The 56,868-nt window shown below is 32.9% G+C and overlaps 1 long non-coding RNA gene and 1 pseudogene across 1 annotated transcript; one reads left to right on the top strand and one right to left on the bottom strand.

Annotated features, from left to right (window-relative positions):
* Nucleotides 1-6,615: 6,615 nt before the first annotated feature.
* On the bottom strand, nucleotides 6,616-8,619 carry LOC126184080 (NADH-ubiquinone oxidoreductase chain 5-like; annotated as a pseudogene).
* Nucleotides 8,620-16,850: 8,231 nt separating this feature from the next.
* On the top strand, nucleotides 16,851-22,541 carry LOC126184813 (uncharacterized). The gene is made up of 2 exons (XR_007536885.1): nucleotides 16,851-16,927; nucleotides 22,446-22,541. It is a non-coding gene; the product is annotated as an uncharacterized LOC126184813 (long non-coding RNA).
* The last annotated feature ends 34,327 nt before the right edge of the window (nucleotides 22,542-56,868 follow it).

Genomic DNA, 56,868 nt, shown 5'->3' with positions numbered 1-56,868 from the left:
TGTAAATAAAAATTAATATGGAACATGTATACCAATAAATGTATTATATTCTTTCTTATTTAGTCTTTCTTTTCACTAATAATATAGAAAGATTAAATAATATAAAAAATATATTTTATACAATTATGTAAATTAATGTAATATGTTATTATTATAAAATTAACTTTATATTAAGTTAACTTAAATATTAATTAATTAAATAATATAATTATAGAAAATATATATAATTATATTATTATAATTAATATAATTATTTATATTTTATATTTAATAATATCAATTATACTTATTATATCCCATTATAATAATATTTAATATTAATTTACATACTATTATATAATTTATAATATAATAACCTATTTTAAGCTAAAAACATAAGTAGCTATAATCCTAGGTAAATAAATGTATTAAAATAATTATTTAATAATAATAAAATCACATTATAGGTATTTAAATTTAATTAAATGTAATATATTAATATAAATTATTTATTATATATAATATATACTCAAATTATCCGAACCGAGATAAATTAATTAGAAATAACCAAAATGATACATAAACAAATTTTAAAAAAAAATTTTAATTTATATATTAAATATAAATGAAGTGCCTGATTAAAGGGTTACCTTGATAGGGTAAACAAGCAATAAAAATATAATAATAAATGAATCATCAATAAAATATTTTATTGTCCAAGCAATAGCATTGACAATACTATTTTTTTCAATTTTGCTGATTCAAATAAAATATCCAATAGGTTGAGAAACGTAATTTATTCCATCAATAATAATCAGATCTAGATTATTATTAAAGATCGGGGCTGCACCCTTTCATTTCTGATTTCCAGAAGTAATGGGAGCTTCAAGATGAAATAACTGTTTAACACTAATAACATGACAAAAAATTGCCCCAATAATGGTGTTATCTTACTGTATTCAAATAAGAACTTTCGTTTGAACAATTATCATTCTAAGAATTAGTATTGGGGCAATAGGTGGTTTAAATCAAACGTCTCTACGACAACTTCTAACATATTCCTCAATTAGACATCTAGGGTGAATAATTAGATCTCTAACAGTTAGAGAAAACATCTGAGAATTATACTTTATTATTTACTCACTATTAAGATTAATTATGGTCTTATTATTTAAGCAAATAAATCAATTTTTTATAAACCAAATTTATTCAGACAGAAATATAAAAACTGAAATTAAATTTATAATATTTTTATCTCTTCTATCCCTAGGTGGTTTGCCACCATTCCTTGGATTTCTACCAAAATGAATTGTAATACAATCATTAATAGAAAGTAACATAACAACTATTATAACCATTGTGGTTGTATTAACTACAATTACACTTTACTATTATATATGTATTAGATTCTCAGCCCTAATTATATCATACACAGAAAATTCATGATCTATAAATATAGTCTCAAAAATCAATAATTATTCTCCCTATAACAGTAATAATTTCAACAATAGGATTAATCTCAACATCAACCTTAATCTCATTATACTAAGGACATAAGTTAACTAAACTAATAACCTTCAAAGTTATAATTAAAAGAATAATCTTTTAGGCCTTAGTAAAATTTCACACCTCTAGAATTGCAGTCTAGAATCATAATTGAATATAAGGCCTTAAAAATGGTAAGAGAGAAACATCTCATAAGTCGATTTCGGTCTACCACCTTAAATTCAGCCATCTTACCGCAAAAATGATTATTCTCAACAAACCATAAGGATATTGGTACTTTATACTTCTTATTTGGAGCGTGAGCAGGGATAGTAGCAACATCAATAAGAATACTTATTTGTGCTGAACTCGGCCAGCCAGGATCTCTATTTGGAGATGACCAAATTTATAATGTTATTATTACAGCACACGCATTTGTAATAATTTTTTTTATAGTAATACCTATTATAATTGGTGGATTTGGTAATTGGCTTGTACCATTAATAATTGGTGCACCAGATATAGCATTCCCACGAATAAATAATATAAGTTTTTGATTACTACCGCCTTCACTAACCCTTCTTCTTACATCTTCTATAGTAGATAACGGTGCTGGTACAGGGTGAACAGTTTACCCCCCTCTTGCAGGAGCTATCGCACATGGAGGGGCATCTGTAGACCTGGCTATTTTCTCACTTCATTTAGCAGGTGTATCATCTATTCTTGGTGCAGTAAACTTCATTACAACAGCAATTAATATACGATCAGAAAGTATAACTCTAGATCAAACACCTTTATTTGTATGATCCGTAGCTATTACAGCCCTTCTCCTCCTTTTATTGCTTCCAGTATTAGCAGGAGCTATTACTATACTGCTAACAGATCGAAATTTAAATACATCATTCTTTGACCCTGCGGGAGGAGGCGACCCAATTCTATATCAACACTTATTTTGATTCTTTGGGCACCCAGAAGTTTACATTTTAATTCTCCCTGGATTTGGAATTATCTCTCACATTGTATGTCAAGAAAGAGGAAAAATTGAATCATTTGGAACACTAGGTATAATTTATGCTATATTATCAATTGGACTAATAGGATTTATTGTATGAGCACATCACATATTTACAGTAGGAATAGACGTTGACACACGAGCTTACTTTACATCAGCAACAATAATTATTGCTGTATCTACAGGAATTAAGGTATTCAGATGATTAGCTACACTATATGGAACTAAATTCAAATTCAATCCACCAGTATTATGAGCTTTAGGATTTATTTTTCTATTCACAATTGGTGGACTAACAGGGTTAGTATTAGCAAACTCATCACTTGACATTGTATTACATGATACATACTATGTAGTGGCCCACTTCCATTATGTATTATCCATAGGAGCAGTATTTGCAATCATAGGAGGTGTTATTCAATGATACCCATTATTTACAGGATTAACTATAAATAATACATCATTAAAAATCCAATTTACAATTATATTTATTGGGGTAAACTTAACATTCTTCCCTCAACATTTCCTAGGCCTAGCAGGAATACCACGACGATATTCAGATTATCCAGATGCATATACATCGTGAAATGTAGTGTCAAGAATTGGATCTACAATTTCTATTGTAGGAATTATTATATTTATTGTAATTATATGAGAAATAATGGTTACAAACTGAGCAATCATATTTAGAGCTAATATAAGAAGATCAACAGGATGACTACAAAATAACCCACCTGCAGAACACAGCTACTCAGAACTACCATTAATTTCTAGATTCTAATATGGCAGATTAGTGCAGTAGATTTAAGCTCTACACATAAAGGTTTGACCTTTTATTAGAAAATTCATTAATGGCAAGATGATCAAATTTATCCCTTCAAGATGGAGCTTCCCCATTAATGGAGCAACTATCATTCTTCCATGATCATACTATAGTCGTATTATTATTAATTACAGTAATTGTAGGTTATGCTCTAAGTTATATATTATTTATTGCCTATACAAACAAAAACATACTTCACGGACATTTAATTGAAACAATCTGAACAGCACTACCAGCAATTACACTAATTTTTATTGAACTCCCATCATTACGACTATTATATTTACTTGATGATTCAGTAGATGCAATAATCACAATTAAAACAATTGGACGACAATGATACTGAAGATATGAATATTCAGATTTTATAGATGTAGAATGTGACACTTATATAACACCAGAACAAGACCTAGAAAATGACGGATTTCGACTCCTAGATGCAGATAACCGAACAATTCTACCAATAAATACGGAAGTACGAGTATTAACAAGAGTATCAGACGTTCTACACTCATAAGCAGTACCTGCATTAGGGGTCAAAATTGACGCAACGCCAGGTCGACTAAACCAAGGAACATTTACAATAAACCGACCTGGACTGTTCTTTGGACAATGTTCAGAAATCTGTGGAGCAAACCATAGATTCATACCAATTGTAATTTATCAAGTGATTATCTAAGATAATCTAAGGAGTTAGTTAAAATATATAACATTAGAGTGTCAATCTCAAATAACTAAACAATTAGTACACCTTGAAAAACATCAGATGCCTGAAAGTAAGTAATGGTCTCTTAAACCAAAAAATAGTAAATTAACGACTACTTCTGATGGGGAAATTTAACCCAAATCCCTCAAATATCCCCTCTCATATGATTCTCCCTATTCATTATATTTTCGGCTACATTAATTTTATTTAATCAAATAAACTTTTTCTCATTTAAACCAAATCTTATTAAAAGAGCAGAAAAAAGAACAATTGATATAAAAAACTTAAATTGAAAATGATAACAAATTTATTCTCAACATTTGATCCATCAACTAGTATCTTCAATTTATCATTAAATTGAACTAGAACATTCTTAGGATTATTATTAATCCCATCAATGTTTTGACTTACACCATCACGAATTAATATTATTTGAAATAAACTAAACCTAACCTTACACAATGAATTTAAAACATTACTAGGACCAAAATCATTTAATGGAACAACATTCATCTTCATTTCAATCTTTATTATAATACTATTTAATAATTTCATAGGATTATTCCCTTACATCTTTACTAGAACAAGACATTTAGCATTAACATTTGCAATCGCTCTACCTATATGATTAAGATTTATGTTATTTGGATGAATTAATCATACCAATCATATATTTACACACCTTGTTCCTCAAGGAACACCGCCTGCATTAATATCATTTATAGTATTAATTGAAACAATTAGAAATGTCATTCGACCGGGTACATTAGCAGTACGACTAGCAGCAAATATAATTGCAAGACACTTACTATTAACATTACTAGGAAATACAGGACCATCTATAGCAATAAACTTAATCTCACTATTAATTATTGGACAAATACTTCTATTAATTCTAGAATCAGCAGTAGCAATAATTCAAGCTTATGTTTTCTCAATTTTAAGAACTTTATATTCTAGAGAAGTATACTAAACCTATGTTAACAACTCATTCAAATCACCCATTCCACTTAGTAGATTGTAGACCTTGACCATTAACAGGAGCAATTGGAGCAATAGTTTTAGTATCAGGATTAGCAAAATGATTTCACCTATTTAACATTAACTTATTTATAATTGGATTTGGAATTACCTTACTAACTATAATCCAATGATGACGAGATGTAGTACGAGAAGGAACATACCAAGGACTACATACGGGATTTGTATCAATTGGATTACGATGAGGAATAATTTTATTTATTGCATCAGAAGTACTATTCTTTGTTTCATTTTTCTGAGCATTTTTTAGAAGAAGACTAGCATCTACTATTGAACTAGGGATATTATGACCCCCAATAGGAATTCAACCTTTTAATCCTATACGAATTCCATTACTTAATACAGCTATTCTTTTAGCATCAGGAGTAACAGTAACATGAGCACATCATAGTCTAATAGAATCTAACCATACTCAAGCATTACAAGGACTATTCTTCACAGTATTATTAGGACTATACTTCACTATACTTCAAGCATATGAGTATTGAGAAGCACCCTTCACCATTGCACATGCAGTTTATGGATCAACATTCTTTGTTGCAACAGGATTCCATGGGCTACATGTAATTATTGGAACAATCTTCTTATCAACAGGTCTACTTCGACATTCAATAAATCAATTCTCACCAAGACACCACTTTGGATTTGAAGCAGCAGCATGATACTGACACTTTGTAGACGTAGTGTGATTATTCTTATACATCTCTATTTATTGATAAGGTAGATAATTGTTTTTCTAGTATAAATAGTACATTTGACTTCCAATCAAAAATCTTGATATTAATCAAGAAAAACAATCCTAATTCTATCTACAAGAATTTTTATTAGATTTATTATCCCAATAATTGTTATAATCCTTGCAACAACATTATCAAAAAATTAATTAATGACCGAGAAAAAAAACTCACCATTTGAGTGTGGATTGGACCCAAGAAGATCAGCACGAATACCCTTCTCACTTCGATTCTTCTTAATTGCAGTAATTTTCTTAATTTTTGATGTAGAATTCGCACCAATCCTCCCAATTGTAATTATTTTTAAAACTTCAGACATTATAATCTGAACAATATCAACAATATTTTTTATTATAGTATTACTAGGAGGACTATATCATGAATGAAATCAAGGAGCTTTACAATGAGCAGAATAAAGGGTTGTAGTTAACTATAACATTTGGGTTGCATTCAAAAAGTATTGATATAATCAATCAACCTTAAATAGAATAAGAAGCGAAATATTGCAGTCATTTTCGACCTGGGAGGTTGGTAAATAAAATACCCTTATTCTTATTAATTGAAGCCAAAAAGAGGCGTATTACTGTTAATAATATAATAGAACTATAAAATTCCAATTAAGGAAATGTAAAGCCAATATGAAAGCTGCTAACTTTTTATATTAGCGGTTAAATTCAGTTAACATTTCTAAAATTTATATAGTTTAAATAAAACATTACATTTTCACTGTAAAAATAATATATGTATATTTATAAATACCTAAAAGTAAAAATACTTCCTTAACATCTTCAGTGTCACGCTCTAATCATAAGCTATTTAAGTAAACGAAAAATAATATCACCAAAATAAACATTCAAAAAATAAAATTTAAAAGATAAATCTTAAAATTAGAATCATATCAACCTTGTATATAACCAATTAAATAAATAAACAGTCTATATAAACCTTGACCACCAAATAATTCACCCCAACCATAATCAAATGATTTAGATGAATAATAACCCAATTTTAAAGGAATATATCTAATAAACTTGGTTGAAAGAAAAGGTATAAACCACATAGAACCAGCTAATCTGACAAAAGAAAGTATACTTAAAGAAAATAAATTTTGAGAAAAATCAAAATTAGAAATAAGATAACCCAAATAAGCACCCAAAACAACCACAGTAATAGTTAAAAACTTTAAATAATAAGGCAAAGCCATCACATGAGGAATAGGAAAAATTAATCAAGACAAAAGACTGCCACCAAAAACAGCAACAAATATTAAACCAATTATACCAAAAGAAATATAATAATCCTTATCATCAAATGAAAATCTAGAATAAAAATTATTATCACCAGATATTGAATAATAAAAAAGACGAAAAGAATAAGAAGCAGTTAAGCCAGTAGAAAAGGAATAAAGAAAAAAAATTAAACAATTAATCCATCTTAAACAAACCATTTCAAGAATTAAATCCTTTGAATAAAAACCTGCTAAAAATGGTATACCACACAAAGACAAACTAGAAACATTAAAACAAACTGAAGTTAAAGGCATAAAATTAACAATAGAACCTATAAAACGAATGTCCTGAGAATCCTTTAAATTGTGAATTATTGAACCTGCACACATAAACAATAAAGCCTTAAATAAAGCATGAGCTAATAAATGAAAAATTCAAGTTTTGGGTAACCCATAGCCAAAATTCTTAATATTAAACCAAGTTGTCTTAAAGTAGAAAGAGCAATAATTTTCTTCAAATCAAATTCAAAATTCGCCCCCAAACCAGCCATAAATATAGTTATACAACCAATTAAAAGGAAAAATCAACCGCAATTATAAGTATCTAATATTGGTAAACGAATTAATAAATAAACCGCAGCAGTAACAAGAGTAGAAGAATGGACCAAAGCAGAAACAGGAGTAGGAGCAGCCATAGCAGCAGGAAGCCAAGAAGAAAAAGGAATTTGAGCTCTTTTAGTTATAGCTGCTAAAACAATTAATATAGTAATAAGCTTTATTTCAAAAGAATTAGAAATAAAATCATAATAATAAATATAATTTCAACCACCAAAATTTTATATTCAAGCAATAGAAATTAAAATAGCAACATCACCAATACGATTAGAAAGTGCAGTTAATATACCCGCACTATAAGATTTTACATTTTGGTAGTAAATAACTAAACAATAAGAAACTAAACCTAAACCATCCCATCCTAATAATATTCTAATCAAATTAGGACTAATAATTAAAAAACCTATAGAAAGAATAAATATTAAAACAATAATAATAAAACGATTTATATTTTTTTCTCCAGATATATAATCCTCTCTATAATAAATAACCAAAGAAGAAATATACATATCAAAAGACATAAAAATAAGAGACATTCAATCCAAAATTAAAGTCATAAAACCATAGAACCTTTTAAATTAAAAAGTTCTCATTCAACAAAAACTCTATAATCAATTATTAAATAATAAATACTCAAAATAAAAATTATAGTTCCAGAAAAAATAAAGAAAAAAAACTCAAAGAACTAATAGAAAACAAATTAAGATAATAATTACCATGTAGGTTCCTCTGAATGGAATGAGATACCGCCAAATTCTTTGGGTTTAAAGACCTTAACTAATAGTACCCTGGTAAATATAATTAACATTTATAATAATAGGGTATCTAATCCTAGTTTATTTTTTAAATTTCACAGATTCATCAAAAGAGTTATAAATAAGTTTTAACATTTCAACTTACAAATTTATATTTTTACCCTAAAAATATAAACAACGGTTTTAACCAATAATATTCACTTGTATCAATCGTATAACCGCGGCTGCTGGCACGAATCATGCCGATACTAAATCAACTGCTAAATCCAAAATCACTTGATAATTAAATCAAATGACTGCAAAATAGAACATTTAGTATAACAAAACTTACATATAATACAAAGAAAAAGTGAATAATATAAGCAAGTATAAAACTTTTATATCGGTTTTGGGGCCCGATGATGGAAAGCTTTTTCACCTCTGAAGTTTTAAAAGTGGGGGCTGAACTTATTTCCGGTTTACAAGACCGGTGTTTTTTTTAAACTATTAAAACTAATGTTTATATTCTCTGTCTTTACTTCTTTATTGATTTATTTTGCTGGTGTTTATGTTTTTTCCTCTAAACGTAAGCATTTATTAATGGTTCTTTTGAGATTAGAATATATTGTTCTTTCTTTATTTATATTAATTATTGTTTTTCTTATTGAGTTTGGTTATGATTATTTTTTTCCTGTTATTTTTTTGGTTTTTTCTGTTTGTGAAGGTGCTTTAGGTCTTTCTATTTTAGTTTCAATAATTCGTGCTCATGGGAATGATTTTTTTAATTCTATTGTTTTATCTTTATGTTAAACAATTTATTTATAACTATTTTTTTGATCCCTCTTTGTTTGCTTAATAATTGTTGATGGTTGGTTCATTCTTTAATGTTTATGTCTAGTTTTGTTTTTATGATTTGTGTTTATTCATATGCAGATTTGAATATGATTAGATATTATTTTGGTATTGATTATTTTTCTTTTAGTTTGATTTTGCTTAGTTTTTGAATTTGTTCTTTAATAATTACTGCTAGAGGTTCAGTTTATTTAAGTTCTTATCATTCTAATTGTTTTCTCATTATAGTCTTAATTTTAATGATTATGCTTTATTGTTCTTTTGCTAGATTGAGTCTTGTTTCTTTATATATTTTTTTTGAGGCTAGATTAGTTCCTACTTTACTTTTGATTTTAGGTTGAGGTTATTAACCTGAACGTTTACAGGGTGGTGTTTATTTAATTTTTTATACTCTGGTTGCTACATTGCCTTTATTATAAGTTTTGTTTAGGGTTTATGATTTTTCTAATACTTTATATTTTCCTTTATTGGTTGATTTTGTTCTTATTATTTTATATTTTATGTGTTTATAATTCTTGCTTTTTTAGTTAAGATGCCAATATTTTTGGTTCATTTATGGCTTCCTAAGGCTCATGTTGAGGCCCCTATTTCAGGTAGAATGATTCTTGCTGGTGTTTTATTAAAGTTAGGTGGTTATGGTATTTTTCGTGTTATGAAGGTTATTTCTTATTTGGGTTTAAAGTTTAATTATTTTTGATTGTCTTTAGGCTTATCTGGTGGTGTTATTTTTAGATTTATTTGTTTTCGTCAGGTTGATTTAAGGTCTTTAATTGCATATTCTTCTGTTGCCCATATAAGAATGGTTATTGGAGGATTGATGACTATAAATTGATGGGGTTGTATGGGTTCTCTTTCTTTAATGTTTGGTCATGGTTTGTGTTCTTCTGGTTTATTTTGTTTGTCTAATATTATTTATGAGCGTTTAGGTAGACGAAGATTATTAATTAACAAGGATATGATTAAATTTAATACCAAGAATGGCTTTATGATGATTCCTTTTGAGATCTTCTAATATAGCTGCTCCTCCTTCTTTAAATTTGGTAGGTGAACTTAGATTATTAAATAGAATTATGTCTTGATCTTCTTTAGATTTTTTGCTTTAATTTTTTTCTTTTTTTAGAGCTGTTTATACTTTATACATGTATTCTTATTCTCAGCATGGTAATTATTATTCTGGTGTTTATACTTGTTCTCTTGGTTATTTTCGTGAATATCATATTTTACTTTTACATTGATTGCCTTTAAATATTCTTTGTATCAAGGGGGAGTATTTTTTTATTTAGGTTGCTTAAGTATTTTAATTAAAAATGTTGTTTTGTGGAATCAATGATATGAATTTTTTCATCTTAGGCCGTGAATTTATTATCTATTTGTTGACCTGGCTTTGCGTCAATTTTAACCCCTAAGGCAGGTACTGCTCATGAGTGTAGAACGTCGGATGCTCTTGTTAATACTCGTACTTCCGTATTTATTGGTAGAATTGTTCGGTTATCTACATCTAGGAGTCGAAATCCGTCATTTTCTAGGTCTTGTTATGGTGTTATATAAGTGTCAAATTCTATGTCTATAAAATCTGAATATTCATATCTTCAGTATCATTGTCGTCCAATTGTTTTAATTGTGATTATTGCATCTACTGAATCATCAAGTAAATATAATAGTCGTAATGATGGGAGTGCAATAAAAATTAGTGTAATGCTGGTAGTGCTGTTCAGATTGTTTCAATTAAATGTCTGTGAAGTATAGGCAATAAATAATATATAACTTAGAGCATAACCTACAATTACTGTAATTAATAATAATATGACTATAGTATGATCATGGAAGAATGATAGTTGCTCCATTAATGGGGTAGCTCCATCTTGAAGAGATAAATTTGATCATCTTGCCATTAATGAATTTTCTAATAAAAGGTCAAACCTTTATTTGTAGAGCTTAAATCTACTGCACTAATCTGCCATATTAGAATCTAGAAATTAATGGTAGTTCTGAGTAGCTGTGTTCTGCAGGTGGGTTATTTTGTAGTCATTCTGTTGATCTTCTTATATTAGCTCTAAATATGATTGCTCGGTTTGTAACCATTCTTTCTCATATAATTACAATAAATATAATAATTCCTACAATAGAAATTGTAGATCCAATTCTTGACACTACATTTCACGATGTATATGCATCAGGATAATCTGAATATCGTCGTGGTATTCCTGCTAGTCCGAGGAAATGTTGAGGGAAGAATGTTAAGTTTACCCCAATAAATATAATTGTAAATTGGATTTTTAATGATGTATTATTTATAGTTAATCCTGTAAATAATGGGTATCATTGAATAACACCTCCTATGATTGCAAATACTGCTCCTATGGATAATACATAATGGAAGTGGGCCACTACATAGCATGTATCAAGTAATACAATGTCAAGTGATGAGTTTGCTAATACTAACCCTGTTAGTCCACCAATTGTGAATAGAAAAATAAATCCTAAAGCTCATAATAGTGGTGGATTGAATTTGAATTTAGTTCCATATAGTGTAGCTAATCATCTGAATACCTTTATTCCTGTAGGTACAGCAATAATTATTGTTGCTGATGTAAAGTAAGCTCGTGTGTCAACGTCTATTCCTATTGTAAATATGTGATGTGCTCATACAATAAATCCTATTAGTCCAATTGATAAAATAGCATAAATTATACCTAGTGTTCCAAATGATTCAATTTTTCCTCTTTCTTGACATACAATGTGAGAGATAATTCCAAATCCAGGGAGAATTAAAATGTAAACTTCTGGGTGCCCAAAGAATCAAAATAAGTGTTGACCCTCCTCCCACAGGCTCAAAGAAGGATGTATTTAAATTTCGATCTGTTAGTAGTATAATAATAGCTCCTGCTAATACTGGAAGCGATAAAAGGAGGAGAAGGGCTGTAATAGCTACGGATCATACAAATAAAGGTGTTTGATCTAGAGTTATACTTTCTGATCGTATATTAATTGCTGTTGTAATGAAGTTTACTGCACCAAGAATAGATGATACACCTGCTAAATGAAGTGAGAAAATAGCCAGGTCTACAGATGCCCCTCCATGTGCGATAGCTCCTGCAAGAGGGGGGTAAACTGTTCACCCTGTACCAGCACCGTTATCTACTATAGAAGATGTAAGAAGAAGGGTTAGTGAAGGCGGTAGTAATCAAAAACTTATATTATTTATTCGTGGGAATGCTATATCTGGTGCACCAATTATTAATGGTACAAGCCAATTACCAAATCCACCAATTATAATAGGTATTACTATAAAAAAATTATTACAAATGCGTGTGCTGTAATAATAACATTATAAATTTGGTCATCTCCAATTAGAGATCCTGGCTGGCCGAGTTCAGCACGAATAAGTATTCTTATTGATGTTCCTACTATCCCTGCTCACGCTCCAAATAAGAAGTATAAAGTACCAATATCCTTATGGTTTGTTGAGAATAATCATTTTTGCAGTATGATGGCTGAATTTAAGGTGGTAGACTGTAAATCTACTTATGAGATGTTTCTCTCTTACCATTTTTAAGGCCTTATATTCAATTATGATTCTAGGCTGCAATTCTAGAGGTGTGAATTTTTACTAAGGCCTAAAAGATTATTCTTTTAATTATAACTTTGAAGGTTATTAGTTTAGTTAACTTAAGTCCTTAGTATAATGAGATTAAGGTTGATGTTGAGATTAATCCTAGTGTTGAAATTATTACTGTTATAGGGAGAATAATTCTTGATTTTTGAGACTTTATTTTTATAGATCATGAATTTTCTGCGTATGATATAATTAGGGCTGAGAATGTAATACGTATATAATAGTAAAGTGTAATTGTAGTTAATACAACCATAATGGATATAATAGTTGTTATGTTATTTTCTATTAAAGATTGTATTACACTTCATTTTGGTAGAAATCCAAGGAATGGTGGCAAACCACCTAGGGATAGAAGAGATAAAAATATTATAAATTTAATTTCAGTTTTTATATTTCTGTCTGAATAAATTTGGTTTATAAAAAATTGATTTATTTGCTTAAATAATAAGACCATAATTAATCTTAATAGTGAGTAAATAATAAAGTGTAATTCCCAGGTGTTTTCTCTAACTGTTAGAGATCTAATTATTCACCCTAAATGTCTAATTGAGGAATATGTTAGAAGTTGTCGTAGAGACGTTTGATTTAAACCACCTATTGCCCCAATAATAATTCTTAGAATGATAATTGTTCAAACGAAAGTTCTTAGTTGAATACAGTAAGATAACACCATTATTGGGGCAATTTTTTGTCATGTTATTAGTGTTAAACAGTTATTTCATCTTGAAGCTCCTATTACTTCTGGAAATCAGAAATGAAAGGGTGCAGCCCCGATCTTTAATAATAATCTAGATCTGATTATTATTGATGGAATAAATTACGTTTCTCAACCTATTGGATATTTTATTTGAATCAGCAAAATTGAAAAAAATAGTATTGTCAATGCTATTGCTTTGACAATAGAATATTTTATTGATGATTCATTTATTATTATATTTTTATTGCTTGTTTACCCTATCAAGGTAACCCTTTAATCAGGCACTTCATTTATATTTAATATATAAATTAAAATTTTTTTTTTAAATTTGTTTATGTATCATTTTGGTTATTTCTAATTAATTTATCTCGGTTCGGATAATTTGAGTATATATTATATATAATAAATAATTTATATTAATATATTACATTTAATTAAATTTATATACCTATAATGTTATTTTATTATTATTAAATGATTATTTTAATACATTTATTTACCTAGGATTATAGCTACTTATGTTTTTAGCTTAAAATTGGTTATTATATTATAAATTATATCATAATATGTAAATTAATATTAAATATTATTATAATTGGATATAATAAATATAACTGATAATATTAAATATAAAATATTATGTTAATATAAATAATTATATTAATTATAATAATATAATTATATATTTTTTCTATAATTAAATTATTAAATTAATTAATATTTAAGTTAACTTAATATAAAGTTAATTTTATAATAATAACATATTACATTAATTTACATAATTGTATAAAAGATATTTATTATATTATTTAATCTTTCTTTATTATTAGTGAAAAGAAAGATTAAATAAGAAAGAATATAATACAATTATTGGTATACATGTTCCATATTAATCTTTATTTATATATAATAGAGAAGTTGTTGTGGTCATTCGAGGGTGCGTTTCTTTTTTTTGTCACTATTTGTGTTTTTTTTTGTTTTTTTTCTTTAAATAATTGAATCTTTTATTTTTTCTTAATTTTATAAATTTTTGAATTTCTTATTTTGTTTTCAAAAGTTTTATTCTTGCTTATATTATTCACTTTTTCTTTGTATTATATGTAAGTTTTGTTAAACTAAATGTTCTATTTTGCAGTAATTTGATTTAATTATCAAGTGATTTTGGATTTAGCAATTGATTTAGTATCGGCATGATTCGTGCCAGCAGCTGCGGTTATACGATTGATACAAGTGAATATTATTGGTTAAAACAGTTGTTTATATTTTTAGGGTTAAAATATAAATTTGTAAGGTGAAATGTTAATTTTATTTATAGCTCTTTTTATGAATCAGTAAAATTTAAATAATAAACTAGGATTAGATACCCTATTATTTAAAATGTTAATTATATTTACCAGGGTACTATTAGTTAAGGTCTTTAAACCCAAAGAATTTGGCGGTATCTCATTCCATTCAGAGGAACCTACCCCGTGATTGATAACACATGATTTGTTCTACTTAATTTATTTGTTTGTATATCTTCGTTATCAGAGAATATTTTTAGAGTTATAATTCTCAAGATTTATAATTATAAAATATTTCAGGTCAAGTTGCAGCTTATAGTTAAGAGGAGGTGGGTTACAATAGATTATTGTTTATAACGGATTTGATGGTGAAATACTATTAAGGAAGGTGGATTTGATAGTAATTTAATTTATTTAATTAAACTGATATTGGCTGCGAGATGTGTATACATCGCCCGTCGCTCTCATTATTGATTATTCTATTTTATTTTTTAAATTTAGCTTCAATTTAGATGAGATAAGTCGTAACATAGTAGATGAACTGGAAAGTGTATCTAGTAACAGTTTCAAGATATAACTTATTAGTAAAGTGTTTCATTTACACTGAAAATTTTTCTGTGCAAATCAGGATATCTTGAATATTTATTTTATTATATTTATTTTTTGTTTATTTAATTATTTAATAAAAATAATTTTGGCGAATTTTGTCGTAGTATATTTTTGTAGAATTGATTTTTTAGATTATAGTTTATTGGTAATGTAATTGTTTTATGTAATATTATTTTAAATTTTTTAAAGTAGATTTTATTTATTGTACCTTTTGTATCAGGGTTTATCAAAATTTTAGTATTTACTTTACTTGTCTCGATTTGGGTTGATTTATAAGTAATTTATAGATAATGTACCATAATTATTATTAAATTATTTATAGAAATGAGATGTTAATCGTTTCCCAAGATATCAAGTTTCTTAAGAAAAAATTTAATTTTTTGAAGTTAATTGTTTTTATTTCATTTTTTAAGTATAAATATTAACTTATTTATTCTTTAAGGGATAAGCTTTGAAGTTAATAACCTATAATTTGTTTATAAAATATAATAGTAAGCTTTAAACCAGCTATCTATACGATTACGTTTTAGTTCATTATTTTTTATTTTGATTTTATAATGATATTAGGTTTTTTATTATGATTATTTATTTAATTTTAAAATGTTTGGAATAATGTTAGAATTAGTATATTTATTTGTATATAATTTTTACATTGTGAATTTATTATAAGGAACTAGGCAAAATTGATTTCCGCCTGTTTATCAAAACATGTCCTCTTGAAAATACTTTGAGGTCTGGCCTGCTCACTGAGCAGATTTTTAAAGAGCAGCGGTATTTTGACCGTGCAAAGGTAGCATAATCATTAGTCTCTTAATTAGTGGCTGGAATGAATGGCTTGACGAGAAATCAACTATCTCTTAATAAATTTTTGAATTTATCTTTTTAGTCAAAAGGCTTAAATTTTTCTTTATGACAAGGAGACCCTATAGAGCTTAACATTTTATTTTTATATAGTTTTTTGTTTGTCTTTCTATATTTAATGATGATGTTTTGTTTGGGTGACATGATGAATGAATAAACTCTTCATTATTATATCATTTATTTATGTTTGATATTTTGATCCATAATTTATGATCATAAGATTAAGTTACCTTAGGGATAACAGCGTAATTTTTTTTGAGAGCTCATATCGACAAAGCAGATTGCGACCTCGATGTTGGATTAAGAAAAATTTTGGGTGCAGTAGCCCAGTAATTAGGTCTGTTCGACTTTTAAATTCTTACATGATCTGAGTTCAGACCGGCGTGAGCCAGGTCGGTTTCTATCCTAAGATTATTAATTCATATTAGTACGAAAGGACCATATGGTTGAAATATTTTTTATTTTATTGATTAATATTAATTAAATTACTATTTTGACAGATTAATGTGTTGAATTTAGAATTCATTTATGTAGATTTTGTCTACAAATAGTATTGATACTTTATGATTTATTTATGTTTATTTTGAATTTTCTTTTATTAGTTATTTGTGTTTTAATTAGTGTTGCTTTTTTAACTTTATTAGAGCGTAAGGTTTTACGTTATGTCCAAATTCGAAAGGGCCCAAATAAAATAGGTTTTGTAGGAATTCCTCAACCCTTTAGTGATGCTATTAAGTTAATTTGTAAGGAGCAGCCAATTCCTATTATATCTAACAATTTACTTTATTATTTTTCTCCTGTTTTTAATTTAATAATTTCCTTGGCTGTTTGAGTAATTTTCCCTTACTTAACTTATATATGTTCTTTTTCTTGTGGATTTTTTTTATGTTGTACTAGATTAGGTGTTTATACTGTTACAATTGCTGGTTGGTCTTCTAATTCAAATTATTCTTTACTAGGTTCTCTTCGTTCTGTTGCTCAAACAATTTCATATGAAGTTAGTTTGGCTTTAATTTTATTATCTTTAATTATTTTAATTGGTAGTTTTAACATGTTTGATTTTATAAATTATCAGCTTGATTGTTGATTTATTATTATTTCTTTTCCTTTGGCTTTAGCTTGTTTTGCTTCTTGTTTAGCTGAAACAGACCGTACTCCTTTTGACTTTGCCGAAGGTGAATCTGAGTTAGTTTCAGGGTTTAATATTGAATATGGTGCACCAGTTTTACGTTAATTTTTTTAACTGAGTATACAAGAATTGTTTTTATAAGAATATTATTAGCTTTAATTTTTTTTGTGGTGATTTTTATTCTCATATATCTTTTATTAAGCTTGCTGTTATGTCCTTTGGGTTTATTTGAGTTCGGGGGACATTACCACGTTTTCGTTATGATAAGTTAATGTACTTAGCTTGAAAAAGTTTTTTTCCTTTATCTTTAAATTTGTTTATTTTCTTTGTCAGTTTAAAGATTTTTTTATTTCATTTATTTAGTGAAATTTTTTAAGAAAAGTTAATAGAAGAGTTAAACTTCTAGTTCTATGTTTTCAAAACATATGCTTTTCCTAAGCTAATTAACTTATTATTCCTTAATTAGTTTATCTAATGCATTTGCAATATGTACATTAATAAAGAAGTATGTAAAGTAGATAATTGTTAAGATTTGTCCTGTTATGATGTAAGGTTCTTCAACAGGTCGTTTACCAATTCATGTTAATAAGCATACAACAACTACTATAATTCAGTATAAAATCTGATTAACAGGTTAGAATTGAATACCTCGAAATGGTGTTTTATTATAAAATGGTAAAATTATTAAGATTCTAATTGATAAGAATAATGCAATAACACCTCCTAGCTTATTAGGGATTGATCGTAGAATTGCATATGCAAATAAGAAATATCATTCTGGTTGAATATGGACTGGAGTTACTAATGGGTTAGCAGGCACAAAATCATCTGGATCCCCTAGAAGGTAAGGATTAATCAAGCACAATATAATTAATAATGCTGTTATTAATACATATGTAATAGAGTCCTTGAAAGTAAAGTATGGGTGAAATGGGATTTTTTCAATATCTGCATTTAGGCCTAATGGGTTATTAGACCCTGTTTGGTTAAGGAAAAATAACTGAATTGCTGCCATGGCAGCAATAATAAATGGTAGTACAAAATGGAATGTAAAGAATCGATTTAATGTTGCATTATCAATGGCAAACCCTCCTCATACTCATTGAACTAAATCTGTCCCTAAATACGGAATTGCTGATAATAAATTAGTTATTACTGTCGCACCTCAGAATGATATTTGACCTGAAGGTAAAACGTATCCTATAAATGCGGTTGCTATAACTAAGAATAGAATTACTGTACCAATTATTCAGGTTTGCATGTATATGTAAGATCCGTAGTAAATTCCTCGTCCTACATGTAAATAAATACAAATAAAAAATATAGAAGCTCCATTTGCGTGTAAGAATCGAGTAATTCAACCATTATTTACGTCTCGGCAGATGTGAACTACACTACTAAATGCTATTTCAATATTTGATGTATAATGCATAGCTAAAAATAGTCCGGTTACAATTTGAATTACGAAACATAACCCTAGTAGGGACCCAAAATTTCATCAAAATGAAATATTTGTTGGTGCAGGCAAATCAACTAAAGAGTTATTAATGATTTTAATTAAAGGATGTCTTAATCGCAAGGGTTTATTCATTAGTAAATTATCTTATTTTACGAATAGGCCCTGGTTAATATTGGTGATTTTAACAACTGCTAATAGTGCCAAAAATAAATAAATAATTATTATTAAAGTAATAATAAATGTTGGTCTATTATATAGTTTTTCTAAAGATATTGTTATTTCTAGATAATTGATTGAATTATATTTATAGTTTCAGTATTTTTGAAAAAGTCTATAAGTATTGTTATATCTAGAATAATTAATATTGATATAATAAATACTCATATTGTTAAGATAATAATTGTCATAATTGATTTAGGTTGGAATATTTCGTTTGATGCAATTCTCGTAATATAAATAAATAGAACTAATATACCACCAAGAAACGTTAAAAATAAAATATATGATAATCAATATCTTTCCATTATTGTTCCTGTTATTAGCCTGACTAAAAAGGTTTGTAGGATAATGAAAAGCATTATTGATATTGGGTGTCTTGATTTAATAAAATTAATATTTATTACGTTTGATTGTGATATAATTATTATTTTGATCATTTCAGTGGTTAGTTTATTAAAAATATCGGTTTTGGCGATCGATGATGGAAAGCTTTTTCACCTCTGAAGTCTTAAAAGTGGGGGCTGAACTTATTTCCGGTTTACAAGACCGGTTTTTTTTAAACTATTAAAACTAATGTTTATATTCTCTGTCTTTACTTCTTTATTGATTTATTTTGCTGGTGTTTATGTTTTTCCCTCTAAACATAAGCATTTATTAATGGTTCTTTTGAGATTAGAATATATTGTTCTTTCTTTATTTATATTAATTATTGTTTTTCTTATTGAGTTTGATTATGATTATTTTTTTCCTGTTACTTTTTTGGTTTTTTCTGTTTGTGAATGTGCTTTAGGTCTTTCTATTTTAGTTTCAATAATTCGTTCTCATGGGAATGATTTTGTTAATTCTTTTGGATTATCTTTATGTTAAAGTATTTATTTATAACTATTATTTTGATCCCTCTTTGGTTAATAATTGTTGATGGTTGGTTCATTCTTTAATGTTTATGTCTAGTTTTGTTTTTATGATTTGTGTTTATTCATATGCAGGTTTGAATATGATTAGATATTATGTTGGTATTGTTATTTTTCTTTTAGTTTGATTTTGCTTAGTTTTTGAATTTGTTCTTTAATAATTACTGCTAGAGGTTCAGTTTATTTAAGTTCTTATCATTCTAATTTTTTTGTCTTTATAGTCTTAATTTTAATGATTATGCTTTATTGTTATTTTGCTAGACTGAGTCTTCTTTCTTTTTATATTTTTTTTGAGGCTAGATTAGTTCCTACTTTACTTTTGAATTTAGGTTGAGGTTATCAACCTGAACGTTTACAGGCTGGTGTTTATTTAATTTTTTATGCTCTGGTTGCTAGATTGCCTTTATTATTAGTTTTATTTAGGGTTTATGATTTTTCTAATACTTTATATTTTCCTTTATTGGTTGATTTTGGTTCTTATTATTTTATATTTTATGTGTTTATAATTCTTGCTTTTTTAGTTAAGATGCCAATATTTTTGGTTCATTTATGGCTTCCTAAGGCTCATGTTGAGGCCCCTATTTCAGGTAGAATGATTCTTGCTGGTGTTTTATTAAAGTTAGGTGGTTATGGTATTTTTCGTGTTATGAAGGTTATTTCTTATTTGGGTTTAAAGTTTAATTATTTTTTATTGTCTTTAGGCTTATCTGGTGGTGTTATTGTTAGATTTATTTGTTTTCGTCAGGTTGATTTAAAGTCTTTAATTGCATATTATTCTGTTGCCCATATAAGAATGGTTATTGGAGGATTGATGACTATAAATTGATGGGGTTGTATGGGTTCTCTTTCTTTAATGTTTGGTCATGGTTTGTGTTCTTCTGGTTTATTTTGTTTGTCTAATATTATTTATGAGCGTTTAGGTAGACAAAGATTATTAATTAACAAGGGTATGATTAATTTAATACCAAGAATGGCTTTATGATGATTCCTTTTGAGATCTTCTAATATAGCTGCTCCTCCTTCTTTAAATTTGGTAGGTGAACTTAGATTATTAAATAGAATTATTACTTGATCTTCTTTTAGATTTTTGGCTTTAATTTTTTTGTTTTTTTTAGAGCTGTTTATACTTTATACATGTATTCTTATTCTCAGCATGGTAATTATTATTCTGGTGTTTATACTTGTTCTCTTGGTTATTTTCGTGAATATCATCTTTTACTTTTACATTGATTGCCTTTAAATATTCTTTGTTTAAAGGAGGAGTATTTTTTTATTTTGGTTGCTTAAGTATTTTAATTAAAAATGTTGTTTTGTGGAATCAATGATATGAATTTTTTAATCTTAGGCCGTGAATTTGTTTTCTATTTGTTCTTTGAGTTTTTTTTCTTTATTTTTTTCTAGAACGATAATTTTCATTTTGGGTATTTATTATAACTAAGCTTTAAACCAGCTATCTCTAAGATTACGTTTTATTTCATTATTTTTTATTTTGATTTTATAATTATTTTAGGTTTTTTATTAAGATTATTTATTTAATTTTAAAATTTTTGTAATAATGATAGAATTAGTATATTTATTTGTATATAATTTTTACCTTGTCAATTTATTATAAGGAACTAGGCAAAATTGATTTCCGCCTGTTTATCAAAAATTGTCCTCTTGAAAACACTTTGAGGTCTGGCCTGCTCACTGAGCAGATTTTTAATGAGCAGCGGTATTTTGACCGTGCAAAGGTAGCATAAACATTAGTCTCTTAATTAGTGGCTGGAATGAATGGCATGACGAGAAATCAACTGTCTCTTAATAAATTTTTGAATTTAACTTTTGAGTCAAAAGGCTTAAATTTTTCTTTAGGACGAGAAGACCCTATAGAGCCTAACATTTTATTTTTATATAGTTTTTTGTTTGCTTTCTATATTTAATGATGATGTTTTGTTGGGGTGACATGAAGAATGAATAAACTCTTCATTATTATATCATTTATTTATGTTTGATGTTTTCATCCATAATTTATGATCATAAGATTAAGTTACCTTAGGGATAACAGTGTAATTGTTTTTGAGAGCTCATATCGACAAAGCAGATTGCGACCTCGATGTTGGATTAAGAAAAATTTTGGGTGCAGTAGCCCAGTAATTAGGTCTGTTTGAGCTTTAAATTCTTACATGATCTGAGTTCAAACCGGCGTGAGCCAGGTCGGTTTCTATCCTAAGATTATTTATTCATATTAGCACGAAAGGACCATATGGTTGAAATATTTTTTTTTATTGATTAATATTAATTAAATTACTATTTTGACAGATTAATGTGTTGAATTTAGAATTCATTTATGTAGATTTTGTCTACAAATAGTATTGATACTTTATGATTTATTTATGTTTATTTTGAATTTTCTTTTATTAGTATTTGTGTTTTAATTAGTGTTGCTTTTTTAACTTTATTAGAGCGTCAGGTTTTAGGTTACATCCAAATTCGAAAGGGCCCAAATAAAGTAGGTTTTGTAGGAATTCCTCAACCCTTTAGTGATGCTATTAAGTTAATTTGTAAGGAGCAGCCAATTCCTATTATATCTAATTATTTACTTTATTATTTTTCTCCTGTTTTTAGTTTAATAATTTCCTTGGCTGTTTGAGTAATTTTCCCTTACTTAACTTATATATGTTCTTTTTCTTATGGATTTTTGTTTTTTTTATGTTGTACTGGATTAGGTGTTTATACTGTTATAATTGCTGGTTGGTCTTCTAATTCAAATTATTCTTTACTAGGTTCTCTTCGTTCTGTTGCTCAAACAATTTCATATGAAGTTAGTTTGGCTTTAATTTTATTATCTTTAATTATTTTAATTGGTAGTTTTAACATGTTTGATTTTATAAATTACCAGCTTTATTGTTGATTTATTATTATTTCTTTTCCTTTAGCTTTAGCTTGTTTTGCTTCTTGTTTAGCTGAAACAAACCGTACTCGTTTTGACTTTGCCGAAGGTGAATCTGAGTTAGTTTCAGGGTTTAATATTGAATATGGTGCAGGCAGTTTTACTTTAATTTTTTTAGCTGAGTATACAAGAATTGTTTTTATAAGAATATTATTAGCTTGAATTTTTTTAGGTGGTGATTTTTATTCTTTTATATTTTTTATTAAGCTTGCTGTTATGTCCTTTGGGTTTATTTGAGTTCGGGGTACATTACCACGTTTTCGTTATGATAAGTTAATGTACTTAGCTTGAAAAAGTTTTAGCCTATATCTTTTAATTTTTTTATTTTCTTTGTCGGTTTAAAGATTTTATTTATTTCATTTATTTAGTGAAATTTTTTAAGAAAAGTTAATAGAAGAGTATGTTTTCAAAACATATGCTTTTCCTAAGCTAATTAACTTATTATTCCTTAATTAGTTTATCTCATACATTTGCAATATGTACATTAATTAAGAAGTATGTAAAGTAGATAATTGTTAAGATTTGTCCTGTTATGATTTAAGGTTCTTCAACAGGTCGTTTACCAATTCATGTTAATAAGCATGCAACAACTACTATAATTCAGAATAAAATCTGATTAATAGGATAGAATTGAATGCCTTGAAATGGTGTTTTATTATTAAATGGTAAAATTATTAAGATTCTAATTGATAAGAATAATGCAATAACACCTCCTAGCTTATTAGTGATTGATCGTAGAATTGCATATGCAAATAAGAAATATCATTCTGGTTGAATATGGACTGGAGTTACTAATGGGTTAACAGGCACAAAATTATCTGGATCCCCTAGAAGGTAAGGATTAATCAAGCACAATATAATTAATAATGATGTTATTAATACAAATGTAATAGAGTCCTTGAAAGTAAAGTATGGGTGAAATGGGATTTTTTCAATATCTGCATTTAGGCCTAATGGGGTAATAGACCCTGTTTGGTGAAGGAAAAATAAATGAATTGCTGCCATGGCAGCAATAATGAACGGTAGTACAAAATGGAATGTAAAGAATCGATTTAATGTTGCATTATCAACAGCAAACCCTCCTCATACTCATTGAACTAAATCTGTCCCTAAATATGGAATTGCTGATAATAAATTAGTAATTACTGTCGCACCTCGGAATGATATTTGACCTCAAGGTAAAACGTATCCTATAAATGTTGTTGCTATAACTAAGAATAGAATTACTGTACCAATTATTCAGGTGTGCATGTATATGTAAGATCCGTAGTAAATTCCTCGTCCTACATGTAAATAAATACAAATAAAAAATATAGAAGCTCCATTTGCGTGTAAGAATCGAATAATTCAACCATTATTTACGTCTCGGCAGATGTGAACTACACTACTAAATGCTATTTCAATATTTGATGTATAATGCATAGCTAAAAATAGTCCGGTTACAATTTGAATTACCAAACATAACCCTAGTAGGGACCCAAAATTTCATCAAAATGAAATATTTGTTGGTGCAGGCAAATCAACTAAAGAGTTATTAATGATTTTAATTAAAGGATGTCTTAATCGTAAGGGTTTATTCATTAGTAAATTATCTTATTTTATGAATAGGCCCCTGGTTAATTTTGGTGATTTTAACAACTGCTAATAGTGCCAAAAATAAATAAATTATTATTATTATTGTAATAATAAATGTTGGTCTATTATATAGTTTTTCTAAAGATATTGTTATTTCTTGATAATTGATTGAATTAGCAATACTTATAGTTTCAGTATTATTGAAAAAGTCTATAAATATTGTTATATCTAGAATAATTAATATTGATATAATAAATACTCATATTGTTAAGATAATAATTGTCATAATTGATTTAGGTTGGAATATTTCGTTTGACGCAATTCTCGTAATATAAATAAATAGAACTAATATACCACCAAGAAACGTTAAAAATAAAATATATGATAATCAATATCTTTCCATTATTGTTCCTGTTATTAGCCTGACTAAAAAGGTTTGTAGGATAATGAAAAGCATTATTGATATTGGGTGTCTTAATTTAATAAAATTAATATTTATTACGTTTGATTGTGATATAATTAATATTTTGATCATTTCAGGGGTTATTTTATTAAAAATATCGGTTTTGGGGACCGATGATGGAAAGCTTTTTCACCTCTGAAGTTTTAAAAGTGGGGGCTGAACTTATTTCCGGTTTACAAGACCGGTGTTTTTTTTAAACTATTAAAACTAATGTTTATATTCTCTGTCTTTACTTCTTTATTGATTTATTTTGCTGGTGTTTATGTTTTTTCCTCTAAACGTATGCATTTATTAATGGTTCTTTTGAGATTAGAATAATTTGTTCTTTCTTTATTTATATTAATTATTGTTTTTCTTATTGAATTTGATTATGATTATTTTTTTCCTGTTACTTTTTTGGTTTTTTCTGTTTGTGAATGTGCTTTAGGTCTTTCTATTTTAGTTTCAATAATTCGTTCTCATGGGAATGATTTTGTTAATTCTTTTGGATTATCTTTATGTTAAAGTATTTATTTATAACTATTTTTTTGATCCCTCTTTGGTTAATAATTGTTGATGGTTGGTTCATTCTTTAATGTTTATGTCTAGTTTTGTTTTTATGATTTGTGTTTATTCATATGCAGATTTGAATATGATTAGATATTATGTTGGTATTGATTATTTTTCTTTTAGTTTGATTTTGCTTAGTTTTTGAATTTGTTCTTTAATAATTACTGCTAGAGGTTCAGTTTATTTAAGTTCTTATCATTCTAATTTTTTTGTCTTTATAGTCTTAAATTAATGATTATGCTTTATTGTTATTTTGCTAGACTGAGTCTTCTTTCTTTTTATATTTTTTTTGAGGCTAGATTAGTTCCTACTTTACTTTTGAATTTAGGTTGAGGTTATCAACCTGAACGTTTACAGGCTGGTGTTTATTTAATTTTTTATGCTCTGGTTGCTAGATTGCCTTTATTATTAGTTTTATTTAGGGTTTATGATTTTTCTAATACTTTATATTTTCCTTTATTGGTTGATTTTGGTTCTTATTATTTTATATTTTATGTGTTTATAATTCTTGCTTTTTTAGTTAAGATGCCAATATTTTTGGTTCATTTATGGCTTCCTAAGGCTCATGTTGAGGCCCCTATTTCAGGTAGAATGATTCTTGCTGGTGTTTTATTAAAGTTAGGTGGTTATGGTATTTTTCGTGTTATGAAGGTTATTTCTTATTTGGGTTTAAAGTTTAATTATTTTTTATTGTCTTTAGGCTTATCTGGTGGTGTTATTGTTAGATTTATTTGTTTTCGTCAGGTTGATTTAAAGTCTTTAATTGCATATTATTCTGTTGCCCATATAAGAATGGTTATTGGAGGATTGATGACTATAAATTGATGGGGTTGTATGGGTTCTCTTTCTTTAATGGTTGGTCATGGTTTGTGTTCTTCTGGTTTATTTTGTTTGTCTAATATTATTTATGAGCGTTTAGGTAGACAAAGATTATTAATTAACAAGGGTATGATTAATTTAATACCAAGAATGGCTTTATGATGATTCCTCTTGAGATCTTCTAATATAGCTGCTCCTCCTTATTTAAATTTGGTAGGTGAACTTAGATTATTAAATAGAATTATGACTTGATCTTCTTTTAGATTTTTTGCTTTAATTTTTTTGTCTTTTTTTAGAGCTGTTTATACTTTATACATGTATTCTTATTCTCAGCATGGTAATTATTATTCTGGTGTTTGTACTTGTTCTCTTGGTTATTTTCGTGAATATCATATTTTACTTTTACATTGATTGCCTTTAAATATTCTTTGTTTAAAGGGGCAGTATTTTTTATTTAGGTTGCTTAAGTATTTTAATTAAAAATGTTGTTTTGTGGAATCAGTGATATGAATTTTTTCATCTTAGGCCGTGAATTTGTTTTCTATTTGTTCTTTGAGTTTTTTCTTTATTTTTTTCTAGAACTATAATTTTTATTTTGGGTATTTATTATTTAATAATTGATTATAGAGTTTTTGTTGAATGAGAACTTTCTAATTTAAATGGTTCTTTGGTTGTTATGACTTTAATTTTCGATTGAATGTCTCTTATTTTTATGGCTTTGGTTATGTATATTTCTTCTTTGGTTATTTATTATAGAGAGGATTATATATCTGGAGAAAAAAATATAAATCGTTTTATTATTATTGTTTTAATATTTATTCTTTCTATAGGTTTTTTAATTATTAGTCCTAATTTGATTAGAATTTTATTAGGATGGGATGGTTTAGGTTTAGTTTTTTATTGTTTAGTTATTTACTACCAAAATGTAAAATCTTATAACGCGGGTATATTAACTGCACTTTCTAATCGTATTGGTGATGTTGCTATTTTAATTTCTATTGCTTGAATATTAAATTTTGGTGGTTGAAATTATATTTATTATTATGATTTTATTTCTAATTCTTTTGAAATAAAGCTTATTACTATATTAACTGTTTTAGCAGCCATAACTAAAAGAGCTCAAATTCCTTTTTCTTCTTGGCTTCCTGCTGCTATGGCTGCTCCTACTCCTGTTCCTGCTTTGGTCCATTCTTCTACTCTTTTTACTGCTGGGGTTTATTTATTAATTCGTTTCAGACCAATATTAGATACTTATAATTGTGGTTGATTTTTCCTTTTAATTGGTTGTATAACTATATTTATGGCTGGTTTGGGGGCGAATTTTGAATTTGATTTGAAGAAAATTATTGCTCTTTCTACTTTAAGACAACTTGGTTTAATAATAAGAATTTTGGCTATGGGTTACCCAAAACTTGCATTTCTTCATTTATTAGCTCATGCTTTATTTAAGGCTTTATTGTTTATGTGTGCAGGTTCAATAATTCACAATTTAAAGGATTCTTAGGACATTCGTTTTATAGGTTCTATTGTTAATTTTATGCCTTCAACTTCACTTTGTTTTAATGTTTCTAGTTTATCTTTGTGTGGTATACCATTTTTAGCAGGTTTTTATTCAAAGGATTTAATTCTTGAAATGGTTTGTTTAAGATGGATTAATTGTTTAATATTTTCTTTATTTCTTTTCTACTGGCTTAACTGCTTCTTATTCTTTTCGTCTTTTTTATTATTCAATATCTGGTGATAATAATTTTTATTCTAGATCTTCTTTTGATGATAAGGGTTATTATATTTCGTTTGGTATAATTGGTTTATTATTTGTTGCTGTTTTTGGTGGCAGTCTTTTGTCTTGATTAATTTTTCCTATTCCTCATGTGATTGCTTTGCCTTATTATTTAAAGTTTTTAACTATTACTGTGGTTGTTTTGGGTGCTTATTTGGGTTATCTTATTTCTAATTTTGATTTTTCTCAAAATTTATTTTCTTTAAGTATACTTTCTTTTGTCAGATTTGCTGGTTCTATGTGGTTTATACCTTTTCTTTCAACCAAGTTTATTAGATATATTCCTTTAAAATTGGGTTATTATTCATCTAAATCATTTGATTATGGTTGGGGTGAATTATTTGGTGGTCAAGGTTTATATAGACTGTTTATTTATTTAATTGGTTATATACAAGGTTGATATGATTCTAATTTTAAGATTTATCTTTTAACTTTTATTTTTTGTTTGTTTATTTTGGTGATATTATTTTTCGTTTACTTAAATAGCTTATGATTAGAGCGTGGCACTGAAGATGTTATGGAAGTATTTTTACTTTTAGGTATTTATAAATATACATATATTATTTTTACAGTGAAAATGTAATGTTTTATTTAAACTATATAAATTTTAGAAATGTTAACGGAATTTAACCGCTAATATAAAAAGTTAGCAGCTTTCATATTGGCTTTACATTTCCTTAATTGGAACTTTATAGTTCAATTATATTATTAACAGTAATATGCCTCCTTTTGGCTTCAATTAATAAGAATAAGGGTATTTTATTTACCAACCTTCCAGGTCGAAACTGACTGCAATATTTCGCTTCTTATTCTATTTAAGGTTGATTGATTATATTAATACTTTATGAATGCAACCCAAATGTTATAGTTAACTACAACCCTTTATTCTGCTCATTGTAAAGCTCCTTGATTTCATTCATGATATAGTCCTCCTAGTAATACTATAATAAAAAATATTGTTGATATTGTTCAGATTATAATGTCTGAAGTTTTAAAAATAATTACAATTGGGAGGATTAGTGCGATTTCTACATCAAAAATTAAGAAAATTACTGCAATTAAGAAGAATCGAAGTGAGAAGGGTATTCGTACTGATCTTTTTGGATCAAATCCACACTCAAATGGTGAGCTTTTTTCTCAGTCATTAATTAATTTTTTTGATAATGTTGTTGCAAGGATTATAACAATTATTGGGATAATAAATCTAATAAAAATTCTTGTAGATAGAATTAGGATGTTTTTCTTGATTAATATCAAGCTTTTTGATTGGAAGTCAAATGTACTATTTATACTAGAAAAACAATTATCTACATCATCAATAAATAGAGATGTATAAGAATAATCACACTACATCTACAAAGTGTCAGTATAATGCTGCTGCTTCAAATCCAAAGTGGTGTCTTGGTGAGAATTGATTTATTGAATGTCGAAGTAGACATGTTGATAAGAAGATTGTTCTAATAATTACATGTAGCCCATGGAATCCTGTTGCAACAAAGAATGTTGATCCATAAACTGCATCTGCAATGGTGAAGGGTGCTTCTCAATACTCATATGCTTGAAGTATAGTGAAGTATAGTCCTAATAATACTGTGAAGAATAGTCCTTGTAATGCTTGAGTATGGTTAGATTCTATTAGACTATGATGTGCTCATGTTACTGTTACTCCTGATGCTAAAAGAATAGCTGTATTAAGTAATGGAATTTGTATAGGATTAAAAGGTTGAATTCCTATTGGGGGTCATAATATCCCTAGTTCAATAGTAGGTGCTAGTCTTCTTCTAAAAATGCTCAGAAAAATGAAACAAAGAATAGTACTTCTGATGCAATAAATAAAATTATTCCTCATCGTAATCCAATTGATACAAATCCCGTATGTAGTCCTTGGTATGTTCCTTCTCGTACTACATCTCGTCATCATTGGATTATAGTTAGTAAGGTAATTCCAAATCCAATTATAAATAAGTTAATGTTAAATAGGTGAAATCATTTTGCTAATCCTGATAGTAAAACTATTGCTCCAATTGCTCCTGTTAATGGTCAAGGTCTATAATCTACTAAGTGGAATGGGTGATTTGAATGAGTTGTTAACATAGGTTTAGTATACTTCTCTAGATTATAAAGTTCTTAAAATTGAGAAAACATAAGCTTGAAATATTGCTACTGCTAATTCTAGAATTAATAGAAGTATTTGTCCAATAATTAATAGTGAGATTAAGTTTATTGCTATAGATGGTCCTGTATTTCCTAGTAATGTTAATAGTAAGTGTCCTGCAATTATATTTGCTGCTAGTCGTACTGCTAATGTACCCGGTCGAATGACATTTCTAATTGTTTCAATTAATACTATAAATGATATTAATGCAGGCGGTGTTCCTTGAGGAACAAGGTGTGTAAATATATGATAGGTATGATTAATTCATCCAAATAACATAAATCTTAATCATATAGGTAGAGCGATTGCAAATGTTAATGCTAAATGTCTTGTTCTAGTAAAGATGTAAGGGAATAATCCTATGAAATTATTAAATAGTATTATAATAAAGATTGAAATGAAGATGAATGTTGTTCCATTAAATGATTTTGGTCCTAGTAATGTTTTAAATTCATTGTGTAAGGTTAGGTTTAGTTTATTTCAAATAATATTAATTCGTGATGGTGTAAGTCAAAACATTGATGGGATTAATAATAATCCTAAGAATGTTCTAGTTCAATATATATATATATATATATATATATATATATATATATATATATATATATATATATATATATATATATATATTGTACTAAACTTGTAAAAAAATGCTATGACGTTTGCAAAAGACACCAGTTGGTGTCTCCATGCAAAAAAAATTACAATAAATAAAAAGTAAATAAATGAAACTAACATAGGTTTGCTTCTGAAAAGAACATTTTTTATTCAGTTAAGTTAGCAGACTTTGCTACACAAACATTTTCTTTCAGAGTCTCACATAATTTATCTGATATTCCTAGATTTTGAACAAGTAACTGACAGTGCTTGCTTTCTATCTCTGTTGCTATATCGTCTGTTATTGAGGAAGATTGTTTGGTCACTCTCGTTGGACAGTTTATGAGTGTTGTTATGCCAGGGATGTAGAGGATATTCAGCTATGTACTACTAACATCATATGATTTTATTTTGTTGATATTTAAATTCCCAAATGTGAGAATGTTCATTTTTATACTATATACCTTGTCTAAGCTCTGAGTTTCAACAAAAAATTATCCGTATTACCACTGGGGCATTTATACAAACAAAATAAAATAATTTTTTCTGGAATGCTGTTTGCTGATATTTCAGTCAATGATAATTCAAAATATTTGAAGAGTTTAAATGTACAACTTTTTTCACATTAATACAGGAACCCCCACCTTTCATGGAAATTGCACTACAGGAACAGGCCAGGTCATAAGATGTTAATGGAAAATATAGAGTTTTATTTTCCTTACCCCAGTGTTCAGTGATAAATACAATGGTACAGACTGGTGTTTGCAATTCTAATTCTAGTTGCTACACTTTATTATTTATGGATTGCATACATTCATGAAATACTTTTAAACATACAGATGGGCATGCAGTGACAGCATCCTCATCCTCAGCATCATCTGGTAAAGAAGGATTTAGCAGCTCTGTATTGGTCTTGACTGTGTACAATGATTTACATGTGTCTCTTTCTGATGGCAGTGCAACAGTGTCACAGCTCTCATTTCTATAATGAAAACCTCCCGAAAACACTTTAATTCTGTGGCTCAGTAATGATCTGCCCCTTTATTCAGATGCATGTCATATGCTATAAAATTATTTCTTACCAAATCATCTATGCTGAGAAAAGAAGCATTTGAACTGGACTGGTAAATATGTCTGTAGATCATGTTGGCCTTTTAGATCTCTTCATTTATAACAGAAGTATCCACAAGATCAAACTTGCATGACATTCCTATCACAATTGCCATATGAACATCTATTTTAGTTAAAATATATCCCAGAGCTGTGCTTACATTCATTTTTGTACACATCGTTTGCACCACCTACAACAATGAGATTGATTTTGTAACATACAACTCTTGTTTTTGTAGTCCTTCAAGGATTCCCCCAGTTCTGCTCCAAGTTTCATAATACTGGTAATATTTACCTTCTGATGGTAGCTAAGCATTCCTGCAATCCCTCTGCCTTGACTGTTAGCAAGGAGAACTGTCTTATTATTTTTTGTCATTTTCATATCACTATTAAATGGTTTGTTGACCTTTCTTTTAAAACAGTCAGGTTCTATTAATGTGCTCTGATCTTGCTGGTAGTTTGAGCTTATTGTTATTAGTGATCCAAATTGGGGTGCTTTATCTGTTTTGCATTTCTAAGCAGTTTTATGTTTTTAGCCTAAATGTAAATTCCAGACTCTGTTTCCTGAAGGATGCTTCAGTGTTTCTGAAACAGATTTAGATTTTGTATGTTTGGATTCACTGTATGTTTAGATATGTTTTCCAGCAGCATGATGTGTACTTTGGATGTTTTTGAAGTATTCCTGGAATCCTTCTGGTACTTTAACTTCACAGTTTGTGTCTTCTGGCACTTCAAGTTCACAGTTCATGTTACACCTTCTGGTTGAGGTAAAATGACCACACTGCAATATCATATTTATCCAACAATTTTAGGCAAGTGGCTTTCAATTAAATGTCTCCCCAGTATGAGAACATACATAATGAATGTATGAATGCAGGAGGTAGACACGGGGCTGATCAGAAATGGATATTTCTTTCTGACCACAAAGTGTGCTTGGGTTGCCTAATGGTAGGGTGACTTGGCATGGTAAATGGCAAATCAAGCCTCAAGTCCTGGTTCAGCACAAATTTTTACGGCCATCATTTTATTATATGGCTGATGGTTGTTGATATTCACATTTAAAAATGCATTTCATTGTTTTGAAGTTTCATCAACAGAAGTAACCATAAATAAGGGTACTAGTCAGTCTAGAAATTCAGTGTCTATTTTCGGTACACAACTGAAATTCCAAGGTACAAGGACAGCCATTGTGAGGATAATTGAGCAAATTACTACATCCTCCAATGTGTGAGTCCACACATATTTATTTCGATGAAAACCCATAGGTCATAAGGATTTTAATGGAGAGTGGTTCCTCTGTAGCATCATTCACATATGCAGCGAGGAGAGGAGAAAACAACAGTGGTACCGGACGTACATGGTAGCTCACTCAGCATTATGGTTTGCAAGTACTCATGTAGATCTTTAATGACCTGCCAGGGTAGCCAAGTGTGCTAACGAGCTGCTTCCTGGGCTCCGGTAGGCAAGCTTGCCCTAGATCAAATCCGCCCGGCAGATTAATGGGGATGGCCGGTGTGTCTGCCAGCCTGGATGTGGTTTTTTGGCAGTTTTCCGCATCCTACTAGGTGAATACCAGGCTGGTCTGCACGTTCCACCTCAGTTACTCGACTTGCAGACTTTTGAAAAACATTCACACTATTTCACAATTTACACTAGACGCAGACAGCTCGGGTTCACTAATTCGGTCTCAGGGGGTGTATGGGGGTGGCGGTAGGAAGGGCATCCGGCCACCCCTTCCAAGTAACCATGCCAAATTTGTACTTAACCCTACCGACCCTGTGCACAATGCGAGATAAAGGCAGTAGCAATAGAAAGAAAGACAGAACGAAAGATATGGATTTTTAATGACCTTCAACTTTAAATAATACGTTAATAGTATGTGAGACAACCTCAAAGGCTATTGATGATTTTAATTGATCCAATTATGTGTTTTTGGTGAAACATTACATATTGTATTAAATAAACAAAATAATTTTTAGACTTATTCCCAAAACTTCTTTATTACTTACAGCCTAGGTTTCATGTTATAAGCCTGTTTTCTACTATATAATTGATCCCAAACATAAAAATCAGGTACACATAAACATAACTTTTGGATCTATTGTTTCCTGTCAAACTGTAAATATTATCTCTGTTGACAGTTTTGACAAAATTACACAATGATTTACAAAATTCTTCAGAACGAGATTAACAATAACTATGGCTAAACGTACAGAAGAACAGTGCTACATACAGGATTGAAAATTTCCTTTGTTCTTCTATGTAGGGGTTTCACTATTAGCTAAAATGGGTGAACAGTTGCACTGAGTTTGTTCATAGAAAGATAAATATGGGGATACCCACATTTGTTTCTTAATTTCTAAGATTTCTATCTCAGTGAGATTTGCACCCTTTCCTTCTGTGTGTAGACTTCTACATCTATTACGTATTCCTGGTTTTCATTTTCCGTGACGTAACTCTGTCTTGGAATCTGGCAGAAAACCCAAAGACATTCTGGTCATACGTAAAGCACACCAGTGGCAAGATGCAGTCAATACCTTCACTGCGTGATAACAATAGTGAAGTCACTGATGGCAGTGCCACTAAAGAAGAAGTATTAAACATGGTTTTCTGAAACTCCTTCACCAAAGATGATGAAGTAAATAGTCCTGAATTCCAATCAAGAACAACTGTGAAGATGAGAAATGTTGAAGTAGATATCCCTGGTGTAGCAAAGCGGCTTAAATCAGTTAATAAAGGCAATGCATCCAGTCTAGATTGTGTAGCAGTTAGGTTCCTTTCAGAGTATTCTGGTGCAATAACCCCACATTTAGCAATCATATACAACCATTTGCTCACAGAAAGTTCCGCACCTAAAGACTAGAAAGTTGCTCAAGTCACACCAATGCACAAAAGGGAAATAGGAGTAATCCACTGAATTATGGGCCCATATCACTAATGGCGATTTGCAGTAGGATTTTGAGATATATACTGTATTCGAACGTTATGAATTACCTTGAGTAAAATGATTTATTGACACACAGTCAAAACGGATTCAGGAAACATCATTCTCGTGAAACACGATTAGCTTATTATATTCATGAAGGTGTGAGTGCTATCAACAAGGGATGTCAAATTGATTCAATATTTTTAGATTTCCAGAAGGCTTTCAACTCCATTCTTCACAAGCATCTTCTAGCCAAACTGTATGCCTATGGAATATAGCCTCAGTTGTGCAACTGGATGATTTCCTGTCAGAAAGGTCACAGTTCGTAGTAATAGAAGGAAAATTATTGAGTAAAACAGAAGTAATATCTGGCGTTCCCCAAGGAAGTGTTATAGGTCCTCTATTGTTACTGTTTTATATTAATGACATAGGAGACAATCTGAGTGGCTCTCTTAGATTATTTGCAGATGATGCTGTCGTTTACCATCTTGTAAAGTCATCAGAAGACCAAAACAAATTGCAAAATGATTTAGATAAGATACCTGTGTGGTGTGAAAAGTGGCGATTGACCCCAAATAAAGAAAAGTGTGACATTATTCAGATGAGTACTAAAAGAAATCCGCTAAATTTTGATTATGTAATAAGTCACACAAATCTGAATGCTGTAAATTCAACTAAATATTTAGGGATTACAATTACAAGTAACCTAAATTGGAACGATCACATAGACAATTTGGGAGGAGAGCTAATCAAAGACTCTGATTCAGTGGCAGAACAGTTAGAATGTGCAACAGACCTACTAAAGAAATTACTTACACCACACTTGTCCACCCTATTCAGGAGTACTGCTATGCATTGTGGTATCCGCATCAGGTTGGACTGACAGATGGCATCAGAAAAGTTTAAAGACATGTGGGTCATTTTGTATTATCACAAAATAGGGGAGATAGTGCCACAGACATGATACTTAAATTGGAGTGGCAGTAATTAAAACAAAGGCATTTTTTGTTGTGATGGGATCTTCTCACAAAAGTTCAATTACCAGTTTTCTCCTCCAATTGTGAAAACATTCTGTTGGCACCTACCTACACAGGGGGAAATGAACATCATGATAAAATAACAGAAATCATGTGGTTTACTGAAACCTCTGCTAGACACTTAATTGTAAATAGCAGAGTAATCACGTAGATGTGGAAGTATGCAGTCTACACCACATCAACAGTTTAATCACTTTAATGATCAGACTTCACTATCAATATTCTGAGAGCATATATTCTGAATTTGGCAGGTAAAACATTACTTCATCCAAAACATTACTTCTAGAAGTGGTAAAGACAAGAATATCTGACAAATTACAACCCACAAGAGAGTTGTCAACAATTGTTTTTGTATGTACCATTTGCAATTTTATCTGTAGTAAGTGATGACAGTCGTAGAAACAGAAGTTCTCTCCAGTACACATTATTTAGCTGGCATGTGGAGTATAGCCATATGTTTTCAATGTTCTTTAACAGAAAAGCAAGGAGCTGAAACTATCTCAATGTCAACATCTATTCCCTGTACATGTGTAACTTCCCAAATTACAAGAGAATAATTTCCAGCAATAATTGCATAATGGAGTATAGATACATGTTTCACATGCTCTTAAAAAAAAGTAACTGTAAACATGGAGATACTGTCTCAGTATCAACCGTCCATCCCATGTACATGTTTAACTGCCCAAATTACAAGAGCATACTGTCCAGCAATAGTTGTATAAATTATTGCAGTCTCTAATATGTGGGTCAAAGAAATTATCATGCCCTAGATATGTGAGGAAATAATAGTATTGACAGAAGTACCCTGCCTTACACACTGTGAGGTTGTTTTCAGAGTACTCCAGTAGGTCATTAATTTATATCAATATTATTATCCACATAGGAGGTAAATTTGACAATCTCAGACTTCATCATTAATTAAATGAAAATTAATATCTAGCAATATTCTGTGAACATCCATTTCAAGACCGTTCAGTCTAAAAATTACTTCATCCTACACACTGCTCTTAGAAGACATACAGACAAGAGCATCTGACAAATCAGAGCCCTCAAGGAGGACTGTTAACAATTGTCCTCCTTTGTACCATTAGTGATATAATATGGGATAAATGGAAATGGATGTTGGACCCAGGCTTCTGCCCACTGCACAGTATTAAGTGAAGTATAGACATATGTTTTTAAATATCCTTAACAGAAGTAACTGTAACAATTACATCACACCATCTCAAAGTCAAGTATTTGATTACATACATGACTGTCAAAATTGTTAGAATATATTCCCCAAGAATACTTGGCAAATTATTACATCCTCCAGTACATTGGCCTATTAAATGACCATGTTGTAATAATCAGAGCACATAAAGAGTTTCCTTGACAGAGTTCCTTCATGTACAGCCTATACAGATGCAAAAGGATGGGAGTAAAATTGTGGTTACATAAGCACTCTCCATGACGTACTGTGAGGTGGGTTTGCTGAGTAATGTTGATCTTTGATGTCCATAAGCAACAAGTAAATCTGGTGACTATGCATTATCCATTTACCAGAATGCATTACCTGTCAAAATTCAGAGAACACACTGAGGGAATATAGAATAGTTGTAGGTAAACAACTAGAATTCTCTCGAATACAGATATATTCACACACAGCTTCTACACAGATACAAGTCCGGAGGCTAACACCCATTAGCGTCCAACATCCTCTCCAAAGCTCCCTCCTCAAAGATAGCACACTTACGCAAAGAACAAATATCGATATTTATGGCGCTCTACGCCACATAACCCCCCCCCTCCCCCGCACAGTATGGAGTACGTCCCTGTGAATGGGGGGGGGGGGGGTGAGAAGTTAGGAAGGTAACGCACAGTTCTTCTGCGTCAGGCGGAAGCGGTCGACTGGTAGGAGACCGGGGGGTGAAACCCGGTACGTCGACGGTGAAGTCAGCAAGCGACGCCGGCGGCTGAAGACGATGTCCTGTCCTGGAGTGAAGGTGTAGCACTTCGTCAGCCAGCAGGCGGAGAATCACCTTGCCAGAAGGCCTAACAAAGGCACGCAAATTGCCACACACAGCACTTCTGCTCAATTTAAAGCGGCACACCACATGAGATTCTGCACTTCCTCCCTCAATATTGTCACACACGAGTACCACACACACCGTATCGCCATCTATGACAACAGATAATTTATGTATGTTATCAGGGTGCACATGTGTTGTGAATTCTTGGATGGCACCTGTACGAGCAATGGTAGGGAGGCAGGGAGGTGTGGGAAAGCCATGGCAGGGGGAAGCATTTGCTAAGAGTGGGGGTGGCAGGTGCACTGGACTGCGCAGGAGACAACCTCGGGCGATCAGCTGACAGACGAGGGAGCGTGACTGAAGTTAATGAGGAGCCAGCGTGGATTGAACTGCGTGACAAAAAGCTGTCACACAAAGATGGTAACACAATGGTAGAATCCGAGTGGTTGGCAGTTCGGCTGCAAGGGCTGTGAGGAGTGAAGCCCCGAAAAGATTGGCCACTCGAATTAGATGAACGCAGAGAAGGAGCAGTGCTCGGCAGAGAAACACGCTGTGGAGAATCAATACCCAAATGCATGGTGTGGCAAGATGGATGGCCGCTCGAAGCAGGAGTGGGAGAAATGGGGGCAGAATCATGGAGGTTCACCTGAGGCTCAATGAAAGCTGGTTTCACTCGGTTGAGTGAGACCGTGGTTACAGAGTCTTTTATGAGGAGATCCTTGTTATTCTCAGAGCGTTTGACAACCTTGTAAGGACCTGTGTAGGGCGACTGAAGCATGGCTTTGACTGAGTCATTTCTGAGAAACACGTACTCACAAGAGTCTAGTGTGCACGGTATGTACACGCGCAGAGGTGTATGAGCAGCCGGAGGTGGCGGCTCAATTTTGCTTCAGTGCAAGTGCACCCGCTCGAGAAGTGAAGGGAGTTCCAAGGGCTGTAGAAGTGGGGTCGGAGTGACTAATTCTCCAGGCAAAACCAGAGGTTGGCCATACACAAACTCGGCTACGGAACCCTTGAGGTCTTCCTTGAAAGTCGCACGAAGGCCAAGAAGCTCGAAGGGCAATACCTCTGTCCATAGTGAGTCATGGCAACGCAGGACAGACTTTAGGGTACGATGCCATCGCTCGACAAGCCCATTGCTTTGGGGGTGGTATGCAGAAGTATGAATTTTGACAATACCACACATTTTACATAAGTCAGAGAAAACTGAAGACTCGAATTGTCGCCCCTGGTCAGTGGTGAGGTAAACAGGTGAGCCAAATCTAGAGATCCACGAATCTAAGAATGCTCGACTTACTGTCTCAGAGGTAATGTTCGGAATAGGCACAGCCTCAGCCCACCGAGTCATCCTGTCAATAGCTGTAAACAAGTAACGGAAACCCTCAGAGGGGGCGAAGGGCCTATGAGGTCGACATGAACATGGTGAAACCAGCCTGGCGGTTGGGCAAAACAGCCAAGGGGTGGAGAAGTGTGCCTGGAAACTTTGTTCTGTTGACACACCATGCATGCCCTTGCCCAAGACTGACAGTCATGGTGCATGTCTCTCCAGACAAACCGTTCAGCTACCAGACGGGTGGAGGCTTTGACACCGGGGTGTGCTAATGTGTGTAGTTTGTCAAAGACCTGGCGTTGAAGGGGCTTAGGAATGAATGGCCACAACGTACCAGTCCATTCATCACACCACACTAAGTCAGATATGCCAGGGAAAGTAGAGCGTACTGGTTGGAGAGAGGAACTGTGGTCTGAAATTAACTGCATGGTATCGGGGTCTGCCGATTGCAACCGAGGTAGGTCCGTTAAGTCAATTAAGGTTGTGACAGCACCAACACGCGAGAGAAAATCAGCGACCACATTGTCTGCTCCTCGGATGTAGTGAATGTCATTTGTAAATTGCAAGATGTAATCGATGTGACGAAAGCGTCGTGGGGGCGGATCAGCCGCAGGATTTTTTATGGCAGGAACCAACAGCTTGTGATCAGTGAGCACATAGAAATCTCGTCCCTCAACATCAGTTCTGAAGTGTCTTATGGCCTTGTAAACTGCAAGTAATTCTCTGTCGAATGCTGAGTATTTCTTCTGCGCGTTGTTTAGCTTTTTTGAGAAAAACTGCAGGGAGGTCTTAACATTGTTGTATGTCTGACTCAGTACTGCGCCGATAGCATTGTCACTAGCGTCAGTAGTGATAAATATTGTGACGTCCGCCCGTGGGTGAGCAATAGTGACAGCAGAGGCCAACAGCTGTTTGAGTTCATTAAATGCCTTGTCCATGTCTGGTGTCCATCGTACCTGGCGGGTGCCAGAAGTTTGTGGGCCAGCGAGAGCATCTGTGAGAGGAGCCTGCACCGCAGAAGCGGCTGGCAAATGTTTCCGGTAATAATTAACTGTTCCGATGAACCGGCATAATTCCCTATAGGTCTGAGGGCGTAGCATCTCGAGAACAGGCTTGATCTTGTCCTGTTGTGGTGTCAGACCGTCCGATGACACAACATAACTTAGGAATGTGACGGATGACTGGTGCAATTGAGTCTTTTTATTGTTCAGTTCAATACCAGCGGCTGCTAAAATATCTGTCACGACTTGAACACGCTCTTCACTCTGTTCCAAAGTAGAAGCAAAAACCAATATGTCGTCCATGTATACGAAACGAAAGTCTATATGGGATAAAGTTTGATTGATGAAACTCTGCCACGTTTGGGGGGCGTTTTTCAACCCAAACGGCATAAATTTGTATTGGAACAGCCCGAAGGGAGTGGTTATGGCAGTCTTTTCAATGTCCTCCAGAGCCATAGGAATCTGATGAAATGCTTGCTTACAGTCCAAAACAGAGAAGTACTTTGCATCTGCGAGCGCATGATTGAAGTCTGCGATGTGTGCGACCGGATATTTATCAATGATGGTGCGGGCATTTAAACACCCATAGTCTCCGACCATACGCCAAGTACCCTCTTTCTTTTGGTCAAACAGGATAGGACTAGCGCAGCAACCGGAAGAAGGTTCAATTATTCCCTTTTGTAACAGATCGTCCAATTGTTCTTTTGCAATTTTCATAAATTCCGGCTTGAGACGGCGTGGGCATTGCGATATGGGTGGCCAATCGGTTAGACGTAACCGATGAACTGTGCCGTTAGTGACTACTGCAATACGTGGCGTGGCACAACAGTCAGATGTCCGTGAACCGGAGCAGGCAATGGCGGACGGGCCAAGCTGTGGTGCTGAGGGCACGGAAGTACAGGTGTGCCACCCGCTCGTAGGCTGCGTAAAGACTGCACACGTGTTAACATGGGCGAGGTTGGTACACTGGTTCTTGGTAGCGATCCGTGCCACTACGAGCGCTGTAGGCACGAATGGGCGTGGCCGAACAGCAGATGGTCGTAGTTCATTGCCACGAGCTTGGCAAGTTAATTGTCCATTCGGAACGCAAGGAGCATGAGCGCTCGGGCATACCCTATCATTACAAAAGGGGGTGCTGACACAGTTTACAGAGTTCACAACATTGTCGTTAACGTGTGCGGGCACGGGGACACCAGATTGGCACGGACTGACCTTGTCTGTAGCTGACGAGTCGTCTGCTTGTAGTGCCGCGAGGCGTTGTTGTGTGGAGGCCAACTCGTGGCGTATGTCACAGAGATGCAGCAGCATTTCCATATGTTCCATCCGCAACTTCGAAGACTTGGCGCACTCCACTAGCCACTTCTTTGTCCAAGATTGCAGCTCCAAGGATAGGTTTACACACTTCTTAGCACAGCACACATGTTTGGTGTTAGCCGAACTGTCACTCGGCGAAGCGAAAGGAATATGTTTGTTAAGGGGGGGGGGGGTAAAACACAGTATTTTGCACAAAATCTAGTGATAACTGATAGTGCTTCAGGAAATCAATTCCGAGAATAGGTTCTTCAATTGTTGACACTAGAAACGCCCACTCCACCTTGCACTCCGGCGAAAGTTTCACTGTATACAAAGTGGAACCCGAACACTGTAGGGTAGACAAGTTCACTGCACGAAGTACTGTTTTGTGTGGTTGCACTTTATTGGTTGCTAGGCGAACCAGCAGCAAAGAGACGTCTGCGCCAGTGTCTACCAGAAAACATACACCTGATCGTAAATCGCGAACATCGACTCGACCACACTTACTCTTATTGTTCAAAACGGAGTGCAACGTGAGATGGTGCCCGTTGTTTACATCGCAGGAGGTGGCACCGTAGCCTACCTGCGGTTGGAGTTTGGGTAAGAACACGGTGATTGGCATTTGCGAGCTTGCTCCCCGAATCTCGCGTGGAAGAAACAATAAGGTTGGGCGGGCCTGTGCTCCTGTGGGTAGTTGCTAGGTGACGGAGTATGTGCCACAGAGTCTTCCACAGAGGCCGATGCACTGTCGTTGCAGGAAGTTGCAGGTGCAGGCAGGGCGGCTAGTTTAACAAACTTGTTATTAGCAGCACCAGACAAGGGCGTGGCGTCAGAAAGAGTCTTAGTGCGGTCACATCCAGAATGCAGTGCACGGAGCTCACGTTGCCTGTCGGCGGCGCGTAAACGTTCCTTTACTGGCCTATGTTCATACGCAGAGATTGCAGTATGGACAGGCAAAGGCAGCTATTCAGTCCAGATTTCTGTGAGCGTGTCATCAGGCATAACTTGCTCATCGACGAGAAGACAGATGCACCACCACAGCTGGGACAGAGACCTGTCGCCGAGACGCTCTTCATAGATGAGCTGTCGCACATTTTCTCTCCTGGTTTTAGAGATGCGCTCCAGTATCGTCTGTTTCGCCACAGAATACTTCCCTGCTAGGGGGGGGGGGGTGCTTTGACCAGATCTTAAATTAAATCGATGCGGTCGTGAAGATGGTTCATGAGGCAGGCGAAGCGTGCATCGTCGTCCAAAGCCCAGACATTGAATGTTTGCTCAACCAGGTTAAGCCAGAACTCCGGGTGAGCGGGTTTGAAGTCTGGTAATTTCGGCAGATTCGGCACTGCAGTCACTGCGAGGGTGCGCCTATTACTTCGGACGGAAGTAGAGCATGCAGAAGATTGCGAGTCCAAATTATTGGCGTCCCGTAATGCGGGAATCGCGAAATTCACTTGACGCCGGGGGGTCGGCTGAGAAGCAACGGATGCTTGAACGGTGTGAGGATCGTAGTCAAAATGTGCATTCTCATTGACGTGGTAGCTTGGAGAGAAGCCACAAGTGCTTAAGTACGCCAGTGAATGTCCATTATGCACACACTATTCACTCGACCGTGAGTGGTGGGGCTGGTTGTAGATGTCGGAGTTATTACTGTCCAGCACAGAATTGTTGACTTGATTAGAAGCAACACAAGGATCCCACACACGTCCACTAGGATGCACACTCGGTGTGATATTTGCTGTTTGGCGAGCATTGAACACCTGTTCACTAGCCAGCGCGGAAGGATACACACATGGTGGGAACTGATTCGAATTTGAATTTACTACTGGATTTTCCAAAGTAGCAAAACCTCGCTCAACACCACGAACTGTATTGAATTGTGTGTTCGACACAGGAGTAGGAATGTTCTGACCAACACTCTGTGGAAAACACGTGGGAAGGTCCAGGCTAACAAAGCCAGAATCCGCGACCGTTGGCGGTTGGAAGAAACCGACGGCACTCAATGAATTCCACTGCATGTTCTGGCTGAAGGATTCCGAAGATTCTTGCGGCATGTCCACTACGATGGTAAGAGTGCTGGAGAGATGTTGCTGGAATCCGGGCGGCGGTGAATGCTGAAAGGCCATTGTCTGGAGCTGAACAAAGGCCCTCGCGATCGCGGAGAAACCCGACGCGGTAGGCGCGTAAATAACCTTCGGGCGGTAACTCGGATGCGTATTACACAAAAACGGGGTCACCAGTGAGGGAATATAGAATAGTTGTAGGTAAACAACTAGAATTCTCTCGGATACAGATGTATTCACACTTAGCTTCTACACAGATACAAGTCCGGAAGCTAACTCCCGTTAGCATCCAACATCCTCTCCAAAGCCCCCTCCTCAAAGATAGCACACTTACGCAGAGAACAAATATCGATATTTATGGCACTCTACGCCACAATACAATCCAAGATTGGTCAGGAAAACAATTTCTTCTTCATAGCATTTGCTCCTAAAAGTGATAAAGATTAGAGCGACTGAAATATTAGAGCTCATAATGAGCATTATCAACAAGTTGACACTATTTACCATTAGTGGTGGATTTGAAATGGAACAGACTGGGAAATGAAACAGAAATACTCTCTTATCACACAGTATTGAGCTGGCTTGTGGAGTATACATTTATGATTCCAATGTCCTTTGATCTAAGAAACTGATATGACTCACTGCAAAATTCTGAGAACATATTTTCCAAGGTTTGGCTGGCTAACTATTACTTCCTCCTATAAACTGCTCCTATAACTTATAGCAGGGAGAAAATATGACAACGTAGAGCCCATAAAAATGACTGTGAACAGTACGTTTCCTGTGTATTATTTGCGATTTTACATGGTATAAATGTAAATGACTGTAGAAGCAGAAGACCTCTCCACTGTACAGCATGAAGCTGGTATATGGAATATAAACATATGTCCTCAAAGTTCTTTAACAAAAGTACCTATAAACTAAGAGCTCCGACATGCTGAAAGTCAAGTACCTATTTACCTTGTATAACATACCTTCTGAGGAAGTTAGGGTAAATAGGTACATTGTCCAGTACATGCTACCATGAAATTATCATGATCAACAAAACATAGCTCATAAGAATTTTTGTAGGAAATGGCCTTCTAGGACTGTTCAGATGGATTTTAGTTTATTATGGTTTTTTCCAAGCACCATTCGTAAATGTCAAGGATGGGAGGAAATGATAGTGATATCAAAAGGATCCCTTGTCACTCACTTTAAGAGGGTTTCTTCAGTACACATGCAGATCTGTAGTTTTCATCAACATTATTAACCACATATGAAGTAGATATGACCAAGTCAAAGTCCATTTTCAGTTAAATGAAAATGATTTAGAGACAAAATTCTGAGAACGTACATTCCAACACTGGCTGGGCTAACTATTACGAGGGTGGTTTGAAAAGTTCTATGACCAGAATAGAAAAAAGTACTTACATCACTGGAACTTTATTTATTTTTCAATGTAGTCTCCTTGTAGATTAATGCACTTGACCCAACAAAGTTCCTGTGCCTTGATCCCACAGGCCCGCCAAATAGTTGTCAAGTCCAGCTATCAAGTCTTCGTTTCAAGTGAATTTTCATCCACCATGAAAAATTATCAGTTTTAGGAAGAGATGGAAGTCTGACAGAGCCATATCAGCTGAATGAGGTGGGTGTGGCAACCATTCATACGTTTGTTTCTGTCATTTTTCCACGGCAGCGGCACATGTGTGCGGGTGCGCATCACGAGTTGCTACACCCAGCTTGCAGATAATTTTTTCATTGCTAATTCTTCAGTTAAAATGTAATATACCCTTTCAGGTGACATCTGGCAAGCATGAGCAATTTTATGCACTTTCAATCGGCAATCCTCCATGACCAATTTTCCACTCGTGCAATAACTTCTGGAGTAGTGGCACATCTTGGCAGATCACTGCACAGATCATCATCTAAGCTCTCCTGACCAAATTTAAGTTCATTTGTCCACTTGCCAACAGATGAATATGAAGGAACACTGGCCCCCAGTGTTTTATGGAAATCAGCTTAAATATCCTTTGCTTTCATGTCACCACCACAGCTCTCTTCCAAGAGCATTGATGTTGCATGTTTTTGCAGGCATCAGTACAATGAATATCATGTGAACAACTCGCTGCGCCAGTGTTGACCTCTCGTGGTGATTCTGAAATATTTTTAAACCACCCTCAAACTTTCTCCTATACATTGCTATTAGAAGTGACAGAGACAGAAGGATAATTGTCAACAAGTGACTTCCCATCTATTACTCATGAATGTATCTGGAATATATGGAAATGGTTGAGGAACCAGGACATCTCTCCACCAAAATGCATTGAGCTGTGATATGTGTGTGTGTGTGCGTGTGTGTGTGTGTGTGTGTGTGTGTGTGTGTGTGTGTGTTTGTAATTTCTGGGTCCATAGAGTTACCATGATGAAACAATCAATGCTGATGCACATTGCTACATTCGGCATTTTGAATTCATGATTTTATCTTGTATAAATTCAAATGGTTGTGGTATCATCACTTCTCTCCACCAAACAGCATTATATGGGCGTGTGCTGTATAGATATATGATTTCAATATTCTTTAACACAAGTATCCATAAACAAGGAGACCTTCTTTAACAGAAGTAACCATAAACAAGAAGATTAGATAATTACAAAGGTGAGTATCTATTTACTGTACATCACCAACTACCTAAATTATAGGAGCATACATTCCAGGAACAGCTGTGCACAATATTACATCCAATATTATGTGGGTCCAAAAAATCTGCATCATAAAAAAGATTTAGTCATTATACAGGTGTGAATCGACACTGGTTCTTCACATGCACCATTAAAAAATGCAATGGTGGTGAGAGGAGATTATAGTGGTACAAGAAGTGTTCTGCTGTGCACATTGCAGATGCTTTGTGGTTTACTCTTGGAGATTACTCATGTTCATCTATGTTAACAACCACAGGGCAAGTAAATGATACAACATCACAGTCCATTGTGAATTTATTGTGCATGATAAACTCTCAGAATCCCAAGAGCACACATTAAAAAATTCATTAATTAAATTATCAATTCTGCCAGCACATCCTTCCAAGACATGGTAAAAAGAAGTACTCCTGACAAGTTAGAGCTCTTAAAATGACTATTGACAGTACTCTGCTGATATACCATTAGTGTTTGAATGTGGAAAGAACACAAATGATTGTGGAACAAAATGTATCCTCCACTGCACAGTACTATCATTGTATGTAGAGGATAGACATGTTTTCGCAATGTTCTTTAACCAGTTACAGTAAACAATGTTTTCTGGCAGCATACATTCCAAGAATGGTTGGGCATATTGTTACATCCTCTAATACTTAGGTCAATGCAGTGAATTTGATGAAAAAAATCACAACTCATTAGGTAATCATGTCACCCAACATTGAAAATTCTGAAATTATTAACAGTACTCTCCCTGTATAAAAATGACATTATCATTTTTTGTGTACCAATTTAGAATCTTGGAAGGAGAACTGCTTTGATCACATTTATAATACAAGAATTAAATTAAAGTTTATGCTCTTTCTCATCCTTTAACTTATATGGTCAGACTCCCCACTATATAAGAATGAAAATGTAACTATTTAAAAGCCAAGAACATTTTGAGTATGAATCTAGATTCATTGAAAAGAAACCTATATGGTGCTCTGTTTCAGTGATGATACTACTCAGTTCAAGATTCCATGAACAATGAACTGAATATCTGTGCAGGATGTAGTTTATAAACTGTCTTGTTATATGAATGTGTGAAGGTATCTTTTCACAAAAAAGTTGCATTAATTTTTAAACAGAAATATTTCTTTTCAACTGTAGCTTTGTATCAGTGAAATTGTGTTAACAATATTTTGATATGTCTCCTGTATTATAGTCAAATAATTAGTATATATATGTTATGAGACAAATAGTTCACAATTCAACAAATTAATTCAGCTCAACAGTGGTTCTTTCCACACACCATTCAGAAACACAACAGGGATGAGAGGAATGTTGCAAAAAATACAACCCACCACACAATAAAGGCAGTTTGCAAAGCACCCATGTAGATCTTTTCTGTTGATAAATATTGTCAATTAAATGAATATGATTCACAAATTACATTCAGAGAAATTACATTCTAATGGTCATCAACATTATTAAACATGAAGCAAGAAGCTCTAATAACCTCAATGTCCACTCTCTGTTAAACTGGCTCTGTTCACTAACATTATTCTGAGGCCATACATAACTAGAACATTGGTGCAAATAATACTTTCTTTTGCATGCTGCTCCTAGAGTATAAGGAATACTGTCATCAACTGTATTCCCATTTACCATTCATCTTACTATTTGAAATAAAAGATGTATGTGTTACCAGAAATTCTCTCTACAACACAGCTTCATGCTAGAATGTGAATTATATATGTATGTTTTCAATGTCCTTTAACAGAAGTAATGGTCAATGAGATCAGTCAGTCTCAAATTAAATTATCAATACTGATGGGCCAAACATAGGATGAAAGTAACTTTTACATGATTCATCATGGGCAGATTAGACAGCTCACTGAAACTGGGACCATACATAGAAAGAATTGCTCTAGTATAGTATGGAAAGTAACTGATAGAAAATCACAATGGGACAAACAGAAATGATACCTTTATTCAAAGACATTAACTACACTGAAGGTTTAGTTATTAATGCTGATGTTTTAAACATTAAAAAGTTTAAGACATGGTTCTTAATATGGTGTGTATTCACCACAGACAGCAATTTCAGTATTCTCCCATGCTAGCTAGAAGGTTTATTTATTTATTTACTTAGTTATTTGATCATCTCTAGTACAAGATGACATGGAACTAACTCTAAGGAGTTTTTGTGGTAGAATGTTCCAGACCTTCTCCAATGTTCCTGACAACTTGTGGATGGTCACTGGTGCATGTGGATGCACTGCAATACATATTCACCAATGCATCCCACATGTTGTAGATGGGATTAAGTTGGGGGATTGAGTAGGCTAGTCCATTTGCTGAATATCCAATCATTCCAAGAGCTCCTCCAGCTCCATCCAGCTTGATGGAGTCTTGAAACTTCATCCATAAAAATGAAATCAGGGCCAAGTGCACCCCTGAAAATACACATGTGGGGAAGGAGTAAAGTGCCCCAATGATGTTGACCAGTGAGTATAAAGTTTTCAAAGAAGTGATCTACCCGCATATCGTGAGAGGTTGGAATGCATAATACACCCATAATCATTGACAAATATGATCGTTTCATTGTTCTATGATTTGTGTTGTGGGAATGTATTTTGTTGCATGGCTGTACTGACCTCCAACTCATTGGACATGGTACACTCACCAATCATAGTAATTGCAACACTGTGTTATTTCCCAGTGTGGTTTTTTCAGCAGTTCATTTGGCCACAACCCCATTTCCAATAGTACATGTGGGATGTGTTGGGGAGACATATTGCAGCATGTCCAAATTCATCAATGACCATTCAGCAGTTGACAAGTGTGCTGGTGGGGAAATGGAGTGCTGTACCACATGAGCCCTTTACCAACCTGGTGGACAGCATGGGGTGACATTGCAGAGCTTTTGAAGTCATTTGGGGGTGATCAAATATCCTATTACGAATCATGTCCAGGATAACATCATGAATAATGGTGATTTCAATGCAATTACTGTCTTTGAATAAAAGTACCATCTATTGGTCTCATTATGAATTTCTGTCTATAAAGATCAGTACTATACTTCAGCAGTTCTCTCAAAGTATGATCTGAGTTGGAACAAGCTATATTACATAGCAGTGACCTATTATGTGAAACTAAATTTTGTACTTAAGTTTAGCACACCAGTGTATTTTACACACACAATTGATTGTCCAAATTACGAGAGCATACAATCCAAGAATAGGTAGGCAAGTTATTACATCCTCCAATACATGGTTCCACTAAATGACAGTGACTGAAAAATTAGAGGTTACATGCAGTATTTTTTTGCATGTACGATTCACAAATGCAGCAAGGATGAGAGATTTATTTTTTATTTATTTATTTATTCATCCGTGGAACAATAAATATTGTATGGATGTCGTCAGTTTACAACACATGAGCACACATTTACATTTACAATAAAACAGGTTTCTCATATTTTGTGTAGTTTTTATAACTAGTCATACACACATTTATAATTACATAATATTTTGGTGATAATGTCATATGTTGATAATAATCTACATCTATGTTAAATATTCCTTTACAGTATAACAACTTTTACTTACTGAAAAGGTTTTAAGCTTTTGTCTGAAAGTGAGGGGCTCATTTATTTCTTGTGGTAATTTGTTATACAGTTTTATCCCATTATAAAATATACTCTTTTGTGTCTTTGCCTTGTTCTTTCTATCTAGATGGAGGTGGTGACAAGCTCTTGTTTCATGGTCATGTATTAGGCTGTTTGTGTTGTACATGTTGAGATTTTTCTTAATGAACATTATGTTCTGAAAGATATACTCACAAGAAACAGTTAGAATGCCTAGCTTTCTAAATAATTCTAGACAGTGGGCCCTGTTGTTGCTGTTTGTTACTATCCTTATGGCTCTTTTTTGTACTTTGAACACAGTTTGTATGTTACTGGCACTTGTTCCCCAAAACATGATCCCATAGCTAAGGACTGAGTGTAGATATCCGTAATATGTTATTTTAAGACAGGTATTGTTGCATACCGGTGCAAGGATTCTAAGAGCATAGCATGCTGTGGATAATTTCTTTGCCAAAATGTTGCCATGGTTTGTCCATTTCAGTTGGCTGTCTACATTCATCCCTAAGAATTTGGTACTTGTTACACATTCTAATACATTATTATTAACTTTTATTCTAGTGGCATTGTGTTTTTTGTTCAATTGGAAGTTAATATAGTTAGTTTTCCTTACATTTAGGGTTACTTTATTTTTTAATGACCAATTGTGGACATCACTGAGAGCCTCGTTTGCTCTTTCTGACAGTTGTGTTGGATTTTCACCTGTTATTACTATGTTGCTGTCATCAGAAAAAAGTATTTTTTTTCTCCATGTCTGATACTTTGTGGGAAGTCGTTAATGTATATAAGAAAAAATATTGGGCCTAAAACACTTCCCTGTGGGACGCCTATATTCACATTTTCTGGGTCAGACAGGTGTTTCATAAGGGAATTGTTTGAAACTTGTGATATCTCAACTCGTTGAACTCTGTTTTCCAAGTATGATTTGAACCACTTCTTTGTCACACCTCTTATTCCTATTTGCCCTAATTTATGAAGTAAGATTTTGTGGTCAACTGTATCAAAGGCCTTGGACAAGTCTAAAAAGATACCACTTACATTTTCACCTTTGTCCAGTGCTTCTAAAATTACTTTAGTGAACTGTGCTATAGCAGATTGTGTGCCTTTTCCGGGCCTAAAACCAAATTGGTCATTGGAAAGAAGATTATATTTATTCAGGTAATTTAGCAGTCTCTCTTTGACTAGTATTTCCATTATTTTAGAAATGATAGACAGTATAGAGATCGGCCTGTAGTTCTCTACATTTTCCACATCTCCGTTTTTAAGGATAGGTATAACTTTTGCTTGTTTTAGGTAATCTGGAAAGTATACAGATTCGAAAGATTCATTAATTATGTCTGTTAATGGGCCCTTTATGGAGTCTATATGATCTTTAATTATGCAGACTGGGATTTCATCAAGTCCAACTGAAGTTTTATTTTTTAGTTGGTGTACTACTAGTGCCACTTCCCTTTCTGTAGTTGGCAAGAGCACCATTGAGTTTGTTGGCTGGTTCTGAGTAGGTAAATCATACGTATCTGGAAATTTCTGCTATATTTTTTTTGCAATAGTACTGAAATATGAGTTTACAAAATCAGCTAATTTTTTAGGGTCACCTACTGGTACATCTTTGTTTTTAATATGTGAATTGAGGTCCTTTTTAGCAGCGTTAGATGTTTCCTGTTTGATGATGTTCCAGGCTGCTTTGTTCTTGTTTTCAGCTTCAAGTAATATTTTGTTGTTTGAAAGTTTTTTGCGGCTAGCAACACCTTTCTGTATATTTACCTGTACTTTTTGTAGAATTGCAGAACTTCTGGGTTAGATTGATTATTTTTTATGGAGTTGAGATATCTAAGAGTTTCTGAGGATTTTTTGATACCTGTAGTCACCCACTGATTTCTCTTTGCAGTTTTAATTGGATAAAGAGTTTTGGGAAACATCTCTTCAAATCTGAGTTTAAAAATTGACATGAACTTGATAAATTTCTGATTTGCATTGGTTTCTGCATAGACTTCCCTCCAATCTTCATATTCTAGCTGGGATTTAAACTGATACAGGGCTGATTTGGAAAACATTCTTTTGTATTTACAAAGTTTAGGAGGAGTTTCTACATGAATGTTAGTTTTTAAGATCTGGCAGAGGTGGTCTGATAGGCCCAGGTTTTGGACAACAATATGAGATTTTTTACTATCAGTATCTGTAGCTACATGATCTATAGATGAGGAGGATACTTTCGTTATTCTAGTTAGACAATTAACAAGGGAGGATATTCCATAACAGCTTAGAATATTCACATATACGTATGTTGCCAGCCTTATCAGGCTTCATCATATTAATGTTTAAATCACCACAGATAATTACATTTGCTTTTGGTCCAGAAACCTTGTCTAAGCTTTGATTCAGTTTTGAGAAGAATATATCAATGTCTCCACTGGGAGAGCAGTGCACACATAATATGACTAATTTTTTTGCTATGCCAGGTCCTATTATTTCAACAGCGGAAAGTTCGAAATGTTTGTCCTCACCTAGATCTAAAAGATCATATCTAACTTTAAATGACATACCTTTTTTTACATAGATACATGAACCTCCACCATTCATTGAGATTCTGCTATAGTAACATGCAAGGTCAAATGAGGCTAATGCAATGTGTTCAATTTCCTTCCCTTTGCACCAGTGTTCAGTGATACACAAAATTTGGCTATCAAAATTTTCCAATTCTACCTCTAGCTATTACACTGTAACACTGTTACTAGAAGTAGCACAGTTAACAATGGATCATCCCACATACCATTCCTATATGCAACAGGGTTGGGAGGAAATAACAGTGGTAGCAGAAGGACCCTCAAGTACACATTGTTAGGTGGATTCCTGGTACTCACATAGATCTTTTAAGGTTCATCAGCAAAATTAACCACATATGAAGTAGGTCCAACAATCCCAAAGTCCATTATCTGTTTAAAGACACTCATTCATTGAGAAGATTCTGAGGACATACATTCCAAGATTGGTCAGGCTAAATGTTACTTCTATTTAAACATTGTTCTTATAAGAGATACAGACAAGTTCAACAAATAAGAGCCTATAGCAAACATTGATCATAATTACCTTCCCATCCACCATTAAGCTGGCATGTGGTGTAGAGATATATTTACTCAATGTCCTTTAAGAGAAATAGCCATAAACAAGACCAGACAGTCTCAAAAGTCAAATGACTAACTGTCCAAATCACAAACGGATACACTCCATGAACAGATTCAGATATTATTACATCTTCCAATACATGGGTCCACATAATTACAATGTTGAAAAAGATCAGACCTCAGAAGGAGTTTAATCGACAGCACTACTTCCCATGCATCATTAGGAAATGGAACAGGAAATGGAGGAAATGCTAATACTAGTAGAACTATACTCTAACTTACATTGTGAGTTGGTTGCCAAATACACACACAGATGTTTAATTTTTATAAATATTATTACCATGAAACAAGTAAATCTAACATCCACAAAATCCATCATCTATTAACTGAAAACGAACTTTTGTCAAAATTTCAAGATCAAATGTACTGAGTTTTGTCAGGCTAAGTATTACTTCATTTCACACTTTGCTCCTAAAAGTGATAAAGACCAAAACATCTGACAACTAAAAGCTCATAAGGAAGATCATTGACACTTACCATCATATTTACCATTTTTGATTAAACCCAGAAGAAAACAAAATGATTACTGAAACACAGAGGTAGTACTCTCTCTCATAGAGCGTGAAGGTGGTGTCCGGAGTATAGATACAGGATTTCAATGGCCAACAGAAGTAACAGTCAAGCAGATAGATCCAACAGTCTCAAAGTCAAGTATCTATTTACCATAAACAATCAAATGTCCAAATTTCAAGAAAATGTATTTCAAGAATATGTGGACAATTTATTATGTCATCCAATACATGGGACCACTAAAAGAGGATGATGATGAAATCTAAGATCATAAGGAATTCAAATGATGCTAGGTTATGACATGCACCATTCACAATTACAACAGGGATGGGAATAAATAATCCTAACACCAGACTTACACTGTAAGTTGGCTTGCACAATACTCTTGTATATCTTTAATATTCATCAACATTATTAATCACATGACAAGTACATGTGACAATCTGAACATCTATTGTCAATTTGCTGATCATGATTAATTCTCAGAATTCCAAGACTATACATTCAAAAGTTGTTCATACTATTCCATCCAAATAAACATTGTTCCTGGAAGCGATAAAGACATCTCACAAAATAGTGCTTATTGGGAGGATTAGTGTCACTTGTCTTCTCATACACCTACCTGGAATGTCGCTGGAATCAAAGGAAGTGGTTGCTGTACCAGAAGTACTGTGTACTTTATAGTATTAATGAGATATCTGGAGGATACAATACTGATTAACAAAATCAACCATCAAAAAAGATGAACTAACAATTTCAAAATATCTACTTACCATGCGTTCCTAAATGTACATATATAGATGTATGTATTCAATGTCCAGCAACAGAATTAACCTTAAAACAGGCAGATATGTTAGTGTCAGAGTGAAGTATCTGTTTACCATATACAGCTAACTGCCAGATTCTGAGAGCATATATTCCAAGGAAATGACTGGTAGTTATACAAGGTGCCCTCCCCCATACATCATATGGTGGCTTGCAGAGTATCACTGTAGATGTAGATGTACATGCAGAACAATTGGGCAACAGTCCAGAAAATGACCATGATAAGGAAAACAGAGCTCATAAGGAGTTTAACAGATAGTAGTTCTCCCATCCACCACTTGCAAATGGATCAGGGTAGGGAGGAACTTACAATGCTACTTCAAGTGCTCTTCACACAAACCATATAATATAGGTTTTAATATAAAGATTCAGATTTTCTGTTATGATTAACAGATTTACTATCAAACAAGAAGAATGCTAAAGTCTATGTTAGGTATCAATGTGTTGTATGAGTCTTATTTTTGAAATTCCTAGAGTGTACATTCCAGGTACAGCAGACCAATACACTATTTACTCACATATGGTGCACCCAAGATGACCACCATGACATGATTAGTGTAATTAGAATATGTGTGCAGGTTTATCAATAAGTGTTCTTCCTGGGCACAATTCATAGATAGACTATGGACGGGATAAAACTATAATGGTACTTGAAATGCAGTCTACCACACACCACAAAGTGATTTGAGGAGTATAACATAGCTAAACAACATTCATGAAATAGAGTTTACCATCGAGGAAAGATAATAGTCAATGTCAAAAGAAAATATCAATTTTAACTTCCAACTGTGCCCATAACCATGATCATGCACATTGTGAATGTCAATTAGAATATCTCAGGTGGAGTTAAAATAGTATTAGGCAATTAGTTTGTGTTTCTAATGGTATTAGAATATTATGCTGAAGAACGTGGGAACTGTACATAATATGAGGTACACATACAACACAGTTGCTGAAATTCATCACAAAGAATCCTACTAATAATAAGAAAGGATAGTATTGCCAGGTGGGAAGTATAGTTTACACTGAGAAAATAGAGAACAAATGCAGCAAAACTAGAGTCTTGCAGTTAGTTGTCGAAGAAATATTATGGGAGTATACTGGTACTCAGAATAGTACTGCACACAAACTCCTTTCCAGAGATGAAGGGGAACTACTATGAGATCGAAACCAGTGGTATTACAGAAATTAGTTATGCCAGTGACACATATTTGACACCTTGGCCTTGTCAACAGTTAAGTACTCATTCTGAGCATGTTGTACTTGGTATCAGAAACTTATTAATGGGTGTTCAGTTCTAGAGAGAAACCTGGAAAATGTAAACCATGGCCAAGGAAGTTAAAAAACATGTGAGTTAAACACTATTCACATGTGGAACTAGTGATTTACAAACATACTGGAAGGGACACCAGGCCACATGGTGTCTACTTTGAGAAAACAGGAGAGGAGGTGAAGCTTTACTGCAGGTTAGTAGCGTACAAATACTGAACCAGACGAGAGTACACATAACGACTGGAAGATGCACCAACTACATGAGCTTGAAGTCCCCACCACACAACTGCTGCCATCAAGCATTTCATAAATGCAGCCTTGACTGAGACTGCCATATTTTAGTACTAAAATTCTGTGTTGCCTTTATAGGGGCAGTCAATGACGTCTGCCTAAAGATAGTAGCACCAAAGTTACAACTCATTCATTCACAGTCTGCTTTTTGATTCCAAGGAACTGAAATTCTGTGAAAAGTTGTTATTTCATAAGCCAAGTTGTATGTCACACACTTAACATTGACCACTGATTTCTCTCCTTGAAACAAATTAACTGACTTTTAACTTCATGAAATACTGTTTATGTTGTGTGTGCAGCAACTGCTGTTGGAAAATAAATGAACACTTAGAATTATCTTATTACATTATCATATAACTTCTTTTGAAGAATGTGTAAACAAAATCCTGTTTTACATTATGGATAAACCAAATGACACAGAAGTAGATAAAGGCAGACTGGCTGAGTATTTGTCCCCTCCCTCCTAACTGAGATTCACAGCACTCTCTTGTGTACCTCCCTGTTGTCTGATCTGATAAGCTGACATTCAAGTACATGTCAACCTGCTTAAAATACTTATGAATGCAGAAAGCCACTGTCTGTAATGGGTACTGAGCAATGGAAGTTAAAAAGCTTTGAATACAAGCCTGAAATTTGTAAGCAAACCCCCGTACTTCTCCTTACATGATGTTATGTGTAAACATTTTTGCCCCCATCAAAAATGGTCACTTTATGTTATTTAAACACACTCAAAGGAATGTAATATTTAAAAGTACACAGGAAAATAAGATATTCAAAGTAAGTACTAAGTGCATGGGAGCTACAGAGATACTTCTTATCCTCATGCAACCAAGAGTTATATTATCAGCC

Source organism: Schistocerca cancellata, chromosome 4 (genome assembly GCF_023864275.1).
Source record: "Schistocerca cancellata isolate TAMUIC-IGC-003103 chromosome 4, iqSchCanc2.1, whole genome shotgun sequence".
Taxonomy (NCBI): Eukaryota; Metazoa; Arthropoda; class Insecta; order Orthoptera; family Acrididae; genus Schistocerca; species Schistocerca cancellata.
This window is presented reverse-complemented; position numbering and strand designations above follow the sequence as displayed.